General features: G+C 43.6%; 1 long non-coding RNA gene across 1 annotated transcript; it reads left to right on the forward strand.

Annotated features, from left to right (window-relative positions):
• The first annotated feature begins 28,088 nt into the window (after positions 1 to 28,088).
• On the forward strand, positions 28,089 to 42,847 carry LOC115088786. Its single transcript, XR_003855877.1, has 3 exons — positions 28,089 to 28,177; positions 29,265 to 29,397; positions 40,680 to 42,847. It is a non-coding gene; the product is annotated as an uncharacterized LOC115088786 (long non-coding RNA).
• Positions 42,848 to 72,089: the final 29,242 nt, after the last annotated feature.

Genomic DNA, 72,089 nt, shown 5'->3' on the forward strand with positions numbered 1-72,089 from the left:
CAGATAAGTATGAATATTGCTACTTATCTGGCTAAGTTAGCCGGATAAGTAATGCTGCCCTGATCTGCCCACTGTCTACCCATAATTTATCCAACTACCTATTTAACAAGATAAGATATTTATCCAACTAAGTGGTAGCCACAAAGCATAGCCAGTTATTCAGTGACCACCACTTACCAGATAAGTCAGACTTATCCAGCTAAGTAGCATTTCCATATTGGTCTCCTTATTACTTTCACTATTGTAAAAAGCAAAGCTCATACTTTATATGAAAATATTCAGTCTTGTTGTATTTTGCCCTCATTTATTTCCTAATACTATTTTTAACGTCTTGTTCTAGAGAGGGATATACTGTATTTCTCTATCCTACCAACTACCTAATATTTCCTTCAGGAGCCTACTACTGCCACTAAATATAGGGATTGTGCAGTTGCTGCAGTTTTCCATAGAGCTAGATTATCAGGATAAGCCATGAACTGCAAAGCCAGCAGTTCCCTGGTTAAACTTGACAGAACCTCTAATAATTTAAAGTATTTGCTGATCACCCCTCTTCTTAATAAAAAAATTAAAAATAATATGACCCTTTTTCCATGTATTTGATAGGCTCCCAAAGGACACACAGATGTATATCTGGGGCTGTCTTCACTAACAACTGTCCCCTCCTTTCTGTGGGGGTGAAGGCATACTTTTGTGGTCCAGATGGTGGTATGATCTCTTCCTATGCCTTGTGGGTGTCTCTGTCACTTGGTTGATGTTCTCTGATGCTGTGCTATAGGGACAGACAGATGGAACACAGTACTGGGTGCTCAAAACAAAATTTACTGAATTCTGCAGAAAGTTAAATCAATGTCCAATCAGGTATAACGGTGTAAGTTACAGCTACAGGTTAGTCTGCTTCTGTGTAGGTGTTCTTGAGTTCAGTTCCCTGGTCGAGGGGAGCGTACAACTCTTGTATTGAGTACATAAGTGTCCCAGATGACTAGGGACATCCTACCAGAGAGGGGATCCTCTTCAGCATAGAAAAATCCTACCTGAGCCCAAGGTTTACTGCTCTTTCACCCAGTCTGTGCCTAGTCCCATAGGATAAGGATGGAGATCCCTTTCCAGTCTCCCTTGTTCCTTCTTCCTGATGGTTGTAACCTCTGAAAGAAAGGCCTGATGTTAGAGTGGGAACTGGGTTATTGCAAGCCAGCCCCAGGGTGAGGAGGGTGGATCGAAACCTCCTCACAACAAAAGAGGAAAACCATTGAAAAGTCCAAAACTCTCCTCTGGAGTGAATACTGTCACTGCAACTCCTTCTTTCCTTAGACAGGGACACACAGGTTTTCAGTTCTTTGGCCTCTGGATCCAGGGACTGGCCATCGTCAAAGGTACAGGGCTTCACACCAGTCACTTCCAAAATAGAAAAAAATCTTAATAAAGTCTCAAAAGCAGGCAGACTCTCACAGGCAGGCTTTGCCCTGTTTGGAATCTCCTTTTTAATAGAATATTGAGTGGGGTGTGTAGGCCTCACTCTTTAAGGGACAACTAAAAGAGCTCCTTTCTTCTTAAAAGCTAACTTACTCCTAGCCCTCACTTCTAGGAAGGGGTCCAGCCATCTCAGACATCCTCTTGGGGAGATGCAGATAGGATGGTATTTCCCCCTCTGCTGTTTAACTCTTGTTGTAAGGATCCACTTCCCTCTACCTAAAGTCACATTGTGAAGTTCTGGGGGAATAAATTCTGGAGCAACAGCAGAAAATACTTCTTCATGGAATGGTGCTGGATACATGGAATAGACTACCAGTGGAAGTAGTAGAGTAAAAACCAGTAACAGAATTTAAGAAAGCATGGGATAAGGAAAGAGTGAAAAGAGAAACCTTACTTGTGAAGGTTACTCCGGTTTTGATGAGTCTTCACTGGCTCCCTGTTCAGTTTAGGATCAAATTTAAGATCACCTTGTTAGTGCAAAATCTGCTTCCCAACCATCTACCTCCTGGATTTCAGCAATGCCAAAGCCTTACTGTCCCGCCAGAGCTTTGAATTTGTGGCAGAAATCTTTGTTACAATTGCCTTCTGTATGGCAAGTGAGCTTAGGTGAAATTTGGAGATCTACCTTTTCAGTGGCCACTCCCGAATTATAGAAAGGTTTACCAGATGAGATGATATTACTTTTGAACAAGCTTACTTTTAACATTGGATGTTTTAAAACTTTTAAGTAATAATTGAGTCTGCTATTTCCCAAATAACCTTAAGTTCAAGATTGGTCTTCTGTTTTATTTGGGCTTTTATTGTTTTTATAGGATTTTCATAGTGTTATTGTGATTCTCTGTTTTAACTTGAATTGATTATGTGTGTTTATTTTGTGAGCTGCCTAGGGTATTGCATAAAAATAAATTTATTCATAACAATAACCATAATCATAACGAAGAATAGAAGAGAAAGCCAGAGATCAGTTGGGATCTAGGGCATTGCAATCAGAAGTACTATGTTTCTAAAATTATTTGTTGAAAAAGAAAGAAATAATCAATATGTTCCATAGCACAAATCATGCTAATTGATTTTAGTTACTTTTTAGCACATTTCTGGCATCTGTTCAATATCTTTGTGAGCGACATTGAGGAAGGGATAGAAAGTAAAGTTTGTCTATTTGCAGATGATACAAAGATCTGCAACAGAGTAGACACGCCTGAAGGAGTAAAGAGAATGAAAAGTGATTTAAGAAAGCTGGAAGAGTGGTTGAAGATTTGGCAGCTGGGATTCAATGCCAAGAAATGCAGAATCATGCTTCTGGGAAGGGATAATCCAAAATGGTTCAATGTAATGGTGGGTGAAAGTTGAGTGCAGAAAAAACAATTGGTGCCAGCAGAGTCCAACTATAGCTGCCATTCTGCCTAGCTGCCATGCCCCAGATGTATCAACTTGGGGTCATGCTGCCACTCTGCCTAGCTGTCATGCCTCATATGTACCACATTTGGGGGTCTTGTTGCCATTCTGCCTACCTGCCATGATCCAGATTTACCAACTTGAGGGATGTGCACCTCCTACACTATCAGCCATTTAGTTGCCTAAATACTGGTCCTTTCCCAGCACCCCTTTTAAAGCCTACTTAGGACCAATATGGAACCTTGGGCACATAGCTGTATTCCAGGCTAACAACTGGTCTGAAGCTGCCTCATTTTAAACCATTCTGTGGGGGTTATCAGCAAGGCAACAGGCCTTGAGAGATCTGATATTGAAGACAGAAAGTATGTATACAGATTAGCAAAACCCTAAATCAGAAGGAAGAAATGCATGCACAACAGAAAACATGTACAGGAAAGACCTTTTCCATGTTCTGAATGTGAGAAAGGTTTCAGAAGAAAGAGAGAACTAATGCAACACCAGAAAATCAACTATGGGAAGAGACTGTGTTCAGCTACAGAATATGGGAAAATCTTACTTAATAAAGCAAATCTCACAAATTGCCAGGAAAGTCACATTGATGAGAAACCATTGTCATGATCTGTTTTTACAAAAGGTCTTAGTAAGAAAACAAATTGCACTAGATCCAACATTCCTCCCAATAGAAAAATCAATTTCAAGTAGTGAATGTAATAAAAGCTTTTGTCGCAAAAGTGATACTGATGTCAGATCATTCTCTTGCACTAACCTGACAAGTGGCAAGCACTTCAACCGGAAAACTGACATCTCCTATTCCATGCTCCCTTGCTGCTCTACCCCTTATGCTATACTGTAGGGGGGGGGGGGGGTCTCAAACTGAGCATTGCTGCCATACCCAGATTTGCAAATTGAGAGTTTTCCTGTTACTCTATTTTGCTGCCATTCTCCTGATGAACCACCTTGGGGGGGGGGGGGGGGGGGTGTCTTGCTGCCATACCCCAGTCTCTACAACTTGGCATTTTACTTCCACTTTTCCTTGCTGCTAAACCGTTATGCTATACCTTAGGGGTCTTTCTACCACTCTGCCTTGCTGCCATAGCCAGACTTTACATCTTAGGGTTCTTGCTTTCACTCTATCTTGCTGCCATATACCAGACTCTATACCAGAACTTTGGGGGTTCTTGCCACTGTGAGAGGATGCTTTGTACTTCTCATAGCACCTTGGAGTCTTCAGGCCACTCTTTGTGCTGCTTTGACCCTCTATCAGTACCTGGGAGTTTTACTGCCATCTTTGCTGCTTTTTTAAAATCTTTTTTACCCCTTCATGCCATTCTTTGTGACACTTTGCCTCTCTCATGCTGCCTCTGGGAGTTCATTCCACCATTTTCAGGGACCTCTTTTGAAGCCTTGTGGTGTTCTTGACACTCTTGATGCTGTTTTTTTCCTCTGACAGTGCCTTGAAGAACCCCTACCAATGTTGCCACTCTTTTCACTTTTCATGGTGCCTAAGGCTAGGCGTGTCAATTTTGGAGCTACATTCCCACAGTCTTGATGCCTTGGAATTCTCTTCCCCCTTTTGATGTTGTCTACACACAAGTTTATTTAGAATTCATTAGAAAACCTCAATTTTGAAGCTCAAAATAGGCTGCATTGAATTTAAGGGCAAATGAATGAAACAATTAAACAAATACTGTTTTGTTTGAAACTCATGAAATGAATGGAGGTGACCTAAGAAATGAATGAATAAATAAATAAAAGAAAAATTTTGCCTCTGCACATGCCAAGTGCCTACTAGTGCAAATATCATTTGAAAATAGAATCCAGTGTGACATTTGGAAATTGATGACACATTCCTCTTTGCAACTCAAGGACATTCAAGTAAGTTAATCTTAAAAGCAATCCATGATTTATAAGCAAGCATGCAATCAGTAATTTGTAACAAAAATAGTTAATTTGAAAAGTAACAGCCTTTTACGTACATAGTACTTTCAGGATATTGGCAAACCAGGACAGATTAAATCTTAACCCAATCTAAACTAGAGCAGGTGAGAAGTGGAGAGAGGGGGAAGAAACAATAGGTTTGGATAATCAGAGACAAATAGAAGCAGTTCATAAAGTGACATGGATAAAGCAAAATCATTTACAGACTGACTCAAACCTTTCTATTCAGATCTTTAGAACCAGATTGGAGCATGAGAGTTAGTAGACTAGCTGCGTTACATCTAAAAATGTGCACATATGTCAAGAACAATCTAAGTAAATCTGGGGGAGTTTGTCAAAAAAATCAACATCATATTTCAAATGAATCATGGCTGACTAATTATCTAAGCAAATTTAAGGTAAACATCTGAAGTGTCAGACATAGATTTGAACTTGAGTCAACAAAAGCTTACCCTTCACCAATACGTACACATAAAAATATATATCCTGGTTTAAATCAGCCTTCTAGGATCCTATCTTTATTTCTAAACAATCTTCAAAAGCCCCAGAGAAAATCAGTGGGCATGGGGCTAGCTTCCATGGCTCAGGCTACAGTGCTTCCTTCTCTGATGTGAAGGATCTGGGTTCACATGCTCCGTTCTCTGAGACTAGTCAGGCCAGGATGCACTAGACCAGAGCTTTCCAAAGTGTGTGTCGGGCACATTAGTGTGTCGCCTGTAGTGTGGAGGTGTGTCGCCCGGTCCACAGGGCCGGCAGAAGCAGGGAACTATAGCAGGAAGATCGGCGGGCAGTGGTGGAGCTTACATCACCATGGCCCGAAGAAGAGGGTCATGTTCACTCCTCCTCCTCCTTCCTGCCTGTGCAGCCCCGGAAGAAAAACGTTGCCAGAGCTGCGTGGGCAGGAAGGAGGAGGAGCATCTGCTGCGTACAGAAGAAGAGCAGCATTAGTGGGCCGTTGCGGATCCCACGTCGCGACGGCCCGAGAAGAGGAGGAAACCCGATAGCAGGGCTGCTGCGGATCCCACGTCGCGGCAGCCCGAGAAGAGGAAACCCGATAGCAGGGCCGCTGCAGATCCCATGTCACAGCCAGGGAAGATCAGGGCCTCTGAAGAGCCCATCCTTCGGCAATCCGTGCAGAGGGACAGCATGTGCCAGTGAGAGCCTGTGCTTGAGCAAGAGAGCATGTAGGAGTGAGAGAGCCTGTGTGTGTGAGAGTGAGACAGCATGTGCACGAGAGAGACAGTATGTATGTATGAGAGAGGCATGTGAGAGTGAGAGCTGTGGATGTGTGAGATTGCATGTGAGTGAGAGCCTATGTGTGTGAGAATGTGTGAGATAGACAGCGTGTGAGAATGAGAACCTGATTGTGTGTTTGAGGGAAGAAGTCAGATGGAGAGAAAAGAAATAGAAAAAAAGACCCTGTAAAAGGAATTGGCAAAAAAAACAAGAAAGGAAAGGTGGAAAAAAAAGCCTGTGACCAACCGATTAGAAAACTAAGATCAGACAGCAAACGTAAAAAAAATAAATTACTTTTTAGTGATTGGCACATGTAATCTTTGGGAATGTGCAAGAGTAGCACTTTCTCTATGCCGATCTCACAATGTACGAGATCAGCATGGAGGAAGTGGAAGCCTGCAAATATTTATTATGAGAGGTTGTGTTGTGAAACATTTTATGTATATATTTAAGGAAACATACATAAATTGTTGAAATACATTTTGTTCGTTTAACCTTTAACTTCTGGTTTGCTGGTAGACTGAATTACTGTGTCACGAAATTATGTTTGTCTAAAAAGTGTGTCACTAACATGAAAAGTTTGGAAAGCTCTGCACTAGACTGATGAAACACTTGAGAGAGGAAGGATGGTTGCTGCTGTGCCCCTGATGGCCAGGAGTGGGGTGGAAGATGCATCTTGGAGGCACCCCTCCAGTCTTCGGTTCAGCAAAGGTGCAGGAATGAATTGGGCAGCATGCCTTCCAGGATAGAGAGGGGGGGTTAACAAAGTGAAGAAAGAAATGACCTTACTTTTACAATCTATTTATCCTAAGCTATTCCCATTCTCCCGGCTGCTAAATACAAGCAGTATATTCTTTCAGAATGTGATTGGGTTCTGTAAGGCACCAACATGCCAGTGCTACAATAAATAACATTTTAGGAGCACACTTACGGCTGTAGACTTACCATGCATAAATCACACTGATGCATAACTCAAAAGGGAGACCTGGGACTCATGTACGGTATATATTAATATGTTTAATGAAAAATAAACATCACACAAGGCAGAGCAAACAGAATGCGGATCCTGATTTTGTTATTTTACTGGGTTAAGAAGGAGGATGAGGGTGATGTGTATGGCCCCTAACTACTATGAGCAAACTGAAGATTTCTCAGTCTGTAGTGAGTCACGAGTTCATTCACAATAATTATAGGTTCATTTCAGCAGCATACCATACAAGATAATTCATGCACCCACTGAAGCCTCATTTTTATTCAGTGTTCCATCATTTGCATGTAGGTAAACCCTTAATTTAGCACGAATCAGTTAACATCTTCGGAGCTCAGTTCAATATCATGGCAGGGCCTTTGAATATTGCATGCAAGGCTTTAATGCTTGGTTCTCACAGTATTTTTTTTAAAACACATCTTTAATGCTATATTTTATTTAAAGTGAAAAAAAAAAGAGATGACATACCATATACATTCTATCAAAAAGTTTTCAATTCAAATACTATCGTTTATAAATTCAAGCTGATAGTATTTGAATAGAAAATTTTCTTTGCTAGAATTTACTGTATATGGGGTTTCTCCCTTGTTTTCACATTAAGTGATTTTTATCGAGCAAACTTTTTTTGGGGGGAGGTTTATCTGCCAAGATTTTGCATGCAGGATACTTAAACCCTTGCCTATTAAATGGAAATTTTTTTAGGGAATTGATTACCACAAACCTTTTATTCATGACCCTAAAAGCAAATAGTAGGGCTGAAAACTAGATTGGACCCAAACTTGCTTTGAGGTAACGATTTTACTATATTTTAGAAACAGCTTGCAATAAAACAACGTTGTTGGTGGAGAGGGATAGGTTTGCCTCATAGAATTTTATCAGTCTCTCTCCAGGATTCTGTGGGGTCCCTGCCTGACAATAGCTAATATTTGGAATGAGAACAGCTCTGCTCAAGCACCACTAATGCATGTGACACAGCTTCCACCCTCGCATTGTGCATAGGAGCCTTTGCTTAGCTCCTAAAAAAATAAAAAAATAATAATACTAATATATATATATATATATATATATATATATACACACACACACACATAATAAACATTACGAGCCGATTTTAACCAAGAAGCCTCCAGAGAAAACGGAACCATTCTCCCTCATGGTAAAAACAAGGCCTTCCCTGGAGGATTTTGGTATTGTTTAATGTTGGACTTTTTTCTTTATCAGCTCTAAACTAGACGAGAGCTTCAATTACTTCTTGATGAATGATCCCATAACATTATGTAGTTTTCATTTCCCCTGCCAGCACACATTTCACTGAGCATTATTAAATGGCATAAAATTGGCTGGGATTCGAAACTTAGGCTGGCTCTGTTCTTTTGCCTTTATTTGGGGGAAAAGGGGAGTGGGAAAGGCTGGAGGTTATATCCTGAGATAAATCCTATTCCATTTTCTTTCTTTTTTAAAAAAAAAAATGCAATAATTGCTTGCTCCAATGGCATTTGGGGTACAAATTAAACATACATAATAAAAATATGAAACTCAACAGAAAAACACAATAACACCAATTCATTAAAAAATAATCTAAAGGAAGGCGGTACGGGCTTGTCCCGGCCCGACGCAGATAACATGGGCTTGAGCAGCTGTGAGTAAGGGATAGGATTAGCAAAGGCAGGTGGGGGTGGGGGAAAAAAGGGGAGTTAGGTAACCAATAGCAGCATCAGCAATTTGAATGCTGTTCTGCTATTGGTCAGTAGTTAAACAATAGGCTGGAGCAGAGCTCAGAACGGCAGTTGGGAATTCAACAGCAAGCAGAGGGCAGGTTTTTGCTTTGCTGCGCTGGGGATTTTCCAACTGTCATTTGTGCGGTTTCGCTGTCTTTTAGTTAGTTATTTAGCAAAATGAAGAGAGCCAAAAACAAACCGGAGGTGGCTGCAGCGGGTGGAATTTCATCCCGTTCCTCAGCGAGGTCGTCAGGGGTTGGCAGGTGACGGTCTCTACAGATCTGCAGGCCTCATTTGGTGAGTGGCTTCGTCTTCACTAACTGACATTCCCCCCCCCCCCTAATTCCCCTTTGCCCTGCTGCCCCGCCTCCCCCACTGATTCAGGTGTAAGCGGCCCAGAACCTGCTGTTCCCCCCCCCCCCCCCCCGGCAAAGCCCTGCCCTTAGGAGACAGCCTCGTGTCAGAGTTCCTGCTGCTTACGGTTTCCACAACCTTGTACTTGTTTTTTCTCCTCAGCCAGCTCGTGCACCATTTTGTGAGGGAGGCAGTCAGCGCTGAGGTCACTGGGAAAGAATTATTGGTTTCGGGTTACAGAGTGATTTACATTTAAATGTGAATCCGATAAAGGCTAAGAAACATAAGGAGCGTGCCTGCTCTAGTGGCAGTGGAGCCCCCTTTCTCTAGCCAGTGACTGCCTGCTATGTCTCCTGTTATGATGGGATATTCTTTTAAGGGCAGTGTTTTACGGGAGCTGCTGGAACGGGCAAGCAGTGGAGTAAGGGGCGAGTTAGTGGATTCTTCCCAGAGCAAGTTCCCAGCAGGGGATGGTGAATGTGGTGGCAGACTTCCCAGTCGGCCAGTTGCCCCTTCGGTGCCCGTCGGTGCTAGGCCAAGGCTACAGCTGCATTTATTGTCAATATTTTAGGTCTCATGGCTAAAGCAGGATTTGTTAATTTTCAGCAGGTGTGGTGGGTGAGGGGAAAGGTGCAGAAGGTATAGGAGGTTGGCCCTCAGATTTAGGAGCATCTTTAGGCAATCAGATTTATCCTCAGGATGTTGGAATAAAAGGGCGGCCCCTTGTGGGCAAGCAAAACGGGGCCCCTTTACAAAAGATCCCTTTACATTCAGGGGCGCTAAAGGGGGATTTGGTGGCGGGGGAGGGGGAGGATTGTTGCGGATACAGGTGGTTTTGCAGATGAAGCCGATGATTCGGTGCCTGGACCTTCCAGTCGTGAGGCCTGGAGGGAGTTGGATACGGCAGCGCATGCCTTTACTGCTCAGGGCGATCAGGAAGGACTGAAGAGGAATGTTGCGGACGACAGGAGTGGCTTGGCATCGGGAACACACGGCAGCAGTGTTTGGGAGCTGAGCAAGGTAAGACTTCCAAAGGTAGTGCTCGGGAGGGTAAGAAAGATAATAAGAGGAGAAAGAGGGCTCATTCTAGTAGTAGTTTAAGCTCTTCTTCGTTTTCCTCGAGCACTAGCGACACGGGGCCAGGTCAGCATACGGCTTTATCTGTAGGGCCATAGTATGATACGGGTCCTCCGGCTTTAGCTTCTTTAATGGAGCTTTGGGAGGAGGTCCTATCCGGTTAGTTACAAGGCTTAAAAAAAAAAAAAAAAAAAAATTCTGTTAATATTTTGATTGTAGAGGGAAGAAAAGGGGGAGGAAAACATCTATAAGTCTAACAGGCAGAATAAGAAAGGTAGTGCGGGCCCAAAAATGTCTAAGAATATAGTCTATTGGGTAAAGGGGTTTTTTGCGTTTAGTAAGTGTTGGTAGTCATTTTGATCCTACTCAGTACGGAGCACGTCTGTCCTCCGCTGATAGTATTCTAGGAGCCTTTAAGGATTATGAGGGTTGGGCATGGCCCAATTATGCTGAAAAGTTCTGGGATAAAATGGCTGGGAACAAATTTGTCATGGGGTTCTCAGGACATTCATTTATGGTTAACTCAGATGACCAACAATGGAACCAATTTAGTAAAGTGGGACAGGGAGTGCTGGCTTTAGTGCTAGTTCCGGTACTTTATCCTCCAGTATTGGTACGAATACTTCCTTTTGTGGTCCTGGAACTGTTCGCAAAATCGAGTCTGGTACGAACAGTAAGGGACGCGAATCTGACATCTGTTGGAGGTTTAATAAGCTCACTTGCCTGTTCCCCGAAGGTAACTCCAGGTACGCATGTGCCACTTGCGGGGGGGTGGGGCGCATTCGGCTGTCAAAGGTTAGCAAGGTCCAGGTGCTAATGTTATCAAAAGCGCTAAGTGAATCTCCATGGTAGAGCAAGGCTGACTCTCCCTTAGTTTATTGCAGCTTTAGTGGAAGGTTCGAAATCGTATCCCAACAGAGATGCTGTTGCTATGTTGTCTGGGGCTTTAGATGCGACTTCCATATCCGTTAAGAAGGTCCCGGGGTAGGGAGAGGGCTGAGAATTCTAAATCTGTTTATCGGATGGCTGAGGGCGCACGAGATAAAATACAGGTGGAACTTCAGTGTGGAAGAGTAGCCGGGTCATTTCCTTGTAAACATTTTGAGCATAGGCTTCTCACCATTAGCAGTGATTAAAAAAAAAAAAAAATGCCGGGAAAATTTAAGTTAATTTTTAATTTGTCACACCCTGAGAGATCTTCAGTTAATGATTTCATCCCTAAACAAGTGAGTCGCAGTCAAGTATGCATCATTCGATTAAGCCATAGACTTGGTCCGTAAGGCGGGTCCTGGGGGTCTTGGTTAGCCAAAGCTGATATTGAATCAGCTTTTCGGTTATTATTAATTGGTGTGTATTTTAGGGGCAAGCGGTGTGCAGCGCAGTGGCCAGGGCTATGGGTTTCAGATGTTTTAGTATTGAATATAACTTTCTTGGAGCTTTTTCCTATCATCGTTGCCTTAACTATATGGGGCAAGGAGTGGTCTAACAAGAAAGTAGTTTGGTGGTGTGACAATATGTGCGTGGTCCAAGTGGTTCATAAGCAAGCAGCAAAGTGTCTGAGAGTTTTGCTTTGTTGGGAGTAATGATATATTATGTTTAAAATTGCATGTAACATATGGCAGGACATGTCCCGGGGAATTTGAATATGATTGCTGATGCTCTTTCGCGTTTTAAATGGGATGTCTTTGGGCCGAAGCTCCTCATGCCAGTGGGTTGGGAGAGAGCATGCCGGAACACCTTTGGCATCTTTGCACGTAGTAACGCGGAATTTGATCAGACAATCCCTGGCTCCTGCTATATGGAGCTCTTACTTAGCAATGGGGGAGAAGATGAAAGAGCGGTGGTGTTGTTAAAGCGTATGGTTATATGTATTTGTTGCATTGGTGGCGGTAAGCCCGAGCCCAAATATTGTTGATTTATTGTATTGTTAAAAGGTATGCAAAAGGAGGGGGGGTGAGTCTTGTGCAGTGCGGGGGGGCTGCTGCACGGGATGGCCAATGAGCAAAAAGGGGGCCGATGCTCAGAGGCGATATCCCTGACCCACGCTCGGACGAGGTGGGGTTATAGGTCTAGAGGATACAGGTGGAGCTCTACCACTGGGATGTGGTGGGGGGCCAGTTAAGAAGGATGTTACAAGGCGGGGGGGTCATGTTTTAGCTTGTTATAAAGTTATGGGGCTCGGGTCTGGTGTAAATAAACTGCGGCCTTTATTTGACCAAATAAAGGTGTTTGTCTTTTTTCAGTGAAGCAAGGAAAAAGGGGAATGTGTTTGGGGAGGGGGGGGGGTAAAAGGAAAGCGAATCTTGCCTCTACCAGTTATTGGTTTGGGGTTGGAAGTGGGGCACTATTCGGCACCTTCATTTAGGAGGGGCACAGCAACTACAGCCGCGGAATTGGGGTGGTCGGCCCGGAGAATTCAAGCGCTGGGACAATGGAAGTCGGAGGTTTATCGTAGTTATGTAAGAAAATAGCTTTTCTTGGAAGATGAGAAGACGATGTTCTGCATGAAAATAATTGAAAAAATTTATTTTGCAGACATAAGAAGGGGGAGTGGATCCGTGAATGAGCTTGGTCGTGGGCCATTCTTTTGCATCGGGCTCTGCGAAGGGCGGAGGAGAGGCCTTATGGTGAACACCCGGATCTGAATCATACAGAATGGATTGTTCGCTGGTTTGGCAATGGGGGAATGCGTCGGGGGAATCTGCTTATCTTTCTCCAGAATAGAATGCTAAGATGGGGAATCCCGGAGATTGTTATCGATTATCTGGGGGGTAATGATTTTGGTAACGTAACACGTCGCGAATTAGCAGCGATCATACGCAAAGATTTGGCTACCATACTGAATTACCTGCATAATACTAAAATTGGCGGGTCTAATATTATAGTTCGTATCACACACTACACGGAGCCTTTATGGCGAAAGGGTTTTGGAAGATGAATTGAATAGGCAAGTTGGTAAATGGGTAGTTCAACACGGTGGTTTTTTGGGTTCGCCACACAGGGTCATGGGTAACCTTAGGTGGTTTTTTCTTGGGAGATGGGGTGCATCTTTCTGACGTGGGCATTGATTTATTTAATAATGCTTTGGAGAAAGTTTTCAAGCAGCAGCTTTTAGGTTAAGTGGCCGCAGTGGGGGAACAAAGGCAAATATTTTGCCTTTGTTTGTGGCGGAAAAACCCGAGCCATATGTTTAATGTATTATTTGGAATTGTAAAGGACATTGGAGGGGGGGGGGAAATGCTCGTGTAGTTTGGGGCTGCTACACGGGAAGGCCTAAAGAGCAAGAGGGGGCCGATGCTCAGGCCGCATGCTTACCCTCGCTGGTGCCATGGCGGGGTGAGTGATGGGGGGGTGCCTAAAGTCGGCGGGGGGGGGGGGAAATGCTCGTGTAGTTTGGGGCTGCTACACGGGAAGGCCTAAAGAGCAAGAGGGGGCCGATGCTCAGGCCGCAGGCTTACCCTCGCTGGTGCCATGGCGGGGTGAGTGATGGGGGGGGGGGTACCTAAAGTCGGCTTACCATTGAGACGCGGTGGTAAGCGAAAGAGGGGCATGGGGGCGGTGGAGGTTTGGGGGAATTAACTTTGGAATTTTGTATAATTTGCTGGCTCGGGTTATGTTTTAATAAACTGCGGCCATTATTTAATGCCACATTGTTGTTATGTGCATTTTGTTCAGGGAGAGAGGGGCAAGTATGTGTATGTATGCACGAACAGCTAGTATCAAGTCCCTATGTTATGTCTTCTGCAACATAAAAAACATAAATAATACAAAGTTACTATCTATCCATTTACCAGGCAGCTCTGATGCTTCAAGAAGATACTTATAGGTCAATACTAAAAGGCTCATAAAATTTAACAGTTACAAAGAGGCAGCGCTGAAGTCGTTTCCAGGCTATGGTTTCACTTGCTCCAGGTAGGGTTGCCAACTGGCTCCATATTTTCAGAACATGTTGATCCAGTCCTAGTTTTATTGCATTGCATGCAAACTATAAGAACCTGCATGCAGGTGAGGAAAAGCAGGACTCGATCAACCTGTTCTGAAAATCTTGAGCCAGTTTTCAACCCTAGGTCCAGACAGAGCTGATTGAGACGCGGTGGTAAGCGAAAGAGGGGCATGGGGGCGGTGGAGGGATAGTAACTTTAAAATCAACAAGCGAGTGCCCATATATGTGCGTATGAGGGTACAAGCACACATATGCTGGAATTTTCACTCATCCATGCAAAGGCACAAATATAATATAAAATATGCCTAGTGCACATATGTGTGCTCCTAATTTTAAACAGTTATGCAAGGAAACGTTAGTTGCATATCTTTCCTTAGGACTTGCTGGCTTTTACACACGCAAGTGAACAGATTTTAAAACATATGCACACATGAAGGAAATAACCAGTTTGAGCACTTTGTCCACCAGTTTGCCCAGTCTATCTCTAAGTCATATGACCCCTCTGGTTCTTCAGCCTGCATTCCCCCCAGTTTACCCAGACCTCTCACCCAGTGAGAGTGTGGCTATAATGAGTTTCATTCTGACTTACACCGGAAAAAGTGCAGAAGGAAAAATGTGCAGACAACAGCATAATGTGTGCTGTGTTCGCAAGTTTTAAAATTGTTTTAAAATAAATGTTAGCCCTGCCCCAGAATGCTCCTGACCTGCTCCTAACATACCCCTTTCCTACGCACATTCTGTTGCTCGTGGACGTGCATATACACACATAGTTTACGGATTTTAAAGTAGGAGTTGCAGGCGCAAGGCCCATATAATCGCATAAATGAGCCTTTTATTATTATTATTATTATTATTATTATTTTTGTATACCGACATTTCAATCTCAATTGAGATATCACATTGGTTCACATTCAGGTACTATAGGTATTTTGCTATCCCCAGAGAGCTTACAATCTTTTAATGCGAGCAACTCTTTTAAAATTCACCCCTTAGCTATTCCAAATGCTGTCGCCTGCCCTTCTTTTTCTGCGATCTCTTATAGTTTATGAATGCTAACCTTTTCTCCCTTACCTTTTCAGCTGTTTCTTTGGAAAACCCTAGCGGCCTTTTTTTCCTCTTCCCTTTATTTACTTTCCTAACAAAAAGATTACTTGCCCTTCTGATATCTCCTTTTAGTTTTGCCCACTGCCCTTCTGCTTCCCCTAGGTTTTCCTAACCAGCTAATGACTTCTTGAAGTACTCCCCCATTTTTAACAAAGTTGGTTTTCCTGACATCTAGGACCCTCGCCTTTGAATAAAACTTTATCTCTTGTGCTCTAATACTGAACACTGGATCCCAGATGATCATCAATTACATCAAAGATACTGAACCCGTTGATAAGCATCAGTTTCAGTTTTGCCCACTCCCACATGGATTCTGTTACCAATTGACAGAACAGTTCACCTTGCAGAGAATCCAGGATCTCCTTGCCTCTAAAAGACATTGCAGCTGACATGTCCCAATCAATCAAGATCCAGAAGATTGAAATCCCTTAACAATAACAAGATCTGATGCGTTGGTGGACCCTTGAGCCAAGATGGGATTGGCGCAACCTGCAGGGAGAAGCCATCAGCAGGCAGACCTGGATGAAGCAGAGACCCTATTAGAGCTTCGTCTATACCAGCCCTCATTCTCCTTGGATTTAGCCTTGGGTGCCGGGGCCAGCACGTCTTAGGTGGGGGTTTCTGTTGATGGTGTAGGTGGCCATCCTTTGATCAAAATAGAGAGAGGTTGGAAGGTCCAAGGTCCAAGTGCTGGTCAGGGTAGGTGGTGGGCAGGCGTATCCGGTAACTGGCAGTGGTTGGTGACAGGCTGTGGTTAGGGGAATCCAAGATTAGGCTGAGATAAAACCAGGTATCTGTCTGAAAGGGAAGTAGGGATGGATAGGCATGGCAAGTAGGCAAGGAGAAGCACAGGCAATCAAGGAACACAGAAGACAAGGCTAGACTGAAGACAGATGCTGAGGCAATACCCTCTACTGCTAGAGTAGTGGAACCTGTTGCTGAGGCAATGAGACAGGAGCAGATGAGACCTTTTACAGGGATTTAGTGGTGATATCACTGTCTGGCACCATGGGGCCTTTCCTGCCACCGGTCCTTTAAATCATGACAGATTGGGCTCACATGCACCTAGGAAGCTGGTGGCATTGAGCCATGTGAGGAGTAGGCAGCGTCGGGTTATGTGCAGAGTTAATGGCACTGGGTTGCTTGAGGAGTCGGCTGCTGTGGGCCACATGCAGAGTCGGTAGTTCTGGGCCAAGTGAGGGGTCGGCAGCGTCTTTCTGCTTTGGCGCGCAGCAGACCATCACATGGAGCTCGGGCAAAGTGTCAGGAGCAAGCAGGACGGGCCCAGCCAAGGGAGTAAGTGCAGCAGATGGCAGGAGTAGCCTAACGTAACAGTTACATGCAAGTATACACATAAGTATATTTTTAATTGATAGTGAATTAATCTTGTTATGACTCCTCTTGACTTCCCCATGTGCGCCCTTGTCTATAAAGAGAAAGACAAGATAAATAGTTTGATAAATAGATAAAGAAAACCACCAATGCCTGTTTACAGTGTTATCCAACACTGCATCACTAACAACTGAACATCGATACATGGCAAGCATCTGGCTCCTGAGATTCTACAATTTATTTTCGCATAACTTTTCACCTTCTATCTACACTCTACATGGCATAGGTAGAAAAAAACACACTGCATAGTGCAACACTTCCTCTATGGAAAGCAAACAAACCACACAGTGCAAATTCATGCTGTAAGGACTTGCAAAGTTCCTTGGTGTTCTGCACAGGTGTGAAATCCTCTTCTGGGAGTTTATTCCGGCTATTAGCAAGGTAAGAATGAAATAATTTACCAGAAAAGAGCAGTTCTTTATAATGCCCATTTAATTTCTATCTGCTTAGGGTAAGGGGGGGGGGGGGGGGGGTGCTGGATCATACAATTATCTTTTTCTTTTCTTCCCTATCTCTGCCTTCAATAGAGCTTGCTAATGTTCACAGCAAAACCTTTTGTCCCTTTTCTGATTTATGCTGCTAAAGGAAATTTTATTTTTGTAACTGCATAAAGGAATTGCACAGAATATTGCCAGAGATATCGAAATATTAAACCTGTGATATATGTTGATATTTAAGCATTTTCTATATTCAACCCGACTGCATTCACACAACAAATGTATTGTGCTGCCCTGACACAGTTACTGCAAAGGTTTTTTTTCTCTGCTGTCCCTAGGGCCCAATTGATTTATCTGCCAGAAGCCTAAAGCCCAAAAAAATAAGATAGCTTTGAGTTTACAGAGGTCATTTTTCATTGTCTAAATAAAAATTTCTAAACAAAAATCTCTCATCCTGTTAACCGCAGGGTCCTTATCTCCCCAGAGGCAACGGCAACCTAAAAGAAGCCATTTCAATTCTTTTATGAAGAAAGATAAAAAGCAAGTTTTCGATCAGCGAGAGAGAAAAAAAGAAAAGCAAAAAAAAAATCCTACTTATTAAATGATGGTAACAGTAACCAGCAGAGAAGGCAAGGAAGAAAATTAAAAAATCAAATCAAATCATTAAGCATAAAAGTAAGCAATACTCAATACAAGAGGCTGCCAAGAAAAACAGGAAAAGTGATATGCAGAAGGAATTAGAATTTGGTAACACCAGTCGCTGATTAACTGTTCATCGTCCGGTGTTAATTATTTTTCTCCCTTTTTGCCTGTACTTTCCAGATCGCATCCACAAGTTTATCACATTTAATTTCTGACGTGAAACAGCCGTTCCAAAACGCAAACCATGCTGAGTAAATAGATCACTGATAGGAATTGATTAGGGCAGTGGGTCTCAACCTTTTTCCCATCGTGACACACCTGACAGACCACACTCACATATGTGACACACACTGCTCATTACAATTCACGGCGGAAATAAAAAATAAAGGTCCAGTATTATTTTTATTGTTAAGAATGACACAAGGGAAAGACAAGTACTCTGTCTGAACAGAAATTGCATAAATAGTAAACATCCCACACCAAAACAGCACCAATTTCCAGTACTTAAACAGTAACCAGCTTACCTAAGAAAAGGCAACACTGAAAATATTACACCAGGCCTTAAGACACCAATCCACCTCCTATTAGGAAAACGGACCAAGCCAGGCTGCTAGAGAGCCCTACACAGAAGCTACATGCCAGCAGAATACCTCACCTCAGTCACATGTGCAGACCTTCACCTAACAAAGAATAGACCATAAAGCATAAACAGAAAAATGCAGATGAAAACTGAACTGGAAACCACAACAAGCCAGAGACTCTGTTTGTAGTGCAACAAAGGAAAAAGAGAAACTTCACCAGTCCTCAAAACAAATCAAGAAATATAAAATAAATAGCAGTAAAACCATACTAACAAAAAAGAACAGATTTCAAAACAACTGATGAATGGAATATCCAATAATTAAAAACTCATATCAAAAATTTCTAAATACCGATAAATTATTGCAAAATAGCAGACACAAAGACACAATAATGAACCATATGGATACAAAAATGCTTTGCTCTGCATACCTTGGAATGTTTGATATCCAGGTGTCCTGAGATTGTTCTGAATTTGCAGATGAAAGGATGTTTTGCTTGCAACTTTCTCCTCCCTCTGTGTCACACACAAGCTCTCTCTCTCACACTGGCTCTCAATCACATACATATACACATGTTCTCTCTCTCACTTAGGCTCTTAGTCACACATATACACATGCTTTTTCTCTCTCATTTATATAGGCTCTTAATCACACATTTACGCACATGCTGTCTGTTTTTTCACACTTATACACACAACAGGCTTTCAATCACACACTTACATTCGTACTGTCTTTTTCTCACACTCATAGACTCTCATTCACACACTTACACACATGTTCTCTCTTTCTCTCACTTACACACAGGCTCTCAATCACATATTCATAGGCTCTCTCACCTAAACCAGCTCTCAATCACACACAGACACACATGCTCTCTCTCTCTTACTTATACACACAGCCTCTTTATCATATACACACATGATCTCTCTCACTCTATCTCCCTCACACACAAAGGGTCAATCACACACACACATACTCTCTTTCTCACAAACAAGTTTTCAATCTCACACTTACACATATAGGGGCAGATTTTCAAAGAGGTACGCGCATAAGAATCGCGCGTACCCCCCTCCGAAAACCTGCCCAAAGCTCACCCTGTGCACGCCGAGCCTATGTTGCATAGGATGCCGGCGCACGCAAAGTCCCGGGACGAGCGTAAGTCCCGGGGCTTTCCTGGGGGGAGTGTCGGGGGTGTGTCACAGCCGGTGTGTCATCGGGGGCGTTCCAGTGGCGTGGCCGCAGCCTCCAGACCATCCCCCGGACCGGAATATGGCAAGCCGGCAGCTGGCCAGCTCGTGCAAGTTACGCCTGCCTTGGGCACGCGTAACTTTTGAAAAAAAGGTAGGGGGGGAATTAGTTAGGACCGGAGAACAGGTTAGTTAGGGGAAGGAAAGGGGTGGGGGGCGCCGGAAAGAAAGTTCCCTCCGAGGCCGCTCCGATTTCGGAGCGACCTCGGAGGGAACAGAGGCAGGCTGCGCAGCTTGGTGCGCGCAGGCTGCTGATTTTGCGCAACCTTACGCGTGCCGACCCCGGATTTTAAAAGATACGTGCGGCTACGCGCGTATCTATTAAAATCCGGCGTACTCTTGTTTGCGCTGGGTGCGCGAACAAAAGTACGCGCATGCGTACTTTTTAAAAATCTGCCCCAAAGGCTTTCAATCACTCACTTACATATATGCTGGCGCACACACACACACACAACACACACGATCTAAACCACATATGCTTGCTCACTCACTCACTCACTCACTCTCTCCCTCTCTCCCCCCCCAACTAACTAGCGACAGCAGCTGCCTCCCCCACTTCCAGCATTACCGGCAGCAGCAGCCTCCTCCACTTCCAGCCTTCGCGGCCTTGAGAAAAGACTCCCATCTGCTGCGGGGGCTGACGTTGTTCCTCTTTTGCTCCATGTCGCACTGCTCTACTTCAGGCCGTGCATCTCTTCTTCAGGCTGATGCTGCATGCCCTAGCAGGGTCTCTTCTTCCCACATGCACAGCTGCTGCACACCACTTCCTCTTCTGGGCCACGGGAGGACGGGAAGAAGAGACCCTGCCGGTGCGGCTGACTCCAGCTCTCCTGTCGCGTTCTGCCCGGGCTATCAGCATTTTAAGCCCGGGCGGAGGAAGAGTTTCATTTCGCTGGGGCAGGGGGAGCTGCTGGGTCAGTGGGGTCCGGGAAGTGTGGCGACGCAGCTGCGTGTGCTTGGCGACACACCGGTTGAGAACTGCTGGATTAGGGTAAAGAGGGCCAGCGACCCAGCTCACTTACCGCTAGATTCATCATTCTGCTACATTTATAGCAGAATGATGTGTCACAAAAAAAAAAAGGAGCAGAGGGGGGTGATAGTGGGCAGCCAGCCACATTACGGCAGTGCAGTTTCTCACACCCCCATAGCGCCATGGGAAAAAGGTGTAGTTATTTCCTGCGGTGCTGCCGACGATAATGTGAAAACCCTGCCCAAACCCTGCCCACACTCCTCCCCTTCCCCTAATTTGAATAATACTGCCAGGATACTGGCACATCACAGAATAAAGAATAACCCTGTTAATTCCCTTTTAATGTTTTTCAAGCCAGCAGTATGTGGTGATCCAAAAGATGGTGGGGTAAAATGTATCATGCCATTTGTACTCAGGTTCTGGAGCAGAGCGAAAACATAATTCCTTTCTGACCCTAAAATGATAATTGTCTTGGATCTCTGGATCAGCACTTCACCTAGCATCACCAAACTCTCTCTCTCTTTTCTTCCAAAAATCGTTTCTTTTTTTTTTTTGCGTCTGTGTCATTTAGACCTAATTCACTAGGGGGTAGATTTTCTAAATTTGGGCGAGCGCGTACTTTTGTTCGCGCACCAGGCGCGAACAAGAGTACGCGGGATTTCAATAGATACGCACGTAGCCATTAAAATCCTGGATCGGCGCGCGCAAGGCTGCCGATTTTAGGCAGCCTGCGCGCGCCCAGCTGCGCAGCCTGCCTCCGTTCCCTCTGAGGCCGTTCCGAAATCGGAGCGGCCTCGGAGGGAACTTTCTTTCGCCCTCCCCTTCCCCTAACTAACCCCCCCCCCCGGTCCTACCTAAACCCCCCCCCTACCTTTATCCATGGATTTATGCCTGCCTCTGGCAGGCATAAATCCGCGCGCGCCAGCAGGCTGCTGGCGCGCCAAGACCCAACCCGGGAGCTGTTCCGGAGGGCGCGGCCACGCCCCCGGAACGCCCCGGGCCGAAACCACGCCTGCGGCCCCGCCCCCGAAACGTCGCGTCAAGCGCGACACGCCCCCAAAACGCAGCGTCACTCCGGGCACGCCCCAGACACGCCCCTTCATGCAAGCCCCGGGACTTACACGCATCCCGGGGCTTGCGCGCGCCGCCGAGCCTATGAAAAATAGGCTCGGCGCACGCAGGGGGGTTTGGTTAGGTTTTCGGGGGCTACGCTCGTATCCTACGCGTGTACCCCTTTGAAAATCTACCCTTATGGCATTTGTCCCATTCTGAGGCCATTGCCAAAACCCTTGACGTTCTTTAAGGGTCTCTCTTGCAGGAAGGCGTTACCATGAATGTTAAAGTGGTCCAGAAAGACTTTAGTGTGAGTGCAATAAAATTAGCATCTCTGCAACTGCACATGAGGGTGTACTGCGTGCATGGTAAATTGCATGGTATGTTCACCCTCCAAGACAATTACTGAGTGCTTGCTAAGGCGCAAAAATCTAACACCTAATCCCAGTCTCACATTTGTATCCAAGTTTTTTAGTCCTACAGGACCACCCAAGGCAGTTTATGGTACAATCTGAAAAATGCATATTTTATAAATACAATTTAGCTATAATCCGTACAAAATAACTGCTAACAATTCAGCCAAAAAAAAAAACAAAAAAAAACAACACACTCCTACCACCCATTGAAATCCCATATCCCACTCTCACTAGGGCATGAGAATCAGCTAAGTCAAACCATGGACAAAAAGATTAAATAACAAATATCAAAATCAATAATTAGAACAGGGAACACAATTTACAGGGCATTCCAGCCTGCAGAACACCTCACCAATCCATATTACCTACCATCTTTTCAAGCTGGCCCATCTCTCCAGGTGTCTGGGCAGCAGCAGCCACAGACAGCAGTCTGTGGCCAGTTTTCAGTGGGGAGAGCAAGATGACCCTGCTCCTTTCCCACTGTACTTGAATCTGTGCTGTCTTCTCCCCTGCAGGCTGCGTTTGCAGCACGGGTGCTTTTCCCCTCCATTTCAGAGCCTAAATGAAGCCGAGCGCCGGGCTCAACCTGCCTTGAACCAGGTATTAACCTGCTACTGTGCATGCTTCTGAAAGGGCTCTGCTAATGAGACGCACTGGGGCTCAGTGATGGAGGACATGCATGGGAGAGGACACTGTAAATCTTTACCCACTGGCATTGTGGCAGAATACATCTTACCACACAATGTCTGGACCACACAAAATGCGCTTTGATAAGGAAACCGGAAGACAACACACAACTTTTGGGGGAATGTACACACAAATCCATACATTTTGGGGCAGATTTTAAAACCAGCGCGCGGGCGCAGATTTGTTTGCGCAACCTGGCGCGAACAAATCTACGCCTGATTTAATAACATGCGCGCGCAGCCATGTTATAAAATCCAGGGTCGGCGCGAGCAAGGGGTTGCACTATTGTGCAACTTGCGCGCGCCGAGCCGCACAGCCTGCCTCCGTTCCCTCCGAGGCCGCTCCGAAATCGGAGCGGCCTCGGAGGGAACTTTCTTTCCGCTCCCCCCCCCGTACCTTTCCCTCTCTTCCCCTACCTAACCCGCCCCCAGCCCTACCTAGACACTCCCCCCCCCCCCCCTTACCTTACCGCGATCCCGGGCACAGCTGCAAATGGTCACTGTGCCTGGAGGCTCAGGCCACGCCCCCCCCTATGCAAGATAGGCTCGGCGCGCGCAGGGGCAGCTTTTCGGGGGTTACGCACGTATCTTACGCGCGTAACCCTTTGAAAATCTGCCCCATTTTAAAGTAATAGATTATCAGAGAAAATAGGTATTTGATGCCATTCTCATTGTTAGTGCAGCCAAAGCCCATAGTTGGTGGTCTAAAGCTTGAAGCCAAACATCAATCGGATACTTAAAAACTTTATTTAGGTCAATTATTTTGGTTTGAAGGTAAAGCTTTTTTTCTCTAAGCTTTGAGGTGGCGCCTGCATTAAAGGATGGTCATAAATGGTAAGAATTGTCAGATGCTAGTGCCCTTCTGAGCGAAGATGGTGTCAGGTTGCCGGGGCCTCCTGCAAGTTAGCCAACAGCCACTCCACTCTAGGATTCCACAAATGGGCTACATTTTAATATTCACATTAACAGAAAGCAAATACATCCTGGCTTACATATCAGGATTATATATCAAGTTTCAAGTCCCTTCTCTTCAGTGACAAAGGGATTCAGGTTCAATATCAACTCAGAGGTCCAGGTCAGGATCCACAGTTTACACAGGGCTTCAGTTATTCTCCTTACAGGTGCAGAGACCCCTAGTTACAGAAATAGGGGGCTCCCAGGTCTCCACCAGAACCTCAAAACTTATCTCTCAAATTTCCCAGAACATTGTCTCGCACCCAGCAACCCCTTAAAAATCCCTGACAACCATAATGGATTCTCAGGGACAAAGTTGAAGGACTGGGCTTCAGATAATAAGCAAATCTTTTCGGGGGGCCCTCAGCCACTGTTCACAGGAGTCACAGCCTGGCTCAGAGGCAAGGCATCAACCCCCAAGCAGGTCAGATCCTGATTCAAATTTGGGACAAGCTCCTTTACCCATAAAAGTGTCCGGATTCCTCTCTGGCTTGACTTTATACATGCTCCCTTCTTTTTCTAACTATGTCCTTTCACACTACTCTATGAAGACTGACATAGATGGAAGATGGTTATAAAGATGCCGATTAAGTACTCTGCTAACTATAGCCAGATAAAGACCTGGTTATCTGCATAAACGCATCTGGCTTAACTTTAGGATTGCTGTCTGGCCTGACCAGACTTATAAACTCTAGATATCAAAGTCAGCCAGATAAATTATTCTGCTAATTTAACTAACTTAACTCTTCTCCGGAACATTTATGTGGCTAACTTTTATCTGGCGAAATAGTTAGCCGGAGAACTTGGAGGTTGTCAGAGCAGTGGGAAATTTAAAATCCATGATTTGTCCAGCTAAATTGGATTTTCAGAAGGCATTTGACAAAGTGCCCCATGAGAGACTCCTTAGAAAATTAAAAAGTCATGGGATAGGATGCAATCTCCTGTTGTGGATTGCAAAGTGGTTAAAAGGAAACAGAAAGATTACATGGTCTGTTTTCTTAGTGGAGTAAGTAAACAATGGAGTGCCTCAGGGATCTGTACTAGGACAGTTGTTTTTTAAATATATTCATGAATGATCTGGAAAAAGGAACAAAAAGCGTTGCAGAGGATACAAAATTATTCTGAGTTGTTAAATCACAAGCGGATTGTGAAAAATTGCAGGAGTATATTGCTAGACTAGAAGACTGGGCATTTAAATGGCAGATGAAATTTAAATGTGGACAAGTAAAAAATGATGTAACCCACACTGTAGTTACACAAAGTTTGGTTCCATATTAGGAGCTACAATCCAGGAAAAGGAATTTGAAATCCTTGGTCCAGTGTACAGCAGCGGTCAAAAAAGCAAACAAATGTTAGGCATTATTAGGAAAGGAATGGAGAATAAAACAGCAAATGTCATAATGTCCCTGTATCGCTCCATGGTGAGGCCGCACTTAGGGCCGGATTTTAAAACACTTATGCGCATGAAACTCATGGGTTTACGCATGTGGCTGGACCTTTCGCTCGCCTGGCCAATTTTCAAAAGGCCCGGCTACGTGCGTAAACCCCCGGGACACGTGTGATTCTCGGGATAAGCGAAAGGGGCAGTCTGGGGAGGCGGGGAGGGTCTAGAGGCGCCCAGCACGGTGGCCATTTGTTGCTGTGCCAGGGAATCACGTGCCGGCAGGGTGCCAGCGCGTGCAACTTGCTCCTGCTCAGAAGCAGGAGCAAAAGTTAGGACAATGAATTTGGGGGGGGGGGATTCAGGATAGGGATAGGGGAGGGCAGGAAAGGGGAGGCGGAAGGGAGGTCAGGCTAGGGGGTTGGGAAGTTCCCTCCCAGTCAACTCCTTAATTGGAGAGGACTGGGAGGGAACTGGGGAAGGCCCTGATGCGTCGTCGTGCATATTTGCACATCTCTACCACCTCTTGCACGTGCTGACCTGGCATTTTACATCATGCGCGCACCAGCGCACATGGGATAAAATCATGCGTCCACGTGCGTGCGCACAAGGAAGCGCATGCATGATGTTTTAAAATCTACCGCTTAGAGTACTGTGTGTAGTTCTGGTCGCCACATCAAAAAAATATATAATTGCATTGGAAACAGTACAGAGAAGGGCGACCAAAATGATGAAGGGGATGGAACAGCTCCCCTACAAGGAAAGGCTAAAAAAGTTAGGGCGGTTCAGCTTGGAGAAGAGAGGGCTGAGGGGGGACATGATAGAGGTCTATAAAATCATGAGCAGACTAGAAAGGCTAAACATAAATCAGTTATTTACTCTTTGAAAAAAATATAAAGACTAGGGGGCACTCCATCAAGTTTGCAAGTAGCACAGTCATAACTAATTGGGGAAAATTATTTTCACTCATTGCACAATTCAGCTCTGGAATTCATTGCCACAGAGTGTGGTTATGGCAGTTAGTGTAGCTATCTTTAAAAAAAGGTTTGGACAAATTCCTGTTATTAACCAAGTAGACTTAAGAAATAGCCCCTGCGGGATAGCAGCATGGGATCTATTTACTGTTTGGGATGCTGCCAGATACTTGTGACCTGGATTGGCCACTGTTGGAAATAGGATGCTGGGATTGATGGACCCTCGGTCTGATCCAGTATGACAAGTTCTTATGTTCTTAAATACTGAACTTAACTGGACCAACCATCTGAATATAGACCCCCTCTATGTTTTACTTTGGAAACACATATAAATTTGCCATGCCAATAAAATTATATGAATCTGATCTGTCATCTTTAAAGGAAGGAACAAGACGAAGCTCATATAGCTAGCTGCGGAAAAATCAACAAAGAATTTATAATGGCCATGCATGTTATCACCTTGCAATCAAGAGTAAAGAAGCAATAATTCATCATCATTGATTATGGTCATCAGAGCTCCCTTCCCAGTGTTTTTGTTTTCAAACTGGCACAATGAGATTAAATCCCTTAGGACTATTCTAACGAAACTCATTGCACTACAAGGCAAAAACACATGAAAAGACATGCAGAGCATGAGAATCATTCTGCAACATTCTGTACACATGAGTTTATTCTGCAGGGTATGCACTATGTTAAAGATGGGCTTTTCCTAAATTGCATTGTCATTCTTGATCATGTTACTCACACCCACCCACCCCCTGTCTGGAGGCAATGCAATCCAAGCATGAGATTGATGTATTGTATTGACAATTTTGATGTTTGGTTTTGAACTCTCTGTACTTGTTCATAACCACCCAATCAAAGTTGCAGGGGGGGGAGGGGGGGCTGTAATTTTTTTAAAAAATGCATCCATTCCTACTCTGCTGACATTTGAAAATCTATGCACCCAGTTACGCTATAAAAAATCACTTTAATTGCAATGATCTTAGCTATAACGGGATCATGTATCACTTGAAGTTGAAAGCAACATAGAAGCAGGATGTAATGCCACATAAAGACTGCAAGGCCCATGTAGTCTGCCACCGTTCCCTTCTTGTTCAATGAGAACATAAGAAATGCCATGCTAGGTCAGCCCAAGGTAATTGGTTCCAGCATCCTGTCTCTGACAGTGAGCAGTCCAGGTGACAAGTACCCGGCAAATGTCATAGGAGTGAATTTTCAAAGGAATTGCACACATAAAAGTAGCATGTATCGTAGCAATTTTCAAAAGCCCATTTACGTGCATAAAACCTGATGAAAATTAACACCCCCCCCCCAAACTCGATCTATTTCCTGTTCCTCCCAGCCATATTAATCGCTTTCTTTATGCTACCTGGAAAATAATGTGTTATGGACTTTTCCTCCAGTAACTTGTCCAAACCTTTTTTAAAACTATGCTAGCCATCTTGACAACATCCTCTGGCAACAGATTAGATTCCACAGTTCGACTGTGCACTGATGTGAAAAAGTACTTTCTACTCCTTGCAGTACCACAGCTTCAACAAGCATCTCCATTTCCCCAGCACCAAACATCCTCTTTACTTGCCCCATGCGTTCTTCAATTCCATTCCCATTTTTCGCCCCATCACCTCTACTAGGAGGATGCTCCATGCATCCGTCACCCTCTTTGTGAAGAAATACCTTTTTTATGTTACTCCTGAAATGACCCCCTTTCCACAAAAAAACAAAAACCTGCTTTTCCTTTTTGTGTTACTTAACACCTTGGAGATATCTGAGTGTCTCTTCCATATCCCCCGTTCCCTCCTCTCCTCTGGGATATATATATACACATTTTTGTTCCTTAAATCTCACTTCATATGGCTTCTGCTGCAGATTAAGCACTGTTTTAGTTGCCTTCCTCTCATCTGTCTGTATATATCTTTTTCTAGAGTAGAAAAACAGTAACATTTTAAAATGGACAAGAAGGGCTTGTCTGCCAGATCCTGCATGCTTTACAGGACGCTGCACCCTAGGTAGTACTTAACAGCATGTAGAATGCGTATAATGCAGTCTACCACAGATCAGCTGACCACCGGCCTTTTTTTTTTTTTCAATTTTATTGGATGAGAGTCAGCTGGTAACTTTCCAGCTTACAACCCTTCTCCTCTATTCAGTATAGAGCTTCCTGTGCCTGTCAGCATATGCTCTGCCTCCTGAGGTTGAACTGGTTTAGCACTGTCTGGTAAGTTAAAGCATGCAAAACGAGCCACGAGAACGCTGAGCCCAACCAAAAGAGAAAGCAAACGTGGATGGACAGAGCAGGGAAAGAAAGCTTCCGGGGAAAGAAAACAAAGCAGTGTGACAGATGGAAAGGTTTCACTGGATGAAGGTATGCTGCAAACAAGTAGCAGGCAGCCAGAGGGAATCAAGTAACGATTCTTGGAAAAAAAAATGAAGATTAAAAAAAAAAAAAAAAAATATATATATATATATATATATATATATATAAGAAGAAAAAAATGCTTGACTTGGGGGTGAAAAAACATTCCAGATTGATAATATGTGTGGATGAAAAGAAATACTCCTTCCCCTTAACCCCCTTCATCCTGCCACTCGCCAAGAAGGGCAATAAGCCATGACAAATAAGCTAGGCATGTGACAAGCCAGCCTGTATGGACAATATTAAAAGCTCAGCATGTCCTTAGAGAGGAAGGCGTGTAGTCCTCAATTTGCAATGCCATGGCCTCAAACCTGAACAGATTACTTTCTGGCGATCAATATCTGTAACCACCAGAGGCCTGTTACTGAGCTTAAAGAAGAAAAAAAAAATTCAGCTTCGGAAAGGCCTGGTCTGAAGCTTTGGGGGTTTTTTTTTTTTTTTTCCTGCCACTGGGTGCTGAGGTAAGTGTTTTTTTTGACAGTGCTCATTTTTCATCTCTTTATAAGGCTGTGCACTGAATGTGAAGCATCCCAGCATGCTTTCTGGTTATCAACATGTTGCAGTTTCCAGTCCCCTATATAGATGGAATCTAAACATAAGAAGAGGGAAGATGCCTGCAGATTAAGGACCATAAAACCCACCTAAGTCTGCCCATTTATATTTCTCAATGCCATAGGCCATAGTTCATCTCTGGCTTTCCCCTTACTTTCTAGCAACTAAGAATTCTCTGTGCTTATCCCATACGTTCCTCAATGTCATTACTCTTTTTGTCACTGCCACTAGGAAGCTGTTACCATGTATTCGCCACCCCTCGCTTTGAAGAAATAGTTTCTGATGTTGCTTCTGAATCTATTCCCTTGGAACCTCATGCTGTCACCTCTTTTTCTAGAGCCCTCCTTCCTCTGAAAAGAACGCTCTAGAGCAAGAGGGCAAACAATAAGCGACACCAACCAGTTTCTTCAACCCAAGATCTAGACCAGGATCCTTCATGGCAAATCAAGAAACCTGTTTTACATGGAAAGGTTCAAGTTACAAATTTCATTCTTTGGATGTCCAGCAATGCCGATATTCTCGAGTGTTTGGCAGGCAGTCGAATAGTAATAATGATGATGATGATGATGAAATTAGAAAGCTACTTTTAATATCCGTCTTTGTTGATTTATTATGCTTTATATATGGGGAGGGCGATAACCAAAGTCATTTCCATGGGTAAAACAATGCTCGTTTTCAAATGTGCATGCTTTATTTTGAAAGGAAGATGCACCTGTGGAAAATGCAGGTGCAAATCTCTGTGGGTATGTTGTTGTTTTTTTTATTGCTGGAGCAATAATCAAGGCAAAACCTCTTTCTTAGTTTTGCTTTGATTCCCGGTGCAAATTCTGCCGGCAAGATGTGCCGGCAGAGTTTGCACTAACATGGGCAGTTCGATTATCGTCCCCTGTACATTTATGCATTTGAGTGAAGAGATCCTCTAGCGGGGTTTGAGTAACAGAATAACTGGGGATTTGCTTTTGTTTGAAATGAAATAAGAAACGCCAATGAGATTTCCCCATTTTTGTTTCTTTTTAAGAACGAAGCAAAAGAAAGCAAAGTTGAATTTGTTTCACAAAAAGCTGCATGCATTAAAAAAAAAAATTGCCTTCTCCGGGCGTCTCCCCTCAAACCTCCCTAGATCCTACCCCACCCCCGCACAACAGTTTACCCACATAGACCGAGATCCAATAGCTGGCAGAGGTGAACCCCTGATGGTGCTTTATTCCGTAACGGTGCCGGCTAAACACGCCTTGCTTGGATTGGAGGGCATTCATCTGGTCAGGAGTGGCAACACAACATGTGCTGTTTCGTTCAGAAAAAGTACCCAGCGGAAAGGCGGGCACAAATCTCTATGGTCTCTTTTTCTCGGAGAAAAGTTTCAAGGGGGAAGGCACGCTCATGCGTTCCCTTTGAAATCTGGTACAAAGCTCGCGGGTTAGAAACAATCCCCCGACTTTGCACCCAGGCAGGCGACTTTTAAAACTGCCTCCGTGTTCCTGCAAAGATAAAACTGGCCCCGCTGAGCTTCTTCCACCTCAGAGAGAGAGAGGCAACACGGCACGAGTTGCCGAGTGGTAAAACTGCTTAAGGTTTCCGTTTCCATATATTTTATTATATGACCTTTTTATGTTTTTGAAAGGGAACAGTAGGGTTATCTTGTTTGAATTGAAAAGCTCAGGTTAAAGAAAGAGGTTAAGCACTGCAACTTAAGTTAAATGGTACAGCTTACAAGGGGAAAGGAGGCTAAGGAGACAAGAAAGTAGATTATTATACCTAAATAGTATCAAACTATTGAGAAGTTAGTTGAATTAAACCCCTATGAATAATTTCCTAACATTCCTTTAAGGTCACACTTTAACATTTTAAGGAACTTAAAATTTGTTAAGAATTCTCGATTACATTTGATAACCAAAGCTATAACTAAAACCTTAACTTTATTACTATATATATATATATATATATATATATACAGTATAGATATATATATATGAACAGTATATTTATATGAATTAGATCAGAGGTAAGCAATTTGGTCCTCCAGGGCCTCCAGCTGGTCAGATTTCCAGGATATCCTTCATGAATAAACATGCGACATACTTGCATACAATTCAGGCAGTGTGCATGCAACTCTATCCCATGCATATTCATTAGTGGAAAAAAAGAAGATCTGACTAGTAGATGGCTCACAAGGACCAGTATTGTCTACCCCTGAACAAGATAGCTTCCATTCCACTGCTCAAATATTGTCTGTATCATTATGTATACAGGCATACATAGCAAACCAGCAGTGGGATGGGGACTATCTAATTCTAGGGATGTGAATCGTGTCCTCGATCGTCTTAACGATCGATTTCGGCTGGGAGGGGGAGGGAATCGTATTGTTGCCGTTTGGGGGGGTAAAATATCGTGAAAAATCGTTAAAAATCGTTAAAAATCGAAAAATCGAAAAACCGGCACATTAAAACCCCCTAAAACCCACCCCCGACCCTTTAAATTAAACCCCCCACCCTCCCGAACCCCCCCCCAAATAACTTAAATAACCTGCGGGTCCAGCGGCGGTCCGGAACGGCAGCGGTCCGGAACGGGCTCCTGCTCCTGAATCTTGTCGTCTTCAGCCGGCGCCATTTTCCAAATGGCGCCGAAAAATGGCGGCGGCCATAGACGAAAAAGATTGGACGGCAGGAGGTCCTTCCGGACCCCCGCTGGACTTTTGGCAAGTCTCGTGGGGGTCAGGAGGCCCCCCACAAGCTGGCCAAAAGTTCCTGGAGGTCCAGCGGGGGTCAGGGAGCGATTTCCCGCCGCGAATCGTTTTCGTACGGAAAATGGCGCCGGCCATACGTGTATGGCCGGCGCCATTTTCCGTACGGAAAATGGCGCCGGCAGGAGATCGACTGCAGGAGGTCGTTCAGCGAGGCGCCGGAACCCTCGCTGAACGACCTCCTGCAGTCGATCTCCTGCCGGCGCCATTTTCCGTACGAAAACGATTCGCGGCGGGAAATCGCTCCCTGACCCCCGCTGGACCTCCAGGAACTTTTGGCCAGCTTGTGGGGGGCCTCCTGACCCCCACGAGACTTGCCAAAAGTCCAGCGGGGGTCCGGAAGGACCTCCTGCCGTCCAATCTTTTTCGTCTATGGCCGCCGCCATTTTTCGGCGCCATTTTGGAAAATGGCGCCGGCTGAAGACGACAAGATTCAGGAGCAGGAGCCCGTTCCGGACCGCTGCCGTTCCGGACCGCCGCTGGACCCGCAGGTTATTTAAGTTATTGGGGGGGGGGTTCGGGAGGGTGGGGGATTTAATTTAAAGGGTCGGGGGTGGGTTTTAGGGGGTTTTAGTGTGCCGGCTCACGATTCTAATGATTTATAACGATAAATCGTTAGAATCTGTATTGTATTGTGTTCCATAACGGTTTAAGACGATATTAAAATTATCGGACGATAATTTTAATCGTCCTAAAACGATTCACATCCCTATCTAATTCCTTACATGGAGTGCCACATGGATGTTTGGGGGATGTTATATAATATATGTGCATCTGATGCAGTGAGATCCTAAATCTAGAGAAGCTTTGGAAGCTAGAATGGCAAGCTTGCAGGAGCTGAGAAAAATACACAGGCAGAGAGAAGAGGCCTTCAAGGACATAATAGAATGGTCCCACCTTCACTCTAACAGCTCCAGTGCTGCTATGCAAGAGAAAGTTCCCAGGAAAGATAGCATCACCGCAGAGTAGCAAAAAATGATCTGTGTAATTGGATTTTCAGAAGACATTTGATAAAGTTCCTTCTGAGAAAAGTTAAAACTCACGAATAGGAGTAGTTTTCCCAATGGAGAGAGTTGAATAGTGGAATTGCCCAGGGATCTATACTTATGCACTAATAATATAGAAAAGGGAGCAATGAGTAAGTAATCAAATCTGCAGATGATACAAAATTATGCAAATTAGCTAAAACACAAGCAGACTGAAGAATATAGGAGGACTTTCTGAGGCTAAGGTACTAGCTACTTAATTGGTAAACTACATTTATTCTGGACAAGTACAAAGTGAAGCACATTAGGAGTGCACATGGCAAAAGGTTTTGTTCCATTTTATGTTCGTTTCACTTTTAATTTATATTCATCTCTTTTAGTTTTGTTCTCTATAATTATTCTTTGTAAATGTAAGTTTTGGTGTAAGAGTGCACTAACTGAAATAACATACACTAAATCAAATGTGTGCACACAATATTTTGAATTACTGAGTATGCACAATTTGATTTAGTGACCGCTAATTTAATTTAATGTCTATTTGAGTTAGTGTGCACTATTTCAATTGAGTGTGCAATATTTTGAATTAGTGCACACTAAAAACAAAGTAAAAAAAGAAATTGTGTGTATTTTTTGTAGTTTCAAAATGAAATGATATGAAACATTAACGGCGAAATTTTCAAAAGGCTGCGTGTGTAAAATACGAGAGATACGTGCGTGGCTGGGTCGTGAGCTCACCGAACGTATTTTAGAAACAGCCCAGCCTCGCACAAATCTCCCTGTACCTGCAGAAGTGTTGGGCCATCAAAAAGGGGAGGGCTGGGGGGAGAGATCTGGGCGGGGAAGAGTGGAGGCCGACTGGGACAGCGGCTGGCGAACAGAAGTTACTTCTGCTCAGAAGGAGCAGTAAGTTATAAAACAAAAAAGTTTTGGCTAGCTAGGTAGGGATTAGGGGTCGAGGAGGAGAGGGGAAAAGGTAGAAAGGGTAGTTAGAGGGATAGGGAACTGGGAAAGGCCTACTCGCATTGCTGTGCATATTTTTTTTAAAGCACCCCATTGCACTTGTGACACGACACCCACCCGCACATGCACGCGCCAATATTAAGATTGCCGCGCACATGTGCATGCGGGAATTGTATTTTATAAAATGCGCATGGAGACACGCGCATGTTATAAAGTCAGCACATCCATGTGCACGTGCCGGGAACTACGTGCACGTGGATGCATGCGTGCGTTTTCGATAATCAACCCCAAGACAATAAGACAATGTTGTTGAAAGCACATCCACAATGCATACAAGTACAAATAATAGGGATGTGCATTCGTCTAGGACGAATTAGTCAATTTCAATGAAATTGCCTAATTCGTCTGGGTCAGAGAGCCCGAAACCCGGACAAGTTTTTCTCAAAATTTTGGGAAAAATTCATTTTCGGGTTTAGTGCGCACTAATCCAAAATTTGGGTCCCCACGAATTTAAAAGGCCCGAACTGTGGGAAATACGAAAATTCCCGCAGTGGGCCGAAAACGAAGCCTGAACCAAAAGGTTCAGGCTTCACACATCTCTAACAAATAACCCTAGTAAAATTGCAAATGGCAGCAGAAAAAGATCAAAATGGCCCATCCACTCTGCCTAGCAACTGCCACCCTGCGTTGTCCACCCCCACACCTTCCATCTAGGGCTGTAACTGCTATCCCATGCAGGTTACTTTCCATGCCTTCTCTTAAGGGTTGTAACTGCCACTCCATAATTTACCCCCATGACTTTCTTGGAAGCACAATACAATCATTTCAGTCCAGTTTGAGGTTGAACCACTGCTCCATGCAGGTTACCCTAGTGTTTGGTTCCCACCTTCTTGCCACTAAGGGCTCCTTTGTATTTATCCCATACTTTTTAAAATTTCTACCAGTGCCTTTGTCTCCAGCACCTCCTCTGGGAGGGTATTCCTTGCATCTACCATCCTTTCTGTGAAAAAAAATATTTTTAGATGAGGTCATATGTCTACCTCCTTGTAGCCTTAAGCTGTGACCCTTCTTTCTACAGTTTCCTTTCCATTGTAAAAGGTGTGTTAATATCTTTCAAATACTTAAACGTCTATATCCCATCCCCCCTGCCTCTTCTATCCTCTTGGGTATCCTTGCTCAGATTCTCAAGCCTCATCTCCTGAGTCTTTGTGGGCAGACCCAACACCATTTTGGTTGCCTTTCTGTGGACTGTCACTAGCCTTTTTCAGATAGGGCCTTCAGAACTGAACACAGTATTCTAAGTAAGGCCTCACCCATGACCTGTACAGGGACATTATCAGCTCCTTTTTTCTAATGGTTATGCCTCTCACTATGCAGCCTAGCATCCTTCTGGCTCTAATCACTGCCTTGTCACAATGTTTCTCTACCTTGAGATCATCGGATACTATCATCCAAGGTCTCTATGTTGATCAATGTACATGAGCATATCTTCCCCTCTCAAAAAATATTACTTTGGTCTTTTGCACCCAAAATGCATGATTCTGTACTTACATAAGAACATATACTGGGTCAGACCAAGGTCCATCAAGCCCAGTATCTGTTGCGATGCTGTTTGCAGGCTAGGCCCACAAGCAGCCTCTTACCTCAGCGGGGCCTAGAGGCCACCGCTGCCGACACCTTTCCTCCACGACCTGGAGGCCGCTGCCATCTCTGCCTCTCCTCGTGGCTGGAAGGACACTGCCTTCACCGCTGCTGCTGCTCACAGCGGGAAGCCACCGCTATCTGGATCCTTATGCGGCCTGGAGGCCACCGACGTCCATTTTCTTCAGGCCTGGAGGCCGCCGTCGATATCACTGCCTTCTATGCGGCCTGGGAGCCGATCTCTCCTACTCTTCGCTGCCTGGAGGCCGCCGATGCCATCTACACGGCCTGGGAGCTGCTGCCACTTTCCCTCTTCGCAGCCAAGAGGCCACCGCCGAAGTTGTTTCACTCGTGGCAGGAAGAGCCACCTATCAGGTCCTCTTCTGTGGCCTAAGGCCACTCCAGAGTGCCTCTTCATGTGGCAGGGAGCCGCCATCAAGCTTCTTTTCTTCGCAGCAGGGAGCCGCCGACATCGGGCCTGCTTCCTCCTTTGCAGCAGGATGCCGCTCTCCATGGTCCTGCCTCTTCCTAGGCACACGGCAGCATCTCTCTTCTTCATTTAAAGGGCCAGCAGTGGGCAGTCCTCCTAGCTCCTCCTGCTGACATCCCCGAGGCATTTTCCTCTTCAGCCCTATAAAGAGGGCCTTCCTTCACTCAGTCTTCGCCTTCACAAGGAGCCAGTCATGGAGCTGGACTGCTCTGGATCCTCAGTTCCAGCTCATCATTCCAGGAGACCTCTGTGATCCTTCCTCGCTTCTTCAAGGCACTCTGTTCTTCATTGGTGTTCCTTGTCTTCATCTGTGGTTTCTGAACCTGAATCTTCACCTTCGTTCCATGTCCTGGTCTCTCATAGGATCCCGTCTCCTTCTCTCCAAATGTCCAGACGTCCTTGCCTCCAGATGTCCAGAGGTACTTGTCTCCAGATGTCCCGATGTCCCTGTCTTCTGATGTCTTCATCCGTCGTGTTCCATACATCCCTGAGGTCCTCCTCTCTAAAGGTCCCTGATGTCTAGTTGGCATAGATGTCCAGACACTTTGTTGTCCTGGTGTCCCGAGGTACCAGAGTCCTTTTGTATCTGATGTCCTAAGTTCCAGTCCTGATGCTTCCAAGTTCCAAGTCCTGATCCTGATGTTCCAAGTTCCGAGTCTTGATCCTGATGTCCTTTGTCCAGTTCTAATCCTGAAGTACCGCCAGTTCCTAGCTCTGGGTTCAGCTTTGCCTCACCCTGGTCCTCGTCTCCAGCTGACCTTCCCTGGGAGTAAATCCATACCTATCCGTTGTCTGTTTCTGGTGGCTGGAGCCCTCTTCTGGTTCGATACTTCCTTGAGCACTCCCCGGATGCCTGCTTCTGTCCTTGACCTAGATCCTTTGTCTTCGTATGAGTATCCCGAGTCCTCAACCCCGTTGGAGTATCCAGAATCCTTGTCTGACTCTCTTGAATCCATGCCTGATCTTCATCCATGTCTGAGCGCCTTGTTTCTGAGTTCTAAGTACCAAGCATCCTCGTCTCATCTAAGTTCCAAGTTCCAAGTATCCTCATGTCCTCGTCTCGTCTGAGTCCCAAGCATCCTTGTCTCATCTGAGTCCCAAGCGTCCTCGTCTCATCTGAGTTCCAAGTGTTCTCATTTTGTTCAAGTCTTCAAGCCTTGTCCAAGTCTCAGAGTACCTGTCTGTTCCAAGTTCTAGTACCATTGCCTGTCCTGGACCTCTGTCCATCCTGTCGTATCTACCGTTCCCTAGTGGCAGGTCCAAAAGGGCTATCGAGTGGCCAGAGGGATACCCCAGAGACCAATATTGAATTGCTGGATCTCTACCAGTGCGTGCAGGTTCAACAGAGGTTAGAGCTCCATGGTCAGCCTGTTCCGCCCATGCTTGGACATGTCTTGACTGCCTCGGCACTTCCACGGAGCTCCTTTCTGCAGTCACACCGTGGTCCAAGGGCACACATCTCCCCAGAATCGGGACCACTCCCTAGCACTCCCGCAACAGTATCCTGTTTCCAACAGTGGCCAATCCAAGACTCAAGTATCTGGCAAGTACCCAAACATTAGATAGATAACAAGCTACTATTGCTTGTTAATTACCATAATAGCAGTTTATGGATTTTTCCTCTAGGAACTTATCCAAACCTTTTTTCAACCCAGTTACACTAATTGGGTTGAATTCCAGCAATGAATTCCAACAATGAATTCCAACAATGAATTCCAGGGCTTAATTATGTGCTGAGTGAAAAAGAATTTTCTTTGATTCGTTTTAAATGAGCTACTTGCTAACTTCATGCAATAACCCCTAGTCCTTCTATTATCTATTACTTTGTTTCATCCTAACTATGGGGCGGATTTTTAATAGTACGCGCGCGGGGTACATTTGTGCGCGCTACCCAGCGCGCACAAATGTACACCTGATTTTATAACATGTGCGCGCTGCCGCACGCATGTTATAAAATCCGGAGTCAGCACGCGCAAGGGGATGCATACTTGTGCACCTTGCACATGCCGAGCCCTAGGGGAGCCCCGATGGCATTCCCTGTTCCCTCCAATGCGGCTCCGAAATCGGAGCAGCCTTGGAGGGAACTTTTCTTTTGCTACCCCCCTTTTCCCTCCCTTCCCCTATCTAACCCACCCCCCAGCCCTACCTAAATCCCCCCTACCTTATTTTATTTTTTACGCCTGTCTCTTGCAGGCGTATCTTGTGCGCGCTGGCCAGCTGCCAGCACGCCAACCTTCAGCACAGCCGCTGTGCCGGAAGCCTCAGTCCCTCCCCCAGACAGCTCCCAGACTGGTGCCATGCCCACGACGCCATCCCCTTCCTGCCCCTTTTTGAAAGCCCTGGGACATACTCGCGTCCAGGGGCTTGCGCGTGACACAGAGCCTATGCAAAATAGGCTCGGCGCGCGCAGGGGCAGGTTTTCGGGGTTACGTGCGTAAGTTACGCACGTAACCCTTTGAAAATCTCAAACCCCCACTAAAGCCTCACGCCTCTCTACGACCAAAGACAGAGCTTTTTCGATAGCGGGCCCATCTATCTGGAATAGCATCCCTTCAAATCTCAGACTGGAGCCATGCCTTTTAACCTTCAGAAAAAGACTTAAAACCTGGCTCTTTCACCAAGCCTTCGCCGATCCACCAGACAATCACTAGTTGTCCTTCACTCTGACCCGGTCTGGCATGTATTCTCACGAACATTGGACTCCGACACTTCCAGGCTAAAGCACCTTTTAAGCTTTTAACCCGTACGCTCCATGGTGACACTTTATATTTATTTCCTGCCTTATCTTCTTTCCAGCTTGTTGCAAGCTTCCAAGTTCTCTTTCCCTGTTGATTGTAACTTTGGCTTATTCCTGCCCATTGTTATCTTTCGTTTACTTGAATTGTTACTTCAGTTATACCATTGTTAAATGTAAACCGATCTGATATGGTTATTTACTATGAAGGTCGGTATAAAAAACTGTTAAATAAAAAAATAAAAAAAAAAATCTACCCCTATATGTACAAAATGCTGGGCTTCATATACTCAAGAAACGGAGTCTTTGAGGGTGATATTCAGCTGCTGAGCAGCTAGTTAACGGGCTGATACAGTAAAAATTGCGGGAGAGCAGGCGAGCGCCCGCTCTCCCAGGGTGTGCACAGGCCACTCTCCTGTGCACGCGATTCAGTAATTTAATGTATTTAATTTAAATTAGGGCTGGCGGTAAAAAGAGGTACTAGGAACACTAGCGCATCCCTAGCGCCTCTTTTCGGACAGGAGCGGCAGCTGTCAGCGGGTTTGACAGCCGACGCTCAATTTTTCCAATGTCGGTTCTCGAGCCCGCTGACAGCCACGGGTTCAGAAACTGGACGCTGGCAAAATTGAGCGTCCGTTTTTCAACCCGCATGCCGCGGGCCTATTTCAAATTTTTTTTTCTTTTTACTTTTTTTTAACTTTCGGGACCTCCGACTTAATATCGCCATGATATTAAGTCGGAGGGTGCACAGAAAAGCAGTTTTTACTGCTTTTCTGTGTACTTCCCCAGCGCCGGCAGAAATTAACGCCTACCTTTGGGTAGGCGCTAATTTCTTAAAGTAAAATGTGCGGCTTGGCTGCACATTTTACTTACTGAATCGCGTGGGAATACCTAATAGGGCCATCAACATGCATTTGCATGTTGCGGGCGCTATTAGGTTCGGGGGGTTGGACGCGCGTTTTTGACATGCTATTACCCCTTACTGAATAAGGGGTAAAGCTAGAGCGTCAAACACGCGTCCAATCGCGGGATAATAGTGTGTTCTGCCGGAGCGCACTGTACTGTATTGGCCTGTTAGTTAGATGGATATACCTATCTGGTTAACCTAACAAGGATATTCAGCGGCACGTCTGTGCCACCAAATTAACCCAGCTATCTTAAAGTTAGCCAGATAGGTATATCCTGCTAACTTTAAACCTGCTCTACAGCATGCCCACATTTAGCCGGCTAACTCCATTCCTCCTGGAAATGCCTATTGCCTTTCCCCAGAACACCCCCCAACTTAACAGGCTATATTCTAGCCGGATAACTTGTTATCCGGCTAGATTATAGCCAGGTAAGAGTTTAAAATCACTGGTCATTTAGATAGATAGCATTTCAGTTATCCATGTAAATGGCTTTTGAATATCTACCCCATTGGGATAAATTGTCAAATAGGCACTCAGGTGCAAAAAAAACCTAGTTAATTTTAGTCAATTATTTTTAGCCAAATTTTCAGTGGAACCTAACTGGCTAAGTTTGTTTTTTATCAAAAATTCAACTAAATTTAGCTGGATTTAGGGATGCTATTTATGCAGCTGGAGCTGCCTATATAATCTCAGCTGGTTAGCTCTGAAAATCAGTGTTAGCTGGCTAAGAGGCTAATGCACTAAAGGGAGAAAAATGTTGCATAGCTGCCTCACACGCAAAAATGCACGTTATTTGTGATCGCATGAACTGTTTGCCTTTTTAGCACACAAAGAGGCCAATATTCAATAGGCTATTTAAAGGACAATTTATCCAGCTAAGGTTACCTGGATAACTTGTCTTGGACATTCAGTGGAGTAATCATCCTACTGATCATTCCCGATTAAACTTATCTGTCTATTCTTTTCAATGTGTTTGGTTCTGTATAAAGTTATGTGGCTACAGTTAGCTGTAGAACTTTACACATAACCAGCTAGATCCAAAAGTGATGTTTTACTTAAAAAAAAAAAAAAAATGATTGCAGGCCTACAGGCCCAACCAGGCCCCCCTCCTCCCTTCCAGCATAGGTGTAAATATCCTGGCACCCCCCTCCTCATAGCGGTCGCATCTTGATTTAAAAAGAAAACAGGGTCAGGGGTCAATTGCAAGCACATCCCCCTACCCCTTGCCCCCCTCAGTATCCCACTCCAGGTTCTCAGCTTTTTTTTTTTTTTAATCAATATTTGTTTCTGCAGGTCGACAAGTGCACCTAAGCAAACGGCAGAAGCAGATGCACCAGGCCCGGATCGTGGGAGGACGCCTACTCTGACATCAGAGAACTATCCAACCAATCAGAATGCATGATCAGGATTCTATCCCATAACAGGAGTGCATGTATCACAAATATACGCCCTACTCTATCTCCTGATTCAAACCCCTAGGTTGAAGTGTGTTCCATTCAAAAAATGAAGCATTGCTCTTTCCGTGTCATCATTCTTGAAATGCATCCACCCCGTTCTAATGTAACCTGACACAAAATAAAGAACTTTAACTCACCTAACGAATGTTGTGCGCCCCTCCAATGTACAACCAGAAGGATTCAGGAAAAACTGCATTCCAGCTTGTTTAATTCTCTACGCTCAGTTAAATGTAGAGGCAGACATACTGGAAAAAAAGTGTTTTTTTTTTTCTTCAGTCTATTTTTGGGAGCTCATGATTAAGAGAGAGCCAGAGCTTCCCACCCTTTACAGGGCACTGATTCAGCTGAAAGGATGACAAGAAGAAACACTGTCATGGATAAAGATACTGCTGCTCTTTTAGTTGTTTCTTTCCACCATTTTTGCCATCAAGGCCTGGATCTTATTTTTCAAGCTGCAATAAACTGGTTTTATGCTGTACACCATTAAAAGACTCTGGCAGTACTTTTTCTTGACTTCATTGATGTTGTCTACTATTCTGCTGCAGTGAGTATTGAGTGAATTAATTGGAAAGACCTTTGAGAAGGAGATTACTGATGGACTATTCCCCTACTGCTCTGAGGGTCCCAGAGTTTGGAGCTCCTCCCTGCCGGTGGAACCCTGGCCACCCAGAGGCTTATTGGTTCATATTACAAAACAGGGAAGAGAGAAGAGAGAGGTTTGGGACATTTGTGCTACAGCCCTGGGAGAATACTAGCCCTTTATTCAGTCTCGCAACTAAGAGGGGGTTTCATGCATATGAGTAGTAAGTGATCTGATCATCTCTGAGGAGTTTACCTAGGGGAATAATGTAGATATTAAATAATGCTGGCAATAAAATAGATCCCTGTGTGAGGTGTGATGATACTGATCCCAAAGAGAAGGAGCAATTTTGGAGAAAATAGGCCTGCACTGGGTCTGTGAATCCCAGGTCCTTTATGCATTTGATTGTGACTTTATAGTCGACACTAAGTGTCAAATGCTACAGACAGGTCAAAGGATATCAACAAGGCTGCCTGCTTATGATTCCCTCATATTCAGAGGTCATCGATTAGACTTACTAGTACCATCTCAATGCTAAAGTGACTGACTAGACTGGATCTGGGCCTTTGTGTTCAGCAGGAAATCAAATAGCTGAAATGCTGTCATTTTTTAACGATCTTTCCTAGAAACGGCAAATTTGAGACTGGTCATGAGTTACCCAGCACATTTGGGTCCAGGTTAGATTTTTTAAAGTTTACTTGATTATAGCTTTTGCTAATGATACATTTACAATGGGATGGAGGCAGCCATGTTGTCTGGATTTGGCCTGTTTGATTATCCAGGAGGAGCATGAGTCAGCATGTCATGTTGGAGCTTTAAGATCAGGTAGATGGGTATGGATATCATTATCTTGTAGTAAGCACAATGTGAAATTGTGGGAGGGAGCGATCTGATGTGCCTGCGGTAGGACTGAAAACAGAATAGTTGCGTTTCATATCCGACTAAATACTGAATGGCATGCAAATAGCTGTGCATATTACATATGGAGATGTGCTGGAAATGCAATTCAAAATAACCCGCTTACAAAAACAGAAACATAGTTGTTGATATTAAAGAGAAAACAGATCAGTTTGTATGAGAATGACTTGTTATGTTTCGCTGTTTTAAAACCAGGACAGTCCAAATCTCAATATTTCTTAATTACGCACTGTTAGGCAAAACCATCTGCTACTCCTATAGCTTATGCATTCATTACAATTATACTGAGAAATAATAAACCAGCTTTTCAAGAAAAACACCTTGGTTTACATTTTTCTGTCAGTAATTTAAAATAAAAAAGTCCTCTATATACAAAAAATGTGTGTACACACATATTTTTTTTTTCTGAACAGTGTGATAAATTAATCGTTCCATGTTTTTCTGAGGTAAGAGAACATTCTTTCTTTGTACCGTATTTTCCAAGTCTCACCATCTTGGCTTAAGTTTCTTGCCATCTTTTTTCAATTCATTCTCCAAAATGCTCAAAACAGATCCACTCTGACTTAATTTCCAGTAAGTAGCCAGTTCACAGCTAGAAAATCAAGAGAGAGAGAGAGAAGAAGCCAAAAAAAAAAAAAAAATCTAAATGGCTTTTTAAAGAAATGCCTTTAAAAAAAAAAAACCAACAAAACAGTATTATTAATAGCGGACTCAAGGATGATGGATGAAAAGAACAAGAGTATCCTTTAATCATAAAGCACTAACGTTCCAGCAGTGCTGGTAAGTGAGCGGAGCAGGGCAGGCATTTGAGACTTAAACAGATGGATTAAGAAAGGGTTTTCCACTGTGGGCTGCTGGACTGATTTCAAAACAGCAGTCTGATTAACTAATGCACAGAATGTAAGTGATTCCTGCAATCAATAAACTTTCATGTAAGCATATTTGAATTATAATATTTAAACACCCTGGACAACTGTGGAATCAGTGATACCCGTTATCATCAGGCCAGCAAAGAGCTAGCTCTGCTGGAGCCAGGAGGATCCATTTTTCACACACACACACACACAAGGCGTTTGCATAATCCACAGACGGGTCATGAGGTTGAAAATAAATGGGCGACAGGGGAGAGCAGTTTTATGCAGTCACATGCCAGGGACGTCTGTTTTCCATGCCGTGCGCCTGTCATGCAAGGTCATCTCTGGTAAATTTTGAGAACAGCTATCTTCTGTCTCCTCCCTGCACAAAACCAAATGTGAGAGAAAGAGGGCTGGCAAGTCTTGCAGATTGAAAGTTGTAATATATTTTGTCGGCGCCCCAGGAAAATGGTGATAAACGGTGAGACTTTAATACTGTTTCCAAGCAGTGAGAGTCCCATAAATACAGTACAGATAGGGAGAGGGAAAGGCAAATAGGATTCCAAGCCACACAACAAAACCGTATATCAGCTCAAAGGCGGGTTCAAGACTGATCATAAAGTTCTCCCTTGTTTGGTGTACTTGCCTCCTTGGTTCCCATGCAAGATCCTTGAATATTTTTATTAAAGCCGCCACCTCTGCACGCCCCATTGCACACCCTCCATATGACACTTCTCCCTATCCCTTGGTGAAATTCACTGGAGGATATTTTTATCTCCCTCCCCCTTGCCCCACCAGTTGACCCCCTTCCCAAGTGTGGCTGCATCACCTCCGTACTACGAGGTCCCATTCCACTCCCAGAGCTGCTTCCTCCCCACTTCTGGCAAAATAGAATGAGGCATCATCTCCTTCCCACCACCCAGGTCCCGCTCCTGTCTCCATTTCTGAGGCCCTGGACCTCCTCCATTTACCTCCAATCCTGTGGCCCCAGGCAGGAGTGGATTGAGGAAAAATAGTGGCTCGGTGGATTTTTCTCCATACTGGCCCATGGGTACCCATTTACATATACAATATAATTTACATATATATGTACACACCCCTATATTTCGGCATGGTCCTCCCGTATCAACATAGTACTATATGCCAAAACTCAAAGAATAACAACCTCACCTATGAAAAAGAATACCACAAATATTACACCAGAATCTAAAATATCAATACACCTCCTATCAGGAAAACAGAACAGGCCAAGTACTACAGATCCCTACAGAGAAACCACATGCTAAAAGAATGCTTCATCTCAGTCTTTGCATGCAGAACACACACTCTAACCAAATACAGAATAAAGCCACATAAAGTATAAATACAAATGCGCAGACAAAACCTAAACTGTAAAACGTATCACGCCAGACTCTATACAGTGCAACAATTGAAAAACAAAATGCCAACATTCTTCATGAAACAATCAATAAAATCAAGATATATAAATCATGAATCATAATTATAAAATCATACTAATAAAATAATTTCAAAACAGCTGATGAATAGAATATCCAATAATTAAAGACTCAAGCAAATTTTGAAACCTTTACCAAACACCAATAAAATGTTTCAACAGCAGACACATCACATACTACCCAATAATTAAAATGGTAGTCAGTCAAGAAAAATGAGCTTAAAAAGCCACCTTTACTTACCCTCTCCAGCATTTCTCCTACTTCTTTCCCTTGCAGGCCACACCAGAAGCAGCAGTAGCTGCTGAAGCTGTCCTCATGGTCCTCTTCCTTAGGGACCACAACCAGTCTCTTCTCTCTCTCTCTCACACACACACACACCAGTCATACCCTCAAGACCAGTTTCTATCTCTCACACACCAATCATCTCCCCAACTAGTATCTCTCTCTCACACACACAAGCACACACATACCACCAGTCATGTCCCTGATCAGTCTCACACATACACACGTCACCTCTCTGGCCAGTCTCTCTCAATCACACAATGCTCTCGCTCCCCTTACTTACACACAGGATTTCAATCACACACATGCTCTCTCTATTTCACTTAACACACAAGCTCTCAATCACACACATGTTCTATCTCACTTACATACAGGCTCAATCACACACATGCCCTTTCTCTCACAGCCACAAGCCAGCCAAAAGCATGCTCCATCTCTCTCACACACACGCATTGACTCACACAAGCACCATTCCTTTCTCACACACACAGAAGCACCATTCCTTTCTCACACACACACACACACAAACACACACAGAAGCACCATTCCTTTCTCACACACACACAAACACACACAGAGCACCATTCCTTTATCACACACACACACACACAAACAAACACACACAGAAGCACCATTCTTTTCTCACACACACACACACACACACACAAACACACACAGAAGCACCATTCTTTTCTCACACACACACAAACAAACACACACACAGAAGCACCATTCCTTTCTCACATACACACACACCAAACACACCCAGAAGTGCCATTCCTTTCTCACACACACAAACACATCCAGAAGCGCCATTCCTTTCTCACACACACAAACAAACACACACAGACGTGCCATTCCTTTCTCACACACACACACACACACACACACACACAGAAGTGTCATTCCTTTCTCACACACAGAAGCACCATTCTTTTCTCACACACACACACACAAGCACCATTCCTTTCTTACACACACAAAGACACAGAAGCACCATTCCTTTCTCAAACACACACAAACAAACACACACAGAAGCACCATTCTTTTCTCACATACACACACACCCACTCAGAAGTGCCATTCCTTTCACACATACACACACACACAGAAGCACTCTGCCGATCTAAGGCCCCCAGGGCGGCGGCTAGCAGCATCGGTGTTCACTTCTTTGGCCCCTGCCGGCGACCATCTTCATTTTTTCGCCCCCGCCGGCCATGAATTTTATTTCTTCGGCCCCCGCCGCTTGGTCTTCAGCGGGGGCTGGCTGGGCGGCGCCCATCTTCATTTTTTCGGCCCTCGCGGGCTTGATCTCCCACGGGGACTGTCTGGGAGGCACCGGGCCTGCCCATCTTCTTTTCTTCAGCCTCCGCCGGCCTCGATTTTAATTTCTCCGGCAGGGGCTGGCTGGGTACAGCTACCAGCCAGGGATGTGCAGAGCAAAATTTTATGTTCATATTTCTTATGTCCGAAAGGGGGTCCCACTTGCGGCCAATATGGACATAAAAAAAATCCAATGAGTTGGGTATATGTACATATGTGCAAAAAAAAATTTAAACCCCCTCACCCTCCTTAATCCCCCCCCCCAGACTTACCACAACTCCCTGGTGATCGAGCGAGGAGTGAGGACGTCATTTCTGCAATCCTTGGCGAGAAGCATGTGACGTCGGCGGCACGTCGAGTGACGCGGCGTCACGTGATTCCCGGCGAGTTCGCGCCGGACGGCTCGTTCGGCCCAAAAAGAACTTTTGGCCAGCTTGGGGGGGCCTCCTGACCAGGGAGTTGTGGTAAGTCGGGGGGGGGATTAAGGAGGGTGAGGGGGTTTATATTTTTATTTTGGCTCAACAATCGCGATTTCCCACATATCGAACATATCTATGTTCGATATGTGGGAAATCCGATCGTTTATGTCGAATCAATTTTTTAAGTTAAAAAAAAATATGAGTTGCGTTTTACTAATGCGGTCAATCCGAATGCACACCCCTACTACCAGCTACCACCTGGTCGGCCCTGCTTCGAGGGGGAGGGTACTATACTATTAGCCACGCGGTCGAGACCACGTGACCAGCTAGACCGGCCCACCGGGGGAAGCCCGATCCCCCGATAGGTCAATCCGCCCCTGGCCCCAGGCGGTCCATCTGCCTCTTTCTATGTCTTTGTAAAAAAGCTTGTTAGTGCATGTGCTTTGCAAAGTGCACTCATGCAGTGGCAAACGCCCCTGTGCAGCCAGATTCACAACACCATGACCCCAACAGATGCCACTTTAATTCCATTAAGTGCAGTATTCTAATATTGGGATATATTAGTAACTGCCAAATTAAAACCCCGTTTGGGGGATATTATTCAACATTGAATATTGAAGCTATGATGATACAAGCCTCTGTACCATGAGTCCCTACACTGCAGAAATAAAGCAATTTGTTCATCTGACTACTAATCAGACTTATACTCTGAGTATAATACAAATTGTATGTCACAGTAGGTTACGCATATTCTGCCATGACAGGGTGCTTTGCTATACATGGGAAAAACTAAATGCATGGTGTTTAATTGAATATCAGAGCTGTATGTCTGCAAAGAAAACATCTGCATTATTGGAGGTGCATTGTCTAGAAAAGGATACTGTTTCGAAGATTTTACCTGGTTTGCATTGATCGGGTACAATCTCCGTGAAGAGCTGGTGTCCTCGCCAGTTTTCAGAGAAGGAGTTGAGCTGGATCTGTTGACTCCAAACAGTCCAGTCATTAGGCCTTAATCGTGATATGAAATGGGAGAAGCTGATTTGCGCACTGCCTTCATAATGTCTCTTGTTGCTTTAACCTATGATGTCATTCTCCATAGTAGGACTTTGGAAGAGGGATTTTCCCCTCCTATTGGATGTGAGACAAAGCTTTATGTGTTACTGGCTCTTTTGATCCAGTAGGAAGTGTCTCATCCATTCATGGTTTAATGTTTTACTCTGTTGGTTTAGATTGGTCATGAATTTTGCAGTGAGCATTGTTTAATGAGTACACTGACAATCAAGCCCCGAAGCAGGGGGTAACTATGCCGAAATGTAGCTGTGTCTGGTAGTAAGAGTTTAAAGATTTTTGAACATTCTTGCATTAAGACCAAGACAAAGACAAGTGGTAGCAATATATAACTTTTCATCGCAAAAAGAAAAATCTGAAAAACAGTAGGTTGTTTTCAGTCATATACCTTTTAAGCAGGGTTTGGACTTAGATATAATTGAGCGATGATTATATATTATAGCCATACATATTAAAGAAAAGGACATTTTATGTTCTAAAGATATTTTACAAAACAAATGCAGGAGCAAGGAACTGCACTTCAAGCATTCAGCAACAACAAATCAGGAAATGCAGTAGAGTTTAATGAGTCCCAAACAATAGCAGAGTGGTTGTACAATTAACTTTTTATTGGCGGCAACTCCATTGCTTTGAAGAGGCACAATTTTAGACAGGGTCCGCCCGACACGGACCCGTGTTTTGCCAAACGCGGCTGCATCGGGAGGGACGTATTTAAAGCAGAGTTCATAAGCTTGACAGCATTGCGCTTGTAAATATTATGATTTGCAAGGAGAGCTCTCCCGATGCAGTCGCGTTTGGAAAAAAAAAGGGGTCCGTGTCGGGGGACCCTGTCTAAAATTGTGCCTCTTCAAAGCAACTATGTTGCTGCCAATAAAAAGTTGCCGCCAATAAAAAGTTAATTGTACAGCTACTCTGATATTGTTTGGGACTCATTAAACTCTACTGCATTTCCTAAAGATATTTTAACCATACATATCAATGCCCAGTTTAACTACTGATATATATGTTTTGCCATGTTTTGGTATGTGACTGATCTACTGTATTTTTGGTTGATTGTTTTTGAGGTGGATTCCTTGGGTTTATCTTAGAATTTGTTCATTTTGTTATAAATTTGCCCATCTGATATAAAGATAAACTTAGGTAAGCATATCCTGTATGAGCAGAAATATACCCGAACTGAGAGGCTGCATCTCAGGGGCAGAGTTTGGGAGGGATTTGGACTTACATAAATATTTTTGAATGCACATATGTTTTCCAAAAACATTTGTGTGCACCAATTAGCAGATTCAATGGTGTGGGGAAATTTTTCAAAGTGAATATACTGGTTTAAGTTTGCTTTTAACATTGGTATAACTTATGCACATATGTGCTGACTTTCTTATGCAGGCTGTTACAAAATTACTCCCTTCCTTGAAAGACCAATATCTATTTATTTAACAAATTTGCACCCACCCAATACTTTTCTAGTTGCCTACTAACCATTTCTACATGGTAATAAAATGGAAAGCAAAATAATCATCCACTGTGTATTTGTAGCCTGCTCTGAAACATAGGGAACCAATGTTTCCCTGGCCCCAGACATGGGAATCAGTTTAATTTCCAGGACTGGCATTTTTTCACTAAGGTCAAGCAGTATCATCATACACATTGATCCCTTTGCCAAAAAATGTCCTTTTTGTTTATTAGTTATTGCCTCCATGATGGTTTCATAATATCACCACTCTCTCCCTGAAAGTGGTGAAATGTATGTCTTTTTAGCCTTGAGGACATCACTTGTAATATTGGTTGCTTCTAGATTTATTAAAAATCTGCAAGATCCTTGTAGGGTTACTTGATGTACTTTAACAGACGGATTTTAAAATCTCTACGCGTGCCAAAGCTGAGCGATACATGAGTTTCTCGGGCCAATGCATGCCACGCGGATCTTAAGAGGCGCCCAAGTACACGCATACCTCCCAGTACACACACAAATCAGGAAGTGAAAAAAGGGCAGGGAATGGGCATTCTGGGTCTGTAACTTAAAGTATGCGCATAAGTATTTACATGCACAAGCATGCGCCGGTGTGCCCTACTGCGTAACTTTTACTTCTGCTATGGGTGGCCTGTAAGTTTTAAAATATAAAAATCAGGACTAGTCAGCAAGGTTTGAAGGATTGGGGCTAATAGGGTAAGAGGAAGGCTATCGAGTTAGGAGGGTTAGGAAGTCTTATCCTTTACCTGGGTGAACTGGGAACGAACTAGGGAAATGGGTATTTGCTTCAGCAAAATCCTCCAGCTTAGGCAGTAGAGGCGGCATTTGCGCACACATGCATGTGTCCATATAAAATTATGTTCACATGCATGCATGTACAGCCGATTTTAGAACATGTGTGCATATACCCGCGTATGTTATAAAATGGCCACGTCCATTCGCATGAGTGCCTACATGTACGTCCGCGCAACTAACAATTACCATCTAAGAGTGTAATTAAATCTCAAACAATTACCCCCTCCCCCCCCCACCACACACACCAATGTAGACCATCTTTCACTATATATAAGCCGTTTTGCCTACTTTGTTACCTAGGTGACTATTTTTGTACTCTCTCTGACATTTGAGTATCATTTATGAGGAAGAGTGCTCAAAAATGTCCCCCACTCAGCTGATAGCACCGATTTGGCATGGTGAAGGCCTCAGACAGTGGAAAAATGATATTTTTCATGCCTTGCTTTCTGGCCCCTCCCCCGCCCAGCCATTTCATGCTCACCAGCTTTAGCCGCTTCTGCTTTGCGATGGCACCTTCAGTATTGTTGGCAGTTCTGTTTGCACCACTTCCCGGTATAGCTGAGCCATCCTACTGTTCCGCCCATCCCCAGCCTCCCACACATATCACTTATGAATGGGTTGGATCTGGTGCAGAAGCAGGCTGATACATGTATGATCAGCACTTTTTCGTGGGCCGCGTAGAATTTATTTATGTACTAAACCGTGAGAATTCTTAATGCCATGAAAAAACATATATTTTCTCACCTTGAGCTTGGCAAAAAAGGTGAAAGGGCCTACAATGCTTGCGGTGTCCCTTGATCTTCCGGCTGGTAATCCTGGCAGACGAAGCAGGGCAGTTAAGGGCACTTTCCAATCTTCATGTCGGTATACCTGCAGGAGACTGGGGAGGGAGGGCAATGCAGGCAATCCCAAGCCTCCTGAAAACGTCTCAACAGAAATTTTCAAAAGTTAGTCACAAATACATTGTTTCCCTAGTAAAACTGAATCACCTAAAGCTTATTTGCTGAGCTTCTATTTCTATTTCTTGCAGAACACAGAAATCCTTTAATAAAGCTCTAACCAAATCTTATTTTTTTTTTTTTTTGCATTAATTTACCTTCAACAGCTGCACTGCAATTCCCCTCTAAAATAAAACAGGGCTTCTCAAACTGCAACCTTCAGTCAGCGGCGTGGCATTGAAAGGGAACATATATTGCCTTCCAGACTAGCTAGGGCTATTATTACATATCCCCAAATCCTCAAGGGGGGGGGGGGGAGGCTGAGCCTTTCCTATTTATATTCCATAATGCGTAGGAAGGACCTATAGCTTTTACTCCCCTAATCCAAATAGGATCAGTCTTTTAAACCAGGATTTACTCAGCCTGTTGCTGGATTAGCACTTGGTAACACGCATTCACGATGAATGTATATGGAATAAATACTAAAACGCAGGTACACACATTGAGCAGTTTCTTTCTGTGTGTTGCCATGATTTATTCTTGCACTTTGCAGTTTTAAAGGCATTAAGGACTTGATTTGTTAATGAAAATATAACGCTGGAAAGGTTGGGCTCTTATCCTATTCTATGATTAAATGTACCTTTGTGGTAAATGCCTAGCTGGAGGGGAGGATAGCGGGCAATATGTGCCTGCAACAGTGCAGAACACGTTCACTCTGGCATCTTTAACTCTCTGGCACAAAGTCACAGACTCTGAAACAATATTTTTGCCCTGATTTGGGTCGGTAAATAGCACTTATTTTTTTTTGTTAATTCAGTTTTCAATTCCCCATGCCATGTGATGTATGCAAACTAATGCTTTCTAACTGCCCCATTTTCCTCCCTTTTCTTACCACTCCCGAAGTGAAGTGTTTTGATTCATGGCCAGGATCTATTATAGCTCCGTATGGTTTTGGTCTGTCTCCTTCTGGTCACATCTGTACTGGGCTAGTTGTCTTGTCATACGCCCAAGGTCTGGTCTTGTGCCCTGGTCATGGGTGTCATTCGTGTGAGTTGGGGCTGATTGGAGGCCAAAATTCTGGTCTCAGCATCAGTTCTTTTAAGGGATTTTTCTCATGCAACCAGGCAGTAAGATTGTGTATCCCTCTCAGTTCATTGGTTGAATCTGTTTGGTGATTTTCTCCACCCCTTAAAATGTCAGGGCATTTAAGTTATTTAGGTCATGATGGTCCTCACATGCTGTCTACATCTTTTCATGTTCTGAAGGGGTGGTAGAAAAGATCTGGATATGAAGCCTTTCCTGATTGGATGCTCCATATATAGGATACATATATGATGCTTCTGTTAAAACATATTATCAGCTGATCAATATTTGGCAATATGGAAATTCCAGGCTCACCTGCAAAGTTCCATGAAGCTTGTCAGTAACAGAATCCACCTTCTGCAATCCTTGCATTTGCAGTTTAACTATCACAAAATATTCTTTCCCGCAGAAGACCCAAATGCTGAACAGCCTCTGGGTCTTCCTTATTTAGTTTGATTAATGTAAATATTTAAATGGCCATCATTCTTTGAAATGTCCATTTTATCCATATGAGAAGTCTATATGATAGCCAGGACACATTCTTGAGGAGTTTACCCTAACTTCATATAACTAATTATATATAACTCCTCCACTCCCAGGATTAATCATATCAGATTCACTAAGCTTTTTTTTTTTCCACAGACACAGAATGAGAGAACAGTATTAGTTAATCAAGCGCTTAGTGCGAGCCTTCAAGTTTTACCTATATTGCGTGTTAAATTTCACAAGCGTGGCGATTTACTCTTTCTATCTTTACTGCTTCATAGTTACACAGTTTTGTGGAAAATCCAGTGATTTTGTTATAGCCAAAAGTTTTTCATGAGTATAAAGATTAAGGTACCTCTGAAGGTCAAATATTCCACCTGATTACCTGAAAATATCATTGTACAATGCTATTGGCTTTAAAGATATATTACAGAAATTCCAGATGTGTATTAAATATTTATTTATTTATTTATTTATTATTTTTATTATACCGAGTTTCATGATATGAATCACATCAACCCGGTTTACAATTAACAATGTGAATAACTGCAGAGAGTAACATGGTAGAACATTTCCCAATTCAACATCAAAAATAATAAGAAACTTAACAAATAAAAACATTGTAACAATATTTAGGATGTGAGGAAGTTACAAAAAACAAGGAAAATAATAATAATAAAAGGTGTCAAGGTATGACTATTAGGCAGTGGTGGCTCGTGTGTGACTGCAGTAGTTCACCTGCACCACTAACAATAAATTAAGATTCCAGAAATGAAATCGGGTAACAGCGAAGAATGATGGAGGTGCTAGGGTCCAGGGAGGGGAGAAGCAAAGAAGGAAGAGAAAAATAGTGGTAGTATTAAGAGGAAGACAAATGGGCCTGTCACACCACCTACTTTTTGACCCACTATTATTATATTAGAGTGTCATTTAGTGTGTAATTTTTGTGTTCACTGAAAAACACTGTCATGTTTTGTGTTCACTGAAAAAATTTCTGAGAAAACAGTTCTTGCTTCACGGCCCTCGATTTTTTCTCTCCCAATATTATAACTTGTTAGGGAGTACTGTAGATTTTTGGCTAAGAAAAAAAAACCACATACTCAGTACTGCTTAAAGATATTAGACAGTTTCTCCCAGTAGCTCTCCCTTTCTCTAACTTGAAGTCTACAAGCTTCAAGTTATCCAGAACAAAATGGAGGTACGACCTACCATAATTAAAAGCATAAGAGCACTACCCACTTAAAGCCAGCTAGCAGATTAAGAGTTACAGCATAAGCTTTATTAGTACTGAGAGCTGAAAACATCTGGCAACTAACCAGGACAGAATGTGTTAGGTTTAAAGCTAGTGGTCACAATATGGTGATTATAAGCAGTGAAAGAAGACAGGAAGTCCATTTTAGAGAACATATGCAGAACATTTTTTCTTATCAGTAGCTTGGCAATATTTCAGGAAAGTTAAATAAAGAAATCCCTTCTGAGCATGTGCAGTCCAAATGACATATAACCCCAGCACACTCTCAGACAGATTCCCTGCTGAGAGCTGATTCTGAAGGACAGCACGCCAATCTCACGGTAGGGATATCCAGCACTGATGTGTCTCCGACCGAGAACCTGCTAAGTTGATTCACCATCTGGGAGGGCCCAGAGACACTCTTTCCAGAAAGGTGGAAAGCTTCTGCTAGGCTTTTGTATATAAATATTTTATTTATTTATTTATTTATTTATTTATTTATTTAAAGGTTTTTTATATACCGATAGCTGTTTGCACATCGTATCGGTTTCCAGAAAACTAAAACTTTTTGACAGTGTCATTAAACAGAACATTTGGCACTGCCATTACATAGAACTGCCATTACATAGAACAGTAAATATTCCCTGTTAGATGGGGGATTAAGATATTTGCTCTTGTGTATTGTGCTGATATAGTGTATATATATTTTGTTTTGTTATTTGTCTTAGGTGTTCTCATAAGACTTTGTTTTGTACATGTATTATACAGAAAAAATATAGCTTTTCATTATTTCACATAAGACATAGTGAGTATTGTTATTTTCTTGGTCTGTCTGTGTGATATAGACCACAGGGCAAAAACCTCATGTTAGCAGAACCCACTACAGTTATTAGGCCACTGTGTGGTTTATATACCAAGCTGCAATGATGTTGTCCCTCAATTTATATCAACTTACAAGAAATACAACGCTATGTACAACAAAGTGTTGATTTGCTAAGAATTTTATTGATAGATAAAAAAAAATGTATAGTACACAGCTAAAATGTTTTCTTATGTATCTGGCATCACTTTCAAAGCTGAAGGGTGAAGATTCATGGTAGTGCTTCTGTGGTTGTAGCAGCAGCTGGTAGGTACAGTTCCCCCCAGTGGATGCATGAGGCTTTTTTGCTTTTTTCCTCCCTGTGAGTTTGTTTTTTGAATGTTTACATTGCTGCATATATTTGTGGAGGACTTTTCTTGCATCCTTTGTTTTTTGAATATTTGCATTGCTGCATATATTTGATGGAGGTCTTTTATGATATACTACTATGAAGGCGTGATTACTCTGACCACCTAACCCTGCATGAATCTGTAATACTTTGTGTCAGCAGCCATGACTGCCTTTTGTTGTGTCGTCTGCCCAGTGGTGATGCAATAGTTTTTATGCTTTACTGATATTTTTCTGCCCAGGGTACTTCATGTCTTCTTTCTCTTCTGGTGTCATGTGTAGCAGATGTACACTATCATTTTGTAGGAAGAGTAGCTATCAGTTTGACCTTTATGTCAGGCTCTAATTTTCAAAGTTACAGTTAGCATGCTGCTATGCATCCGACTTCCTAGGACTCTACGTCATTTTTAGATATCATTTTTTTGGCTATTGTTCTACTATGTATGAACTAGGAGACCCATTTTTCAAAGCCATTTTTGTGCAGATAAGGCAATTAATGAGCATAAATCGGCTTTGATAATCACCCTCCCTCAGTTTGGTTAAAAGTAGCTGCATTGCTCCACTACGCTCAGGCTTTTAGTCAAATCTTCAGGAGGTACTCCTGAAGATTTGATCAAGTATTTTAGAACCTGCTAAGAGCCATCTGCACCAGTTTTTAAATATGCTTATCTAAGCCCCCTAAAGTACGCACAACAACTCAGCTACTGACATGAGGAGAGCTGGTGCTGTCTGTGAAAAGAGAAAAATGAGTGTAGCAATCTTTCAGCTGGTGTGCACAAGGGTGTGATGTGCATCATCTAAAAAACTGCAGGTGGCCATCAGCCACCATCACCATCACTAGTTCCTGCATCATCATTCCAGCTAGACACATACCTCACCCCCTTCATACCTACACAACCTATCCATAGCATCCCTGGTCTTCTGGGGGATCTTCCTCTTCTATGGGATCCCCTGGATCATCCCCCTCCCTCGAACCCTCCCTTCTAATTTCTCCTATAGTTACTCCTTACAATTTTTTCTGTAACCTCGGAATGCTGGTCTTTGGGGTGCACTGCCATTGCTGGGGAGAGAGGTGACCATCTCATGCAACAGCTTCTCCTTAAATTTGGGCAGCACCGTATGGCTTTAAAAGTTAGATCTGTGGCTTGGAAGACCTGCTCCAAGCCCAGAGGCCTAGTCACTTGTGGCTATGGTTGCCACTGTCCAGATGATGGAGGAAGGTGCTAGCAAGATGGAGGCCAACCTCAGGAAGCTGGTAGCAATGGTAGAGTGTCTTACCCATACTCAAGAGGGCCGCATGACTGCTCTCAAGCTGGTGGGCATGCGCTGACCACTAGTGCCACCAGTCCTCTAAACCTTTCAGGACCTGTCCTCCTGAGGTTCCTGAGGCCTTTTTAAATATAAAGAGTTATGCCCCTATTTTCTTCTCTACCCCATTTTTTATTTTAAAATTTTACATATATATTTATGATGCAAAACAATTTACAAAATTGTTATTTTTCTAATATTTTGTGTGTGGCTTTTTCTTTAGCAAACTTTGCATGTTCCATATCAACCAGAGTCAAGCTCCTTTAAGGACAGCTTACTTGTTATGATCCTGATGGGAATGTGTTGAGATTGATGCTACCTGAGAGGCAGGCCTACCGCAGGTTCCCAATGACAGGAGGCAAGGATGATGGAAAACAGGGGCCAGCTAGAGCTTCACCAATACCAATCCCGTTCCCCGTGGGTTGAGCCTTTGGGTGCCGGGACTGGCTGGACTTAGGTGGACCCCTGGGATGATGGAAGGTGAGTAGGAGATGATAGCCGGTCCAAGTTCAGGAAGCCAGAAGAAGATCCAGTTGCCAGTCCGAGGTCAAGAAGCCAGAAGATCCAATAGCTGGTCCGAGGTCACGGTGCCTGAGAAGATCTGATTGCCCATCTGAGGTCAGGAAGCCAGGAGGTCCATCCAAAGGGGGAAGGCTGGGAAGGAGCAGGCAGGCAGGATCTGGAACAGGAAGGCAGGAGTGGGAATGGAACACAGGAGCAGAAATCAGGAAGCAGGAACGCTGGGAAGAAGACCGAAGCAAGAACGCTACGAGAACAGACCTGTAGCCAAGTCATCTGAGGAGTGTTTGGTCACAGGTATATATACTGCTGGGGCATGACATCACCCGGGAGGGCCAGCAGCAATTGCCCACCGCGGGCCATTTAAAAGTTCCCCGAGGTGCACGCATGCGCCTAAGAGGACAGCCGGGGGTGGGACGTGCCGGCGGCATCCTGCAATCAGGGAGTCCTCGGGACGTCCCTGGCAGTGTGGGAGCCCGCCACCTATGTCATCCAGGACCGGGAGGTGCGAGCCATGCTGGGGGAGCGTCGGGGCCCAAAGAACTGGCAAGGTGCCGGGACAGCCATGGCCGATGAGTCTAACACTACTGCACTCACTCTCACACCCACACACTGGCCTATACATAGCTAGGGCATGCAGCTCTTTCCAATAGCCTGCCCTCTACTCATATGACATTAAAGCAACCTCAGTTCAGCTCCAGTTTATTAGGGTCACCATTCTAGACCAGGCTCCCCTGAATGTCCTTGCTGGGTATTCTTCAAGAATGCCACCAAAAAGACTGGTGACACAGAGCAAGTTTAAAGGGGGGGGGGGGGGTATCCAAAGTCTGTAGCTGCCAAAGATGAGCATGAAATGGATGTGGGAAAAGATGAGTAGCACGACAAGGCATTGTAGGAAAAGCCCTTTTTTATCTATAGTGATCCACATTTTTCTGATCTCTTTGGACATGAGGGCAATGAGGGGAAAGGCATGGGAAGGGATTAACCAAGCTATTTGCCAAGATCAGATAACTAGTTGCCATTCACTGCAGCTGAGAGTTGCATGCTGGTCCAAAATGATAGACTAGCAGACCTCCTTGTAGCCTACATTAGGACAATAAAGACATAAAGGAAGTGCTACTAAAACAGCTGCAGGGTATTAAACAGGGGCTATGGGAGGAAATGAATGCCATTAATAATGTTTTGAAGGAGATGCTACAGCTCATTATTATTATTTATTTAATTTTAATGACCACCATTCAGTTTATATCCTATCATAGCAGTTAACAATTAAAAATAAATCTATGCCTCTGTGTGAGCCACAGCCAACATGAAATGATCCCTGGCAGTCACAAAATCCTTGGATACTGCCTACCCCTGCATTTCCATCATCATGGTTTCATCCTTCTCCAGATGTAGTTCCACTAGTCCAGTCTGAGGCAACCCATGTTTGTCAAACACCACCTATGATGCCTCCATCTATTATTCCACAACCTCAAAGGATGCCTTATCCCATTCTAATTACACAAGGGTCTCTACCTGTTTTTGCTGGCAAGAGGATGTCCACATCTTCCACAGCCTCTTAACAAGTGCAGCACTACAGAACAGCCAGGTCTTCTTCCTCTGACCCCCCAAATCTCAACTCTCAGGAGCCTTTCTCACCTCCAGTGTCCTCTTGCAGCTATCACCCCTTGCTACTGACCTCTGTGTCCAGGGCCTCCAAAGGCACAGTCAGTATTGACTGAACACCCCTCTGAATGCCATACCAGATGAGGGCAGTCCAAGCTTCCTGAGGCCCATACCCCTTCTCTGAAAATGAGATATCCTGGGGAAAAAATAATATATATCCTATGCACTAATATCACCTTCCATCTCTAAATAAATAAATATACCTTCACTTTGGAAATGTTTTGTATTAGAGTATATACAGCCTGCTGGTGAGTCTGGTGTTGTATTTCCTGCAGTTCCTCCTCACCCATATCATTTGCCACCTCCTCCTCCTCTTCATCATTGGGAACTGTAAGATGAATGCAGCAGGTTATGAAGCATGCAGCAGGATAGATCTTTCTTGGATTGTAGGGAAGATATCTTCCTGTCCAGAGGGCAGAAACATGTTTTGAGTAGGCCAAAGGTTCTCTCAATGTTGGCGCTGGTCTGCCTGTGGACCCATTCATAGCTTTCTATTTTAGACTGTGAATGTACCTAGGAGATCATGGGCCAGGTTTTGAGTGGATAACCTCCATTGCCTATAGGAGAGAAGGCAGAGTATAAGAGCATGAAATATTCAAAGCAAGATTCTTGAGAGGATGGCCCGTGGCAGAAGTTGGAGTGGGCTTCCTGGGGCAATGGAGTGGCACCATTTAGAGACAGAGGAAGAGAAACGTGTAAAGGTTATTTGCAGATTCCTTGTAGTTGGAACAGCATACATACCGTATTTTTCGCTCCATAAGACGCACTTTTTTTCCCCCAAAGGTGGGGGGAAAATGTATGTGCGTCTTATGGAGCGAATATAAAAAAAAAACCAAACAAAAATCTAACAAACACCCCCCCGACTCCCCCAAGACCTGCCGACTTAATTTCCTACAACCCCCCCCCCCCCAAGACCTGCCAAATTAATTTCCTGCAACCCCCCACCCTCCTGACCCCCCCCCCCAAGACCTGCCAAACGTCCCTGGTGGTCCAGCGGGGGTCCGGGAACGATCTCCTGGGTGTGGGCCGTCGGCTGCCAGTAAACAAAATGGCGCCGACGGCCCTATGCCCTCACTATGTCACTGAGACCGACCGCTGCTATTGGTCGGTCTCAGTGACATAGTGAGGGCATAGGGCCGTCGGCGCCATTTTATTTACTGGCAGCCGACGGCCCTATGCCCTCACTATGTCACTGAGACCGATCGCTGCTATTGGTCGGTCTCAGTGACATAGTGAGGGCATAGGGCCGTCGGCTGCCAGTAAACAAAATGGCGCCGACGGCCCTATGCCCTCACTATGTCACTGAGACCGACCAATAGCAGCGGTCGGTCTCACTGACATAGTGAGGGCATAGGGCCGTCGGCGCCATTTTGTTTACTGGCAGCCGACGGCTCACGCCCAGGAGATCGTTCCCGGACCCCCGCTGGACCACCAGGGACGTTTGGCAGGTCTTGGGGGGGTCAGGAGGGTGGGGGGTTGCAGGAAATTAATTCGGCAGGTCTTGGGGGGGTCAGGGGGGTGGAGGTTGTTAATTTAAAGGGATGGGGGGGGGGGTTTTGGGGGTTCCCACAGAAAGAAAAATTTTCTGATCTGGGGAGTGGACCGAAATGGCCCTCCCCAGACCCAAAAACAAAATGGGGAGAAAAAAAAAACTATGCACTCCCCAAATTTGCTCCATAAGACGCCCAGACGCAGAGCCGGTTTAGCACAATTTTTTTTTTTTTTTAATTTTCCCCCTCTGAATCCTAGGTGCGTCTTATGGTCAGGTGCGTCTTATGGAGCGAAAAATACGGTACCTAGAAGCCAACCCCAGGGATGTGACCATGCTGGAAACATAGACATAGTGACAAGGCTTCAGAAATCTGGTCAGTACATCCATGATGACCCCCTTGACATTGCAGACCACCTATGTGTTGAGGGATTGTAAGCCCTTGCAGTTACGGAATATGGCCTTTTTGCCTGCAGGTGGCCTTCTAGACTTGTGAGTGCAATTGATATCCCCAAACAGAGGGGAAATATGCACTTTGGTATAAATCAGTTATAATTTGGGTTGTTGCTATTTGCTATATGGACAGCTAAATACTGATGTGTTTTCTTGAGGAATGCAGCCTGATCTATACATATGAAGATTTATTTATTTATTTAATTTAATTTATTTATATTCCGCTTTTTGCACTTTTTTCAGCACTTCAAAGTACTCGAGGTATTTCCCTATCCTCAGAGGGCTTACAATCTAAGTTTGTACCTGAGGCAATGGAGGGTAAAGTGACTTGCCCAAGGTCATGGCTAACTGACTTATTTCAGCTGTGACCCCCTAGAGGTGTCTGGAAGGTGCCGATGGCAAAAAAGGCCAGGACTGTAGTGATCTTAAGGTGTACTGGCAAGGTATGTCCTCTTTGAGTGGAAGGGCACAGGTCCTGCTCTAACTGAAGGTTTTCCTTGTTCAACCTTAACATGCACAAGATGTGTTCCTTGTACTGATCCAAAAACTGTGTGCTAAACTTTCTCTAAGGGGACCCTCTTCCTTCTCCTCTGTTCTCTCTCCTTCCTCAAATGTTGCCTCTTGAGTATCCATACATTTATAATACTTATTTTGTCCATTACTTCACCACCATTCTCTCATCCCTCCTAGTTAGCCCTAGTCATTGTCAACCTCAGTCACACACACAGTTATCCCCAGTCAGCCCCAGTGACACCAACACATATCCAGTTAGCCCCAGTCAGCCCTACTCACTAGACACACACAGTCTCATAAATGCAATGACATCCACTGAAAGGTTCCCCCACATAATGGAAGCAAAGCTTGCATCAGACAGCACAGATCCACAATAAAAATTTTTAAAATAACATGCAAACAAACTTATGGGAAAGGATAACAATTTCCCAATTAGCCTCACATGCACTCTCCCTCTACGCCTAGTGAGCTGCCCTTTCCACTCATTAGAAGAAACTAGCATGCAAAATGCCGGGTCCAATAGATGATGAAAGTTTGAATTTGATGCGTTAAATAGCAGGAGTAAAAGCATTCACGCATTCTTGAGGACTTACATGTGTACATTCATTATAAAATAGCAAAGTACATGTGTAAGGGATACTCTGATGCCTTACCAACGTGTATTTTTCTTTTTCTATCAGCACTAGGGACTTGCAGTGTTTTAGACCATCCCTAAACGTTTCCTTCTCCCAAGGCTGGGATTGGTCAGCTTAGACCTAAAAATTGGGGCTGAGCACATGCAGAATGCAGAGGGGGGTTGGAGCTGAGCAGGAGTTAGGAGGAATGTTTTGGTTGCTGTCCCTCGCTAGGATCTCCCTGGCCTGGAGAAGAAAAGGGAAAGGAATGTTTTGTTGGAGGGGTTGACTTTTTGGAATACAGATTTTTCTTGATGCTGTTTTTGAGATTTGATCCCAGTTTCAGGAGGGAATCCCCCCTGCCTGAGGGAAAGAGAGTCTGGGTGCATTACTTGCTCTGTACCCATCTGAAATGGGGTGGCTTTTGCATCTGCCCAGAGAGGTTTTGAGAGAATTTTGGAATATTTTGGACATTGCCATCCAAAGTCCCAGGAGTTTTGGTTATCGTTGGAGAGAATGAGACCTGGCCTTTTTTCCAGAAGCCCACTTTCAGTTACCTAGGATTGTGGGTGTTAAATTTGTCCCTGCTCCATTGGGAATTTCTAGCTCAGAGAACACTGAAGTGAGAATTGGCACTGTGAACTTGTGTTTTTTGGGAAGATTCCTGAACTTTTATCTTTTGGATGGACTGCACAGTTATTTTTATTACAGTAAATGTTATTTGAACACTACTTCCTGTGTCCTATCTGTTTTTCACCCTGAAGGAAAGTGTCATCCCTGTGAGCCAGCGGACGATGAGTATTACCTGTGTGACAGTGAAGAGACTGAATGTGAGTTCCCCATCCCCCTGCATGCTTGGGCCCAGGAGGTTAACCCTCCCCCCCATCGAGAGAATCCACACCCCATGGTTGAAAGGACTGATGCCCTAGATCTGGGACTTAGCCCCGGGACTGAGTTTGTCCCCTGCATTAGTTTGGCCTGAACAATGAAGTAGGGGATTACACATGCGAATATCCAAACACAACCACTTTGTATACACTTAATTGCGTGGAGCAAATACATGAGTTTGCGCATCCTCTTCTTCTTTGTAAAATCACTTGTATGTGCACATGTGAAACATACAATACATATGTACAAGGCATTTTCCTGTGCAAAAGGCCTGTTAAAATTTGCCCCACAGATTGAATCTTCAACTCTACAGGTGTTAATTTCCATGGGAATCAGTAAGTTTTTGCTTGGGACATTGTCTTTTTTTAAAGTATTGGGGCAAAGTTAACTATTTGGGAATATTATTTAGTGTGTTTGTGTGTTTGTGCCTTTAATAGTCAGAAAGGCAGGAAATAAACAAGTTAGACTGTATTTTTAAATAGTCAGTCAATCAGGTAGCAGTAGGTAGTGTGTTTATTTTTAAAAGTGTGCAGAACTGAGTGTTCTCCAGACTTTTAAAGAACTGAGTGTTTGTATTTAATACTAACTGAGTGCTTGTATTGAAAAAAAAACACACAAAAAAAAAAAACCCAACCCAAAAAGTAGCCAGAAGCTAGAAATAAGCTAGGAGCAGTGTATACCTAAGTAAAAAAGTTGAATAGTTCAGTTCAGTTACTCACCTTGGAAAGGTGTTGAGGTAGTGTGATTGCGTTTGAATAGGGACCAACATTTGTTAATCAAGAGAGCAGTGAGTCACTGAGGCTGACTAACTGAAGTTAGACTGTATTTCCCAACCCTCCCACCCCTCGCCCACCCACCCCTAGCTCATCCCTTAATTTATAGGCAGGTGCCACTTTCACAAAAAAAACCCCAACCATCAACAAAAACTTTATTGAGAATTCGATCAGACCCCGGTAGGCCACTACCAGACACATAGTGAATTCACTAATAAATTTAAAGGACGTTAGACACATTCCTACTTCCATAGCAACCTAAAACTTAACTAGGAACTGATCAAAATTGAGATGAAGGCAGCAGTCCAGCAGCAAGAGGGGGGCTTCCCAGTCTTTTGCGTCGAGTGTCACATGTATGATTTTTTACCCACCGGTGAGAAATTGTACATGTGCATGCGATGCAAAGAGCTCCTAGCTCTCAGAGAACGAGTCCGATCTCTGGAGGCTAGAGTGGCAGACCTGGAGGAGCTGAGGCAGACAGAGAGGTATATAGATGAGACCTTCAGGGACATAGTAGTCAAGTCCCAACTTCAGACTGGCAGCCCTGGTGCTGCCTTGGAGGAAGAAGGTCTCATGATGGGAGATCACCAACCAGGTGCAGCAGGAAAGGATCCTGTAGCAAGGACCTTCTCTCCAAGTGATGCATTGTCCTTTTGCACTGAGGATATCTCCCCAAGGCCTACTGCCCAGGAGGGAAGGGTTAGGTCGGCCGTCATAGTTGGTGATTCGATTATTAGGAATGTAGATAGCTGGGTGGCTGGTGGGCGTGAGGATCGCCTGGTAACATGCCAACCTGGTGAGAAGGTGGCAGACCTCACGCGTCACCTAGATAGGATTTTAGACAGTGCTGGGGAGGAGCCGGCTGTCGTGGTACATGTGGGCACCGACATAGGAAAATGTGGGAGGGAGGTTCTGGAAGCCAAATTTAGGCTCTTAGGTAGAACTCTTAAATCCAGAACCTCCAGGGTAGCATTCTCTGAAATGCTCCCTGTTCCACACACAGGTCACCAGAGGCAGGCAGAGCTCCGGACTCTCAATGCGTGGATGAGACGATGGTGCAAGGAAGAGGGATTCAGTTTTGTTAGGAACTGGGGAACCTTTTGGGGAAGGGGGAGTCTCTTCCGAAGGGATGGGCTCCACCTTAACCAGGGTGGAACCAGACTGCTTGCACTAACCTTTAAAAAGGAGATAAAGCAGCTTTTAAACTAGAACAAAGGGGAAAGCCGACAGTCGCTCAGCAGCGCATGGTTTGGAGAGAGGTATCTTTAAAGGATACTAATGATGCATTAGAATTAGTGCATCTCGACAGTGAGGTTCCAATAATTAGAAAAGTAGTCCAAGTGTCTGTAAGTAAAAACTCACCTGAGCTAAAAAATTCTAACTTATCCCTATCAATTAGAAAGCAGAATGAAAATACAAACAAAAAACAAACTTTTTAATGTTTGTATGCTAATGCCAGAAGTCTAAGAAGTAAGATGGGAGAATTAGAATGTATAGCAGTGAATGATGACATAGACTTAATTGGCATCTCAGAGACATGGTGGAAAGAGGATAACCAATGGGACAGTGCTATACCGGGGTACAAATTATATCGCAATGACAGAGAGGAGCACTTCGGAGGAGGTGTGGCGCTTTATGTCCGGGATGGCATAGAGTTCAACAGGATAAACATCCTGCATGAGACTAAATACAAAATTGAATCTTTATGGGTAGAAATCCCTTGTGTGTCGGGGAAAACTATAGTGATAGGGGTATACTACCGTCCACCTGGTCAAGATGGAGAGACAGACAGTGAAATGCTAAGAGAAATTAGGGAAGCTAACCAAATTGGTAGTGCAGTAATAATGGGAGACTTCAATTACCACAATATTGACTGGGTAAATGTATCATCGGGTCACGCTAGAGAGATAACGTTCCTGGATGGAATAAATTATAGCTTTAAGGAGCAATTGGTTCAGGAACTGACGAGAGAGGGAGCAATTTTAGATCTAATTCTCAGTGGAGCACAGGACTTGGTGAGAGAGATAACGGTGGTGGGGTCGCTTGGCAATAGTGATCATAATATGATCAAATTTGATTTAATGACTGGAAGAGGAACAGTGTGCAAATCCAAGGCTCTCGTGCTAAACTTTCAAAAGGGAAACTTTGATAAAATGAGAAAAATTGTTAGAAAAAAACTAACAAAAATAAAAAATATCCAAGAGGCGTGGTCATTGTTAAAAAATACCATTCTAGAAGCACAGTCCAGATGTATTCCACACATTAAGAAAGGTGGAAAGAAGGCAAAACGATTACCGGCATGGTTAAAAGGGGAGGTGAAAGAAGCTATTTTAGCCAAAAGATCTTCATTCAAAAATTGGAAGAAGGATCCAACAGAAGAAAATAGGATAAAGCATAAACATTGGCAAGTTAAATGCAAGACATTGATAAGACAGGCTAAGAAAGAACTTGAAAAGAATTTGGCTGTAGAGGCAAAAACTCACAGTAAAATCTTTTTAAAATATATCCGAAGCAGAAATCCTGTGAGGGAGTCAGTTGGACCGTTAGATGATAGAGGGGTAAAAGGGGCACTTAGAGAAGATAAGGCCATCACGGAAAGATTAAATGACTTCTTTGCTTCGGTGTTTACTGAAGAGGATGTTGGGGAGGTACCCGTACTGGAGAAGGTTTTCATGGGTAATGATTCAGATGGACTGAATCAAATCATGGAGAATCTAGAAGATGTGGTAGGCCTGATTGACAAACTGAAGAGTAGTAAATCACCCGGACCAGATGGTATACACCCCAGAGTTCTGAAGGAACTAAAAAATGAAATTTCAGACCTATTAGTAAAAATTTGTAACTTATCATTAAAATCATCCATTGTACCTGAAGACTGGAGGATAGCAAATGTAACCCCAATATTTAAAAAGGGCTCCAGGGGCGATCTGGGAAACTACAGACCGGTTAGCCTGACTTCAGTGCCAGGAAAAATAGTGGAAAGTGTTCTAAACATCAAAATCACAGAACTTATAGAAAGACATGGTTTAATGGAACAAAGTCAGCAAGGCTTTACCCAGGGCAAGTCTTGCCTCACAAATCTGCTTCACATTTTTGAAGGAGTTAATAAACATGTGGATAAAGGTGAACCGGTAGATATAGTATACTTGGATTTTCAGAAGGCGTTTGACAAAGTTCTTCATGAGAGGCTTCTAGGAAAAGTAAAAAGTCATGGGATACGTGGCGATATCCTTTCATGGACTGCAAACTGGCTAAAAGACAGGAAACAGAGAGTAGGATTAAATGGACAATTTTCTCAGTGGATGGGTGTGGACAGTGGAGTGCCTCAGGGATCTGTATTGGGACCCTTACTTTTCAATATATTTATAAATGATCTGGAAAGAAATACGACGAGTGAGATAATCAAATTTGCAGATGACACAAAATTGTTCAGAGTAGTTAAATCACAAGCAGATTGTGATAAATTGCAGGAGACCTTGTGAGACTGGAAAATTGAGCATCCAAATGGCAGATGAAATTTAATGTGGATAAGTGCAAGGTGATGCATATAGGGAAAAATAACCCATGCTATAATTACTAAATGTTGGGTTCCATATTAGGTGCTACAACCCAAGAAAGAGATCTAGGCGTCATAGTGGATAACACACTGAAATCGTGCGGCAGTCAAAAAAGCAAACAGAATGTTGGGAATTATTAGAAAGGGAATGAGGAATAAAATGGAAAATGTCATAATGCCTCTGTATCGCTCAATGGTGAGACCGCACCTTGAATACTGTGTACAATTCTGGTCGCCACATCTCAAAAAATATATAATAGCGATGGAGAAGGTACAGAGAAGGGCTACCAAAATGATAAGGGGAATGGAACAACTCCCCTATGAGGAAAGACTAAAGAGGTTAGGACTTTTCAGCTTGGAGAAGAGATGACTGAGGGGGGATATGATAGAGGTGTTTAAAATCATGAGAGGTCTAGAATGGGTAGATGTGAATCGGTTATTTACTCTTTCGGATAGTAGAAAGACTAGGGGGCACTCCATGAAGTTAGCATGGGGCACATTTAAAACTAATCGGATAAAGTTCTTTTTTACTCAACGCACAATTAAACTCTGGAATTTGTTGCCAGAGGATGTGGTTAGTGCAGTTAGTATAGCTGTGTTTAAAAAAGGATTGGATAAGTTCTTGGAGGAGAAGTCCATTACCTGCTATTAAGTTCAATTAGAGAATAGCCACTGCCATTAGCAATGGTAACATGGAATAGACTTAGTTTTTGGGTACTTGCCAGGTTCTTTTGGCCTGGATTGGCCACTGTTGGAAACAGGATGCTGGGCTTGATGGACCCTTTGTCTGACCCAGTATGGCATTTTCTTATGTTCTTATGTTCTTATGGAAAGTGAACTAACACAAAAAGCAAGAGGCGCGAAATGTCCATGGGTACTTTGTACTGCAGCAAGTTTCACTGCGAAAGTATGCATGCACTTCCTGTTTCAAAACCGGTGCAAAGTCCATAGGTAATAACTACCCACAGACTTAGCTCCAACTTGGACAATCTGAAAATTGCACCCTGTACATAGGACTTCATCTAGCCAATGTTTATGCTCTAACCATTGTAAGAACATATTACATTACAGTTTTCTATATTTTGGTTGCTGCTTCTTTTTTCTTTTCTCATTAACAGAATGAATCCCTTAGACTTGGAAGGGAGAAAGATACTGAAGAGTTGAGTGCACCAGGACCACTGGGAACCAGGTGGATAAACATTGTCTTACTTTCCTTCTACGGAGCCACAGAAAAAAAAAAAAAGAAAAATCTGCTATGCATTCCTGTATCAACTGTTTTCTGCTTAACTGTATGGAAAATAAGTAGCGATTTATATGCAAATAAATCCATGAGTGTCATAATGTAATAGCTGATGGCATTCATTATGGTTGATAGAAAAGCATGGTTGTAAGTAAAACTGTTGATGATCTTGATATATATGTTGTATTACAGCTGTCATCATTAATATAATAAGTACCTAAGAAAACCTTTTATGGGAGTGTTATAGTGTCTTACAATACAGCTAAATGTAACAGCAGTGCTTGTAATAGCTAAAATATTGACGATATATATGCCCCATAGACTTTCAAGTTTTTATCAGCATTGTGTGTGTTTGCTGTAAACCGCCTAGACGGCCTGACCCTGACCAATTCGCGGTATATAAAAACTTTTTAAATAAAAAAAATAAAATAAATAAATGTGATATGTTGTATTGATATTACTGGTTTACATGCATGTAGGAAGTATAAATGTGTGAAGTATGAGATAGAGGGGGAATAAAGATGTGAATGCAAGGGAAGATAGGCTTGAAGCAGAAGAAGAGAAACTCTACATATATATTTGTATGTGTATTTGTATTTATTAAAATTTATTAATCACCTAACACATGAAGGCCTAAGTGATTTACAATAAAAAACATACATAAAAAAATTAATGGCTCAGCAATAACAACAAAAACATAAATTAGACGATCAGAACATAGAATCAACAAAAAATCAACAAAAGGCCTGCTGTAATAAAAAGCCCTTCAACAGGAGTCTGAATTTTGTTACATTATCTTGGAGGCAAAGATCTAAAAGCAGCGAGTTCCATAAGGTAGGCATTGCTACGGAGAGTGCTGTCTCTCTGGTCATGGCAAGGCAGGCATGACGTATGGAGGGAACTTCTAGTAAACCACATTGTAAAGATCTTAATTTATGAGAGTTCTTATAGATCCTTAAAAGGGCATTCGACCAAGAGCAAGAGTCTGTGCCTAATAGTTTAAAGGTAGTCATTGCAATTTTATACCAGATATGCTCTCGAATCAGCAACCACTTCATTTTAGTCAGAATTGGTATAATGTGATCAAATCGACTAGAACTGGAAATGAGTCTTACAGCAGAATTGAGAAGAAGTTGTAAAGGGTGAAGAGAACTGTTAGGAAGACCTAACAATAGACTATTGCAATAATCAACATGGGGGAAAATAATTGCGCGTACAATAGTATGAAAATCAGGATTATGTAACAAGTGATGTAAACTGGACAATAAACATAGTTTATAAAAACCGGCCTTGATGATTGATTTAATCTGAGGTTGGAACGACAGTGTTACATCAAAAAAACACCCTAACCTTTGATGGGGGAATTCAATGCAAAAGTGAAGTTGTCAAAATAAATTGAGTCGTGTTGAGAAATAGAGTGAGGCCTATGAATTAGCAACAGTTCAGTTTTTGCAGTGTTCAGTGACAGTTTGTTCTGATGCAGCCATTGTCTTATTGAGGACATACAAATTTGCAGATGGTCTATGGTATCCTTCCAGGCAGGATGTAATTTGATGACAAAATGAATATCATCAGCGTAAATGCTGTACCCATCAGTAGAGATGTGAATTGGTACCGGACTTGTTTCCAGTATCGTGTTCGTAAAACCACCACTGGAAACAAAGGTTCTCAGCGCTTTTGTTCGGCTGTCCCGAGCCAAAGAAAAAACCCCCCACCCCGACCCTTTAAATTTAATTATTTAGAATCCCCCACCCTCGCAAAACTTTTCTAAATTACCTGGTGGTGCAGCAGGGGTCCCGGGAGTGATCTCCCATTTTCGGGCCGTCGGCTGCCAGTAAACAAAATGGCACCGATGGCCCTTTGCCCTTATCATGTGACAGGGACTATCGGTGCCATTGGCCAGCCCCTGCACATGGTAGGAGCAATGGACAGCCGGCGTCATCTTAAAAAATGGTGCAGGCCATCCATTGCTCCTACCATGTGATAGGGGCTGGCCAATGGCACCGATAGCCCCTGTCACATGGTAAGGGCAAAGGGCCATTGGCGCCATTTTGATTAGTGGCAGTCGAAGGCCCGAGAGCAGGAGATCGCTCCCGAGACCCCTGCTGGACCACCAGGTACTTGGCAGATTCTAAATAATTTGATTTAAAGGGTCAGGGTGGGTTTGGGGGTTGTTTTTCTATGTGCCCTTTCTTCCCATTCCCCCCCCCAAATTGATAAGAAAATCGCACGAAAATTTCATGGGGTTTTCCTATCACTTTCAGGGACCCCCCAATACCTGATGGATGAGAAAATATTGTATGATATTTTCATCCGTCAGAAAAACGATTCACATCCCTACCCATCAGTAATGCTAGCAAGAAGTTTTGTGATAGCCTAGCCGACATGGCAGAGCCTTGAGGAACATCAGATTTTAAATGATGAACTTTGGATAATTGATGATTGAATTTCACTTGTTGAGAATGATAGGAAGAAAACCAGCCCAAAACATTGCCAGAAATGCCACCCTCGCAGAGACAGTATAGCAGAATTCCATGATCTATTGTATTGAAAGCTGTTGATATATCCAGGGAACCAAAAGAACTTGGTGGCCACTGTCAAGTCCCCATTTAATAATGTCGATCAGAGATACTAGTAAAAGTTCTGTACTTATTGATCGACGAAACCAAACTAATGGGGATCTAAGATCTCATTGTCTTCCAAAAAAAAAAAAGAATGGTTAAATTGACATAATACCGCACATTCAATTACTTTAGAAACAAAAGGTAGGGAGGAGATTGGATGGTAATTGGATACATCAGATGCATCAAGATTAGATTTTTTAAGGAGAGGCGTAACTATTGCTTTCGTAAGACAAACAGGAACAATTCCACAATAAAGCGAATTATTAACAATAAATGTTGGAGTAAGTATATCCTTTATGGCTTTGAATGAGAAAATGGGGGCATGATGAAGAAACCTCTTCAAAGGAAGCCCAAACAGGAGTATGAAAAGAAACAGAGTTGTGATACCAAGGTGAGACATTAGAGAAAATTAGACTAAGATTCTCTAGCTTTAAGGAAAAGTGTTTCAAGAAGCATCAGCTGAAAGTGAATCTGAAGGAAGCACTGTTTTTTTATGATCCCTAGTAAGATTATGAACCAAATGAAATAACGCTTTGGAATTGTTCTCTAGTTGCTTAATTTTATCCTCGTAGTAGTCTTTTTTTAGAGTTGAGAGTTTCAGTTTGATATTTAGATAATAGAAGTCTAAAATTAGATGCATTTGCTGAAAAGGGCGTTTTAGACCAGACCCGCTCACTCTTCCTTAATGATTTTCTCAAGGAAATCAAGATAGGGGTGACCCAAGACTGAGGTTTTTTTCTCATTGGAGGTAAATGCTTAAGAGGAGCAATAGTGTCGAGATCGTTGATAACATGATGTATCCAATCATCAACATACCTATCTAAGACATCAGAACACAAGGATTCTAACAGTGGAGATAAAGCATCCTGGAATTTGGAACTGTCAATAAAACTTCTCCTTACTTGTGATTGAGTCTTAAGAGGATTACATGGATCTTTAGACCATGAAATAGAGAAGCTAATTAAAGAATGGTCATACCATGGAACATCAGTGACCTTGAGAGAATGAGTTGAGTATTGTAAGCTAGTTGTGTTTAAAAAAACAAGATCTAATATATGCCCTAATCTATGAGTGGGAATATGTATAAGTTGCGACCATCCTAGAGAAAAAAGGATGTCAGTAAATACGTTTACTTGACAGGATTGAGAAGTAGAATTGAACGGCAAATTAAAGTCTTCCAGAATAATCATATTATTCAAATTGACTTTTTTCTAACAGCAGTGGTTCAAAAAACAAAGACGGGTTTGATTGTAAGAGTTTAGGTGGACAGTAAGTAAGACAAATGGAAAAACCTGAAGTGTAAAGAAGTAATAATTCTTGCATAAGGTTCCCACTAAGATTTTGGAATTCGGGATTCCAAGAATCTTTATAGATAATAAATACCCCCCCCCCCCCCTGCCCTTAGAGCATGGCTGAGAAACAGTCAGGAGGACTAATTTGATTTAGAGTGACCAAATCGGATTCAAGGAGCCAACTTTCAGTGATACAA

This window comes from Rhinatrema bivittatum, chromosome 3 (genome assembly GCF_901001135.1).
Source record: "Rhinatrema bivittatum chromosome 3, aRhiBiv1.1, whole genome shotgun sequence".
NCBI classification, from domain to species: Eukaryota; Metazoa; Chordata; class Amphibia; order Gymnophiona; family Rhinatrematidae; genus Rhinatrema; species Rhinatrema bivittatum.